The sequence below is a fragment of the Odocoileus virginianus genome, chromosome 13 (assembly GCF_023699985.2).
Source record: "Odocoileus virginianus isolate 20LAN1187 ecotype Illinois chromosome 13, Ovbor_1.2, whole genome shotgun sequence".
NCBI lineage: Eukaryota > Metazoa > Chordata > Mammalia > Artiodactyla > Cervidae > Odocoileus > Odocoileus virginianus.
In genome coordinates this window covers 67,244,952-67,317,040 of record NC_069686.1, presented here as the reverse complement: position 1 = coordinate 67,317,040, position 72,089 = coordinate 67,244,952, and positions in this window count along the sequence as shown.

Here is a 72,089-nt window from a genome sequence, read left to right as displayed (position 1 = left end):
TCTTTTTGGGTGTTAGTTCTAGTAAGTCTTCACAGAACTGTTCAACTTCTTTAGCATTACTGATTGGAGCTTAGACTTTGATTACTGTGATATTGAATGGTAGGATATCAAATTTATTGGCATAATAGTGTTCTTAACATTTCTTTGTTATCCTTGTATAGCTTGTAGAATGTGTACGATACTGCCAAATCTATTTTGCTTGTTCTTTACCCACTTGGGTATCAATTTTACTGTATTTAAAGAACCACCTTTTTTGTCTCATTTACTTTCTTTACCGGTTTTTCTTTTTCCTATTTTATTGGTTTCTTCCTTAAACGTTATTATTTCCTTTCCTTTGCTTGTTTTATTTAATTTATTCTTTTATTCCTACTTCTTCAAATCTGAAGACTAATTGATTCAAGACATTTTTTCTTTTCCAATATAAGCACAAAGATTTATTTGTGCTATACATTTCCATTTAAGCATGCTTTAGTTTTACTCTGAAAATTTTAATATGCAGTATTTTCATTTTCACTTAATATAAAATTTTATTATATAGTGTCCAATGTGATTTATTCTTCAGTCCTTTGGTTGTTTAGAAGTATGCTGTTTAATATAAAAAGATTTGAAACTTTTTGAAAATTATCTTGTTATTGATTTCCAGTCTAATTCCATTTTAATCCAAGAACATGCATTGTAAGATATCAATCCTTTTAAATTCAAGTTTGTTTTATAACTAAAAATATGTTCTATAGTAGTGAATGTTCCATGCATACTTGAAAGAATTTTATTAGGCTGCTAGATGAAGTTTTAGGTCATGTCAGTTAGGACATGTTGATGGGCAGTGTTGTTCAGGTAGTAAATTTCCTTAATAACGTTTAGTGTATTTGTTTTATCAATTACTTTGAAAGGATTATTGATGTCCCTAACTCTAATTGTGAATCTTTTTTTTTTTTTTTTTTTTTTTTTGCTGTTTTGTTTTGTTTAAGTTGGATCAGTTTCTCCTTCAAGTACTTTTGAAACTGTCTAAGGGGCAAGTAAATTTGCAGTCGATATATCTTCTTAAAGATTTTACCTCTTGAAACATCCCACCCTTGCCTTCTCCCAGAGTCCACAAGTCTGTTCTATACATCTGAGTCTCTTTTTCTGTTTTGCATATAGGGTTATCGTTACCATCTTTCTAAATTCCATATATATGTGTTAGTATACTGTAATGGTCTTTATCTTTCTGGCTTACTTCGTTCTGTATAATGGGCTCCAGGGTGGAGAGGGAGGTGGGAGGGGGACCGGGATGGGGAATACATGTAAATCCATGGCTAATTCATTTCAATGTATGACAAAAACCACTGCAATGATGTTAAGTAATTAGCCTCCAACTAATAAAAATAAATGGAAAAAAAAAAAGATTTTACCTCTTATCATTGTGTAACATGCCTGATTATCCTTTATACTGTATATCTCTTGTCTTGAAATTTACTTTGTTTAACAGCATTATAGTCTCTTCAGATCTTATTTTTGTATAACTTTCCATCTTTTTATTTTAATCTAATCAATATCTTAAACTTTAGATTTGATATGCTGGATTACATTCATTGATTTTGAAATGTTAAACCTGCTTTGCATATCTGGAATAACTGCCTCTTGATCATGGAATATGATTATTTTTATACACTGATAGATTTATTTGCTAATATTTTGCTGAGGATATTTATGTTTATATTTATAAGAGATAATGTTTTGTAGTTTCATTTTTGCACTACCTTTTTTTTTTTTTTTTTTAGAATTTTGTATCAAAGACAATAGGGCTTCCCTTGTAGCTCAGCTGGTAATGAATCCACCTGCCATGCAGGAGTCTGCCTACAATGCAGGAGACCTGGGTTTGATTACTTGGTCTGGAAGATCTCCTGGAGAAGGAAATGGCAACCCATTCCAGTATTCTTGCTTGATAATTCCTATGAACAGAAAGGAGCCTGGGGTGGGGGGGGCTACAATCCTTGGGGTAGCAAGAATCAGACATGATTTAGCAACTAAGCCACCACCATCAAGGACAATACTAGTATCATAAATAAAGTGAGACATGTCTGTCCCTTTGTGGTTTTGGAAGAGATTATGTAAAATTAATGCAAATTCCTCTTGCTGGTTCTACCCACCTGGTCTGGAGTCTTCTAGAAGGGAAGGGGGTCCAGGCATGCAGACAGACAAGCTGCTGTCATGACTGGGTCCCTGTCACTGGTGCTACCTGCCCACCTTTGTATCTCTAAGAGACAGGCCTCCCAAGCTGTATAGGAAGGAGCGAGACTTCCTATGACCGGTGACTACTGATGGGGCTCCCAGCTGATCTCCCTTGATGTGATGTAGGACTCTTCTGAGTTTGTCAGATGAACTTTCCTTGAATCCCTAAGAGGATTGATTGCACCTGGGCTGCCTTCTGTTGCTTGGCTGGAGGTCAGAAAACGGGGTCTCTTCTTGTTTTGGGTGAGGGGACCGAGACGACCTGCTCCTGCACTGCTCTTCTAGCTCTGGGGCCTCAAAGCGGCTTGCTTCATCTTCCAGGCCTTCCTATCTCCTCTGGACTGTTTCTTTTGCTATTTTCATGTTGCTGTCTCAATGTTCTTAGTTGGAAGAAGTGAAGGCAAATGCGTCTACATTATCTTGTTCTATCACACTTTCATACGCATTTTAACTTACTCATATGTCTTCCCTATGTTGCTGTGAGCTCCTTGAAGGAGGTGCCGGCGCTTCATTTATCTTTATGTCTGCAGTGTCTTGTGTTACACCTGGCATGTATGTAGTGTAGTAGGGATGTATGTAACATGTGTGGTATTAGCAGGAACTCAATAAATGTTGAATTAGGAATCAGTATCCAATTTTATGTTTAGATAGATGAGAAGAAAAACAGAATAATATTTTGCTTAATAGACCATACTAGTGGGTCCTGCTTTTGGACATATAAAAAGCTGCTTGGAATAAAGAAAAGGAGACAATTGATAACAAATCTTCCTATGACAGAATTGAAATAGTCTGTTATCAAAGCACTCTAAACTTCACCAAAACTGCCAATCATAATTTTTAAAAAAAATGACATTATTTGCCTGGCAATATACTCGTGTCTCCATTACTTAAGCCTTGGCAACTTGGACTTCATGAATGGCCCCATCTGTATTTATGCATCTATCATCTCTATACTTTTTAAGTAACTACTAGAAATGGGAAATTTTAAGTCTGGAGGTAGGAAAGAAATGCAATAGTTTCAAGTGAGAAGAAATGCATTGTTGTATATAGTGGAAATAAAGATCCACTAATTAACATAAGCAAAAAAGGAAATTGCTAGTTCTAGGATCTATTGGGTTCGATCCCTGGGTTAGAAAGATCCCCTGGAGAAGGGAAAGGCTACCCCCTCCAGTGTTCTTGCCTGGAGAGTCCCATGGACTGTATAGTCCATGAAGTTGCAAAGAGTCAGTCATGACTGAGCGACTTCGACTTTCATGCTTTCGCTTGATTTCCCTGGTGGCTCAGACAGTAAAGTGTCTGTTTACAATGAGGGAGACCCGGGTTCAAACCCGGTTCGGGAAGATCCCCTGGAGAAGGAAATGGCACCCCACTCCAGTACTCTTGCCTAGAAAATCCCATGGCTGGAGGAGCATGGGAGGCTACAGTCCATGGGGTTGCAAAGAGTCAGACATGACTGAGCGACTTCACTTTCAGTCTTTCAGCCTTTTCAGGATCTATTAAAGTCAAGGATGAATTGCCCAAAGAAGAACCTCAGGGTTTGAAATCATATTCTTAAAGTCTTCTGCAAACTTCTCAATGCTTTTCCTACTTCCGTTTGGTTCTGTGTGGCTGTGTTCTACAGAGAGGTATTTTCCATGCCAGATGAATATGGCCTCTGATAAAATCTAGATTTTCATCCTCTCATTTAAAGGTTTTTACACTGTTGGTGGGAATGTAAATTGGTGCAGCAACTATAGAGTATTGTTCTCTATAGTTCTTTATAGTTACTCTACCAATTTACATTCCCACCAACAGTGTAAGAGTTTTCTATACTTTATCCTTTATTTCATGTGAAATGCCAGGCTGGATGAATCACAAGCTGGAATTAAGACTGCCAGGAAATATATCACTCACCTCAGATACGCATATGATATCACTCTAATGGCAGACTGTGAAGAAAAACTAAAGAACCTCTTGATGAAGGTGAAAGGAAAGAGTGAAAAAGCTGACTTGAAACTCAACATTCAAAAAACTATGGTCATGGCATCCAGTGCCATTACTTCATGGCAAATGGAAGGGGAAAAAGTGGAGACAGTGACAGATTATATTTTCTTGGGCTGCAAAATCACTGTAGATGGTGACTGCACTGTAGATGGTGGCTGCATGGTAAAATACCCTTGCTCCTTAGAAAGAAAGCTATGAAAAACCTAGCCAGTGTACTAAAAAGGCAGAAACATGACTTTGCAGACAAAAATCCATAGAGTAAAAGCTATGGTTTTTTCCAATAGATTTGAGAATTGGAACATAAAGAAGGCTGAGTGCCTAAGAATTGATGCTTTCTTTCCAACTGTGGTGCTGGAGAAGACTCTTGAGAGTCCCTTGGGCAGCATGGAGATCAAACCAGTCAATCCTATAGGAAATCAACCCTGAATATTCACTGGAAGGACTGATGCTGAAGTTGAAGCTTCAATAATTTGGCCACCTGATGTGAAGAGCTGATTCATTGGGAAAGACCCTGATGCTGGGAAAGAATGAAGGCAATAGGATAAGAGAGCAGCAGAGGATGAGATGGTAAGATAGCATCACCAACTCAGTGGACATGAATGTGAGCAAAGTCCAGGAGATAGTGGAGGACAGCACTTGGGGTTCTACAGTTAATGCAGTTCCAAAGAGTCAGGCATGACTTAGCAACTGAACAACAGCATCCTCATTTTGTTCTCCAACGTTTCTTACCTCCAACTTTATGAACTTGAGTGGAAGACCTAAACACATTTTTCCAAGGAAGATATACAGATGGACAATAGACACATGAAAAGATGCTCAAGATTACTTATTATCTGAGAAATGCAAATCAAAATTGCAATAAGATATCACCTCACACGGTTCAGAATGGCTGTCATCAAGTAACCACAAACAATAAATTCTAGAGAAGGTGTAGAAAAAAGGGAATGCTCTTAACACTGTTGTAAGGAATGTAAATTGGCACAGCCACTGTGGAAAACAGTAAAGAGGTTGCTTAAAAACTCAAGATAGAGCTACTATATGACCTAGCAATCCCTGGGGCTTCCCAGGTGGTACAGTGGTAAAGAGTCTGCCTGCTAGTGCAGCAGATCCAGGAGATGCAAGTTCGATTCTTGAGTCAGAAAGATCCTCTGGAGCAGCAAATGGCAACCCACTCCAGTATTCTTGTTTGGAAAATTTTATGAACAACAGAGCTTGGACAGGCTACAGTCCTTGGGGGCTGCAAAGAGTTGGACATGACTGCACACATTCAAGACAAGGCAAATGGTCCATCAATCCCACTTCTGGACACATGCCCAGAGAAAACCATAAGTCAAAAAGACACATGCATGCCACTGTTCACCGTAGCACTATTTCCAGTACACAGGACTTGATAGCAAGATAAATGTCTATTAACAGAGAAATGAATGAAGAAGATGTGGTACATTTATAAACGGAAATATTACTCAGCCATATAAAACAACAGAATTGGGTCATATACAAATATGGAGATTGATCTAAAGAGTATCATACAGAGTGAAATCAGAAAGAGAAAAACAAATAATGTATACTAATGCATATGTGTGGAATCTAGAAAAATGGTATAGATGATTTTATTTGAAAATCAGAAAAAGAGACACAGACATAGAGAACAAATGTATGGACAACAAGGTGGGGGAAGGAGGGAGTGAGATGAACGGGGATATTAGATCGACATACATACATTATTGTTAATGGTACTATGTATAAAATAGATAACTAATGAGAAACTACTAGAAATAGGTCAGGGAAGCTTACTCAGTGTTCTGTGCTGACTTAAATGGGAAGGAAATCCAAAAAAAGAGGGGCTCTATGTATACATATAGCTGATTCACCCTGCTGTGTAGTAGATACTAACACAACATTGTAAAGCAACTGTACTCTAATAGAAATTAATTAAAAAATAACAATTCTAAAGCGTTGGTGTGTATGCTTTGTGAATAACTGTACAGAATTTGATAGTTTTCTAAAAATTCTTAAAATTATATTTAAATGTTATAATGTTGTTGTTCAGTCCCTCAGTCGTGTCCAACACTTTGAGACCCCATGGACTACAGCATGCCAGGTTCCCTGTCCTTTACCAACTCCCAGAGCTTGTTCAAACTCATGTCCATTGAGTCAGTCAAGCCATCCAACCATCATGTCCACTGTAATCCCCTTCTCTTCCTGTCTTTAATCTTTCCCAACATCAGAATCTTTTGCAATGAGTCAGCTCTGCCATCCAGTGGCCAAAGTATCAGAGCTTCAGCTTCAGCATCAGTCTGTCCAATGAATATTCAGGGTTGATTTCCTTTAAGATTGACTGGTTGATCTCCTTACAGTTCAAGGGACTCTCAAAAGTCTTCTCAAACATCACTATTCAAAAGCATCAGTTTTTCAGTGCTCAGCCTTCTTTATGGTCCAACTCTCACATCTGTACATGACTACTAGAAAAACCGTATCTTTGACTATACAGAAGTTTGTTGGCAAAGTAATGTCTCTGCTTTTTAATGCATTGTCTAGGTTTATTATTGCTTTATTCCAAGGGGTAGGCATCTTTTAATTTTATGACTGCAGTCATCATCTGCAGTGATTTTGGAACCCAAGAAAATAATCAGTCACTGTTTCCATTGTTTCCCCATCTATTTGCTGTGAAGTGGTGGGATCAAATGCCATGATCTTAGCTTTTGAATGTTGAGTTTTAAGCCAGCCTTTTCACTGTCCTCTTTCAACTTCATCAAGAGACTCTTTAATTCCTTTCACTTTCTGCTGAAAGGGTGGTTTCATCTGCATATCTGAGGTTATTGATATTTCTCCTGGCAATCTTGAGTCCAGTTTGTGCTTCATCCAGCCTGGCATTTTGCATGGTATACTCTGCCTATAAGTTAAAGAAGCAGGGTGACAGTATACAGCTTTGATGTAATTCTTTCCCAATTTTGAACCAGTCCATTGTTCCATATCCTAACTATTGCTCCTTGACCCACATACAGGTTTTGCAGGAGGGAGGTGAGGTGGTCTGGTATTCCCATCTCTTTTCCACAGTTTGTTGTGATCCACACAGTCAAAGGGGCTTTAGTGTAGTCAGTGAAGCAGAAGTAGATGCATATACAGAATTTTCTTGCTTTATCTATGATCCAACAAACATTGGAAATTTCATCTCTGGTTCCTCTGCGTTTTTTAAATCTGTAAATTCTCAGTTCATGAACTGTTGAAGCATAGGTTGTAGAATTTTGATCATTACTTTCTTAGCATGTGAAATGAGGGAAATTATGCAGTAGTTTGAACATTCTTTGGCATTGCCTGTCTTTTAGATTGGAACGAAAACTGATCTCTTCCAGTCCGGTGTCCATTGCTGAGTGTTCCAATTCTGCTGCCATATTGAGTACAGCACTTTAATAGCATCGTCTTTTAGGATTTGAAATAACTCAGCTGGAATTCCATCACCTTGTAGTAATGCTTCCTAGCACCCACTCGATTTTGCACTTCAAGTTGGTGTGAGTGATAACACCATCGTGGTTATCTGGGTCATTTAGACCTTTTTAATATAGTTCTTCTGTGTAGTCTTGCCACTTCATCTTAATATTTTCTGCTTCTGTTAGGTCCATAGAGTTTCTGTCCTTTATTGTTCCCATCTTTGAGTGAAATGTTCCCTTGGTATCTCTAATTTTCTTTAAGAGATCTCTAGTCTTTCCCATTCTATTGTCTTCCTCTGTTTCTTTGCGTTGTTCCCTTAGGCATGCTGGGTTCGAAAGATTCTCCTCCAGGGGATCTCCCAACCCAGGGATCAAACCCAGGTCTCCCGGATTGCAGGCAGATGGTTCACTATCTGAGCCCCCAGGGAATCCAGAGAATATTGGAGTGGGCAGCCCATCCCTTCTCCAGGGAATCTTCCTGACCCAGGAATCGAACTTTGGTCTCCTGCATTTCAGGCAGGTTCTTTACCAGCTGAGCTACCAGGGAAGCCAATTATAATATTATACATTTTATATTCTTTTTTTTTTTAACTTTCAGCTATGTGGTTTCAAGTTTCATTGACTTTTCTTTGTGTAGACTTAATCTCTTTCTTTTCATGATATTTCATCCTGGTCTATGTTCCACTTTATTCATTCCATGAACCTCTGATTCAGGAACATCAGTGAGCAATAAACCTGAAAATAAAATTAAAAATATTACTCCTAGACATATCATGGCAAAATTACAGAATACCAAATTAGCTGAAAATGTAAAGGCACCTATAGAGTAAAGATAGATCAGCCTCAAGAGAACATTAGTAAAAGTTGTTGGGTAGTTAGCATAGGGAAAAGGAGTCCAGAATGGCAGTGGCTAAAAAACCTGGAAGGGAAAAGCCTGCCTGCGAAAATAGAACAAAGGAAGGTCTGAGGACCGGAGTGAGAACCTCAGGTAAAACAAACAGCACTCCTGGCTGGCCCAATTTACATAGGACAGGCCCTGGGAGAGAAAAACATACAAAAAGAGGAGCCAGAGCTAGCTCGCTCTCCCTCTCTCCCCCGCATGCTGGGGCGCTCCACTCTTTGCATCCTTGGATCGACGTGCCCTCATGCCTTGAAGATGGATTTTCCTGTTATCTTCTAAATAAAATAGAGCTGTAACACGGAGCTGTAACACTGATTTGTCCAAGAGCTATAACACGGACCGTTCGAGACCTGAGAGCTATAACACGGTCTGTCTAAGACCCGAGAGCTGTGACACGCCGAGGGCTTTAGTGTCCGTCTCTCCAAATCCTTGTTGTGATGAGACAGAACCAAGGAGCATACACTCGCCCGACAAAGTGATCTTACTTATTAAAGGAAACTATTAAAACCGAAAAATATTGAAATATTGTCTCTAATGTGTTAAAATTCAATACATCTTTCCCAATCTATTTCATGCATAGTTTTCAAGAATGAAGAGGAATCACAATACTTTGGGGCAGAGGGACTTTCAACAGATTTTTACAAGAAAATTCTAAAGGACATTTTTTAAGCAGAAATAAAATAATTACATGTAAACACTTTGAAATGGAATTTAAAATGAATTGCAATCATTCATATTGGTTAATATGTTGTTAATATACATTAATATATAGTTTAATATGTAATCTAAATATTCATTGATATATAAAAATAGTAATACCTAGTTTGTGTGTATGTGTTAAGGGTGAGGCACTATAAAAGTTAAAAAAAATAAAAACTGGGAAACAATATAACTTCAAGTGAAAGGGATAATGAAAGTTAAAATATTTTATGACTATCTTAGGAAAACTATAAGGATTTGATTAAATCAACATTTTATTTATCATATATGTAGCCTTAAAAATTCAGGTTATATGCTTAAAGAATAATGAATAAGATGTAACATCCAAACAAGTAGAGAAGATAAAAATTAATGTGAATAAAGTTGAAGAATAATAATGAGAATAAGGTTGAAGAGAAAGAAGCTTGCAATGAAAACCAGGTGCATACAAAGCACTTAAGATGTTAGAGGGAAATACAAATACAAGAGCAAAAGTAAAAAAACAAACAAACAAAAAAAAACAGCTAAAAAAGTTTAGAACAAAGATTTCGAGTTAAAAAGCAAAACAAGCATTTTGTTGTTTCCAAGAGATGAAACAAAAACAGAAAAGGATAAAGATAAGAAAAACCTATCTTAGGAAATACCAGTCAGAAGAAAACTGACTGGTACAGGTAGATTTGAAAAAAAAAAATTAAATTAAAAAATATTTCAATAATTATCCATATTGCATTTATCAGGAAAATATACCATTCTAACATTTATATCCTAAGAAAAAGGATTGGGATAGAAAAAGAAATAACTGGTTGAACTACAAGAAATAATTTAAAAATTTACAAACTCAGCAGATTTTTAAGCACATCTATCAGTAAGTAGTTCTTGAAAGACACCCCAAAAAAGTAAAAGAAAAAAATGGACAAAAATAATTTTGAGATTTTTTTCAATTGAATAATAACCTTGATGAGATGTATATAAAAATTGCACACAGAAACAGGGAAATGCAATTTTGAATAAATATATGATAAACATTTTTTGTACATTTTTCATATGCTATATAGAATTTACTGACTTTCAATACATTTCAAAGATTGGTTTCACATAAGCTATATCCTCTTACTATAACATGATAAATTATAAACAAATGACTGGAAAAAGAATAAGCCATATGTTTGGAAATTTAAATGTCAACTTCTAAAAACCTTATGGATGAATGCAAAATTAAAAACTATTCTGAACAAAGTGAAAATGAAAATACTATAAGCAAAACTTGTGGCAAAACTGAGAAGCCCTGCTTAGAGGGAATTAACAATTTTCATTACAAAATGGAAAATGTTGAAAATTAAAAGCTAAGATAAACCAATTCTGACAACGTAAAAGAAGAGTGAAATTAACATGGGAAAAATGACAAGAAGAGAATTAACAAAGTCAACCATTGGCCTTTTGAAAAGACTAATAAGAGGTTTAAATCTGTGGCAAGCTTTAACAAGGAAGAAAAGGCTGAAGGTACAAGCTTCAAGTATCAGGAATGAAAAGAGGGAGAGCACTAGAGATCAATTGTTAAAAAGAGTGTCAGAGGGTATGGCAATAAACCTGAAAACTTAATGCAATAAACTCCTAGAAATGCAGTCTATCAGAAGTAACACTAATTAGTAAATACATTTTTAAAACTCTTTAAAATTTGAATTTACAAGTTAAACTTTCCTACAAAGGAATTCATTCTAGGAATTTATTTTATAATTTACTGATAAGTTCTATAAAAGATTTAGGAAAGAATTGTAACCAGGAAGTGCTAATTTTGAATTCATGCTGGATCTGCTTCTGTGACTTTAACCCTCACCTTGCCACTTTTATCATTGTAGGCATACATAATGGCCGGCCTCTGGGAGATAATCTAAAACAACCCCTCACCTGAAGGATTATAAGGAAGTAAAAATAACACATCCCCCTACCTGGGGTTTCCATTCTAGGAGATATTGCAAGGATTGAAGTCTTTTTAGTTTGTCTCCTCACCTCCCCCTCATCTCTGATTCATAAAAAAACTGCCATCCAGGCGCTGACAAGATGATTCTTTTGAGAAGCTAGCCTGCTGTCTTCTTGGTCAGTTGGCTCCCAGGATAAAGTCCCTTGCTTTTCTCAACCCCTCTTCTATCAGATTTATTGCCCTATTGTGCAGTGAACAGAGTGAGCTTGGATTTGGTATCAGAATGATGTCAATCTTATATAAATTCCTCTAAAGAATGAGAAAAGAGAAAACGTTTCTAATTCATATAGAGTGCGCACTATGTTGATCTCAAACCCATGAAGAATATTAAAGCCAATCCACTTAAAAGTACATATGCAAGGAAAAGTCACAAGAAATATTAACAGACAGCTGAACTGAGCTGGATGTATCCAGAGAATCTTAAATTACAATTAGAAAAATGACTGTTATGTGAATTAAAATGCCATATCAGTAAACAAAGGATGCTGCAGCCATCAAGTCATCACACAATAACTGCCCCATAGGTGAGCCCTGAGGGAACTCAGGATAAGAAAACAGAATAATGGCAAAGAGAACTGAGGTGCATACCAAAGGAATGATTTCAGTGAGCCCAGATTCTTGCACCTTCCCATACATAGAAAAGCTCTAAAGTCCTTAAGGTAGCTGGTTTTCTTTAATTATAACAGTACTCTTTTAAAGTTCTTACTACCTGGCCTTTCTTGCAAAACTCCTATATATCCCGGCTCCTCCCTTGTCTCTTTGGAGCAATCCCTTACAGCATCTAAGAGGCTGTGTCCCAGGCTTAAATCCTCAGCTTGTCTGCTGCATAACACACAACTCTCAACTTTCAGGTTGTGCGTTTTCTCCAGTTGACGATTATAACTTAATATAGTAACTTGTTAAAGGAGAAGATTATATGATCATTTCAACAAATACAGAAAAGATGTTCTATGAAACATAATTGTTATTCATGATTTTCAAAAAATAATCATCTAACAAACTAGGGATAGAAGAAAATAAATTTCTTTACATAGTTACTGATCAACAGTGTAAAAAGAAACAAAAACTTACAGCAAGTGATGTACTTAATGGTGAAACGTTGGAAATATTTCCCTAATCAATGGACAAGAAAAAGACACAGATGATTATTTATCACTGTTCTATCTTCTTTGCAATAGAGTTCAGACATACAGTAAATCAAAGAAAAACAATCGATGCTATTAAAAAAATACATATAAAGGAGCCGTGATGCTTACTTTCATGTGCCAGCCTGACTGGGTGATAGGGTGCCCAGAATTTTGGTCACACGTTGCTCTGGATGTGTGTGTTGGGGAACACAGAGGTGGCTAAGAATAGCGGATGTTAAGGACAGCAGATGAAGACCTGCTGAACGACGAGACACAAGCCTACCACCGTGGGTAGGCAGGGTGCTCCTCAGCATCCAGACCCTTCTCTGGGCAAGTGAAAACTCCAGGGACCATTGTGATTGAAAGCACAGAGTTAAATTTTTAGTACACCCGCACAAAGAAAGTCCCGGAGTTTACTACGAATGGATCCCAGAAGGGGTGGGGTACCTATTGCAGGGAATATTTGAACTCCTTTACCTGCGACTCTGGTCTCCTTCAGCTCAGTTCAGCCGCTCAGGCGTGTCCAACTCTTTACAACCCCATGAACCGCAGCACGCCAGACCTTCCTGTCCATCACCAACTGCTGGAGTTTACTCAAACTAATGTCCCTCGAGCCGGTGATGCCATCCAGCCATATCATCCTCTGTCGTCCCCTTCTCCTCCTGCCCCCAATCCATCCCAGCATCAGGGTCTTTTCGAATGAGTCAGCTCTTCACATCAGGTGGCCAAAGTATTGGAGTTTCAGCTTCAACATCAGTCCTTCCAATGAACACCCAGGACTGATCTCCTTTAGGATGGACTGGTTGGATTTCCTCATAGTCCAAGGGACTCTCAAGAGTCTTCTCCAACACCACAGTTCAGAAGCATCAATTCTTTGGCACTTAGCTTTCTTTATAGTCCAACTCTCACATCCATACATGACCACTGGAAAAACCATAGCCTTGACTAGACGGACCTTTGTTGGCAAAGTAATGTCTCTGCTTTTTAATATGCTATCTAGGTTGGTCATAACTTTCCTTCCAAGGAGCAAGCGTCTTTTAATTTCATGGCTGCAATCACCATCTGCAGTGATTTTGGAGCCCAGAAAAATAAAGTCAGCCACTGTTTCCACTGTTTCCCCATCTATTTCCCATGAAGTGATGGGACCAGATGCCATGATCTTAGTTTTATGAATGTTAAGCTTTAAGCCAACTTTTTCACTCTCCTATTTCACTTTCATCAAGAGGCTCTTTAGTTCTTCTCCACTTTCTGCCATGAGAGTGGTGTCATCTGCATATCTGAGGTTATTGATACTTCTCCCGAAAATCTTGATTCCAGCTTGTGCTTCCTCCAATCCAGCGTTTCTCATGATGTACTCTGCATTTAAGTTAAATAAGCATGGTGACAATATACAGCCTTGACATACTCCTTTGCCTGTTTGGAACCAGTCTGTTGTTCATGTCCAGTTCTAACTTGCTTCCTGACCTGCATACAGCTTTCTCAAGAGGCAGGTCAGGTGGTCTGGTATTCCCATCTGCTTCAGAATTTTCCACAGTTTATTGTCAGCCACACAGTCAAAGGTTTTGGCATAGTCAATAAAGTCAAAGTCTTATAGAACACCATGATATTCACACTGGATAATGGCTTTATGGATGTGACTAATGTAGGAAACTTTTTTTTTTTTAGCCGAAACTTATCCTCATTACATACTGGAGAATTGACAGTTTTCAGTCTTATTTCATTGAATACCACAAAGTTCAGGGGAAAACGTTGTACAGGGATGAATGATTGGTCAGTATAACACTGGGGAAATCCCTTATAAGGATGTTTTCTGCCTCTGTTGACCTCATACATGAAATAAACCACTTATGAAATAAACCACTTATTTCCAGATTAAAAACAAAACAAAACAAAAACAGTGAGCCGTGGGAGAGCAGTCCTCTGTCCCAGATGCCCGGGAACAGGGCTGCAACCATCTATTACTTATATCAGGTGGTGGGGGGCGGGGGGTGGGCACTGCCACCTTTGTTCAGGCTCAGTTCTAAGTGGTTATTTTAAAAGTGCCCCAGGAAAAGCAAGGTAGGAGCTTGTGCTGTTGCCAGCCAAAATCTTGGCCTTCTCAGCCCACTGAAGCAGAATGAAAATACAGAGCTTGGAGGGAATAGAAAACTGGTTTTTATTCTCAGCCAGTGGAAAGGGAAACACAGTAGACTCATGCCTCAGAAACTGTGCCCCTCACCACCCCATGAAAAGTCTAGGGGCTTATATAAGGCAAGGACTTGCAGTCAGGAGTTGGTGATGAAGAGCAGGGGTGATAGGACCTTGGTTTCTTCCTCTTGGATTGTTTCAAAGACAGTAATAAACTGGCATCTGTAACCCAGTAATTGAGTCTGGCAGTTCGGTGGCTCTGATATGTATCTGGGCTTCCCTGGTAGCTCAACTGGTAAACAATCTGCCTGCAGTACAGGCAGGGTCAGGAAGGTCTCCTGGAGAAGGGAATGGCAGCCCACTCCAGTATTCTTGGGCTTCCCAGATGGCTCAGAGGGTGTTTTAAGGGTAAACACCAGATAAGGGATGTATTTAGCATAGAGTTAAAGGAGAAAAGGTGAGCTGTAGCTCCTGCAGAATTAGAGGGCAGAAAAGCAAACTTAGTTACAGACATGCAGAGTTAGGAGCAGTTAAAGTAAAAAACAATTAAGAATATTCAGACCTGCTCACTTCTCTCTTTATTTATTTATTTTTTTTTGTTCTCAAGAAAGGGAAAGAGAAAAACTCAGTCCTCTTTTTTCCTTTTCACTGCAACACTGGGAATCCTAATTCCTGAAATCCTAAACTTGGGCCTTATTTTAATGTCCAGATTCTGAGTGTAAGCAGGATTGTTGTACAGTTCAATGCTTAGGGAGCAACTCAGAATGGCTATTTTCTCATTATAGTGTGTCCATGAGGGTGTTCTTGGATTATAGTAACATGAGTTTAAAATCCATGTGTATTGCAGCACTGTTTATAATAGCCAGGACATGGAAGCAACCTAGATGCCCATCAGCAGACAAGTGGATAAGGAAGCTGTGGTACATATACACTGTGGGATATTACTCAGCAATTAAAAAGAATTCATCTGAATCAGTTCTAATGAGATGGATGAAACTGGAGCCCATTATACAGAGCGAAGTAAGCCAGAAAGATAAAGACCAATACAGTATACTAACACATATATATGGAATTTAGAAAGATGGTAACGATAACCCTATGTGCAAAACAGAAAAAGAGACACAGATGTACAGAACAGACTTTTGGACTCTGTGGGAGAAGGCGAGGGTGGGATGTTCTGAGAGAACAGCATTGAAACATGTATATTATCTAGGATGAAACAGATCACCAGCCCAGGTTGGATGCATGAGACAAGTGCTCAGGGCTGGTGCACTGGGAAGACCCAGAGGGATGAGATGGGGAGGGAGGCGGGAGGGAGGATCGGGATGGGGAATACATGTAAATCCATGGCTGATTCATGTCAATGTATGACAAAAACCACTACAATATTGTAAAGTAATTAGCCTCCAACTAATAAAAATAAATGGAAAAAAAAAGAATAAAATCAATGTGTAGAAGTCACTTGCATTATACATATCAGTGCAAAACCAATTAGAAAGATGCAAGAAAAGAAAGAAGACACTGTTGTGGGTTGTGTCTTCCTTTAGAAGAAGTGGTGACATCCTAATCCCTGGTAACAGTGTATGTGACATTGTTTGGAGATTGGGTCCTTACCAATATAATTGAATAAGATGAGGTTATTAGGATATACTCTAATCCAGTGTGGCTGGTGTCTTTATAAGAAGCATAGAAGAAACACAGGACTGGCACAGCGAGAACCCCGCACGACGATGAACGCAGAGAGTGGAGGCATGGAGCTCTCAGTCAAGGACGGCAAATGGTTCTCAGCCACCGCAGAAGGAGGGGACACAACAAGGTTTCTGCCCAGAGTCTCGGAGGAAGTATGGCACTGCTGATGGCTTGAATTTGGACCCCTAGCCTCCAAAACTGTGAGTGAATAAATTTCTGTTTTTTTTTTTTTTTTTTTTTTAAGAATCACCCAATTTGTTGCACTTTGTTATGGCAGCCTTAAAAAATGAATACAGACACCATTTATAGTAATCATAAAAAAATTACTTGAGATAACCTAGCAAATGTTATGCTTAATATCCATGCAAAAAATATAATATGATATTGAAATACATTAAAGGAGGCATAAATAAATGGAAATTCACCCTATTGTTGCAGGAAAGGGGACCCCTTCCAGGCCCGAAACTGGGCTCTTGTCTAACACTCGGGAATGAACTGTCCGAGGAGACACATGCGCTGACAAAGCAGGAGATTTTACTGGGAAGGGCGCCCGGGTGGAGAGCAGGAGGGTGAGGGAACCCGGGAGAACTGCTCTGCCCCTGGCTCACAGTCTCGGGTTTATGGTGACGGGATTAGTTTCCGGGTGGTCTTTGGCCAATCGTTCTGACTCAGAGTCTTTCCCGGTGGTGCGCGCATCGCTCAGCCAAGATGGATGCTAGCGAGAGGGATTCTGGGAAGTGGACGGACACGCGGTGTCTCCTTTCGACCTTTCCCGAACTCTTCTGGTTGGTGGTGGGTTATTAGTTCCGTATTCCTTACCAGGATCTCCAGTCATAAAACAACTCATGCGAATGGTTACTAAAGGGCCTGGCCAGGGTGGGCGGTTTCAGTCAGTGTGCTTCCCCTGACACTATCGTAACAATTCCACTTCTAAATCGACTCAGATTGAGTGGAATTGCAATCGAATTTCCAAAGTACTTTTTCTTAAAACTTGATAAACTGATTCTAAAATGTGTTATAATGAGCAAAACAAGATATGGGAGCAAGTTTGTGACAACTTTTAAATGATAATTAAATAGACACTATGCCCACAAATATCTTTCAACAGTAGAAAAAAAACACACGGATTGTGGTTTTTCCAACAGTGGACTTCTGTGAAACACCAAACTTGAGTGAGTCAAGCTCACATGCACCATGTGAGTGAATCTCAAAAATAAGATTTTGAAACAAAGGAGAAACTCATAGAAGACAAATAGCATTAAGCTCGTTTATAAAACATTAGAAAACACGAAAACAAAGCAACATATTGTTTTAAAACATTTATTATAGTCGATTTACAATGTTGTGTTAGTTTCAGGTGTATAGCAAAATAATTCGGTTATACATATACATATATCCATTGTTTTCCAGATTCTTTTCCCATATAGGTTATTACAGAGTATTGAGTAAAGTAGCCTATGCTGTACAGTGGGTCCTTACTGACTGTCATTTTATATGCAGCACTGTGTTACTCATAGGCTTCTAATTTACCTCTCAATACATTCTTAATGTAACTATCAACAAGTGACATCATATCATGAAAATAAAGGAAATTATTATCACAAAAATGCCTTGGAGTTACATCTGAGAATGAGTGAAGAGAGAGGGTGGGTGCTTTGGGATACAGGAAATATTTTGTTTCTTAAGCTGGTGGAAGATAGATGTTTAGATACAGGAAATATTTTGTTTCTTAAGCTGGTGGAAGGTAAATGTTTAGATATATTCTCTAAAATTTATATGTGTGCTTTATATGATCTTATAGTATATATTTTACAACAGGATGGTGGCCACTTCCATGAGGAAGCGTATTCCATGCACATAAATTATTGGCATTCTTTCTGGTCCAGGTGGTAACAAACTTATTGAGAAAACATTTTGAACCTGATATTGCAGCTAATGCTCATTGCCTGTAGACGTCCACGTCAAGTTTTTACCTTTACAAGGCTGCTTCTTGATCAATATCTCCCTAGCCCTATTGGCTCTGACTGCCTATTCATCACTTACTTTAAAGTCAAGCCCCACTGTAATGATTGCCGATTACAGGAGGCCACCTCGCCCACACCTTCATTATCACCCAGTTTGCAGGGGGAGTGTTTGGTCCAGCAATGAGCTGAAAGAGAGCCAGGCAAATTTATGACATTGCATACTGTATCGACTTGGATGGGAACAAAAGCAGGGAAGGTCAATAGGATGGCATCCAAAGTCATTACTGGGCAGAGGAGAAGACTAAATCAAAATGAGCGATTATTATTATTATTTTTTTTTTTAGCCATTTTGTCCTATGTTCCTGCAGCCTCATAAATGATCCCATATCTTGGTGTCAGAACTTCATCATAAAATGGCAATGGGACTATGATATAAAATTCAGATCTGGGGACAAGAAAAAAGGGATAAATTCTTAAATGTTTTTGTCTCTATTCTCTGTGAGAATGATTCAGAGAGTTATCTTGCATGAAAGATGTTTTGTTTACAGTTCTAATCTGACTTTCCTTTTCTGAATGCCCTCATTCTTCTGCATTGCTCTCAGCGTGTTCACCACTGTGACCTAAAGTTTGTGCCCTCAAGCTGTAGGATAGTGACATGTTAAACTAACCAGAGAAGTGTTGACACCCCCAGATTTGCAGTATTTCTGCAGACTGACATTGGAATACTAGAAATCCTGCTGCCCCCGGAGGACACTCCTGAACTGCCGAGTCACGTGGTTCAAGCCTCTCGGCTTCCGGGTGAACGAGGTCATCGGAGGGACTTCTAGCATGTGTGATTGTGCCAGCTGGCCTCTGGGAGAGAGAGCGGGCCTGTGTGCTGCCGCCCGTATCCGTCATTCCATACTCTGGTACTGAGGTTTGTTATTGTTATTGTTTCGTCGCTAAGTCATGTCTGATTGTTTGCAACCTTCGTGGGCTGTCGCCTGCCAGACTCCTCTGTCCATGGGATTTCCCAGGCAAGAATACTGGAGTGAGTTGCCATTTCCTTCTCCAAGGGATCTTCCCAACCCAGAGACTGAACCTGCGTCTCTATCGTTGCAGGTGGAGTCTCTACCTCCAAGCCACGAAGGAAGCCCAGTACTGAGGTTATTGGCTACTAACGATCAGATTGAGAAATCCCCTTTTGAGAGGTATCCTGGCATCAGGGGCTACAGATTCTACCAGGGGGAAAATGCATATTTACTTTCTGGCTGTGGGATTTCCCCAGGACGTGTCTTCCTTCTTTGCCCCGGCAGCGTTGCTAGCATCAGCAGCCTCCGTCTCACATCAGATCCTTTGTAGCTGTCCTTTGCCCCTTTGCCTTTTCCTCCGCACTTAATGATGTGTGACTCTTGAAACTCTACTCTCTGATTATCGTTGCCATGACCCTGAAGCCCATGCACCATGATGCCATGGACCGCATCAGGACCTAGCCTGGAAGGAGACTGCATAGCACACCTTCCCTCTCCTTGTGTGTATGTGTGTGTTTATGTGTGTGTGTATGAGAGAGAGAGAGAGAGGGAGAGAGAGAGAGAAAGCTGGATCAGTGTTCCTCCCTGTATTTCTTTCCCAGCACTCATCATGTGGGATTAGTGAGATGTTTGCAGGACACTCCTGTGAGCAGGAAACCTGAGTCATAACTTGGTTGTTGTGATCCCAGCTTTCTCTGAGCACAGCCCTCTGCTACCTCTTTCTATTCAATTATACCTTAGGTTTTGTTTCCTGTTTTTCCTCCTCTGGGAAGCCTTCCTGCTCACCCCTACTTCCAACATAATCTTCCTTCAGAATCTGTAAAGCTGAGATTCTGTATTTTTTTCAGTTAATACTTCACATGAGCCAGATACCATGCAAAGCAGTCTGTACATACAAGGCACTATTCCTTACAACATCCCTTTAAGGAATTCCCTCCAATCCTCATTCTACAGACAAAGAAAGCAAGGTTTAAGAAATTAATTTGCCTAAGAACTCACAGATCTTCATGGTGAGTTGAATAGGAATACTGACATCAAACATCAGGAAGTGGGGTATCTCTCCTCTTTCTCCCCTCTCCACTGCGTTTATAAACACAACCATACCTCAGAATAATAATGTAGGATCAGAGAGCACAGGTCCCTGGGATTCAACAGAGCTATCAGATCTGAATCCCTGAGGGCAGAGTGATCAGAATGGAGATTTTCTCCCTTCCTGATCCTGCATTAAGAGCCACTACTGATTCTATTATACTTTCTCCTTCATTCTTATACTCACTGGATCATTTTCAATATGTTGTTTGCTATTCACAGTGGTAGGGTGATAACCCAAATTTATATCTATATACATCGTGTGTGTGTGTGCAGAGTACTTTAAGAAGAAGTTACAGAACCTCTCAGGGGCTAAATGAAGGCAATAAGGTTATATACAGCTGTGTACACACACACACACACACACACACACACACACACACACGGTTATATGGTCTTATTTAGCTCTTTGTGCTTCTGTAAACTCAAAGTCTCAATTTTATTATCTGCCATTTGGGACTAGAAATTAGCATTATATTTTATTTAAACCCTTCTACTTTGTACTCTACAGGAATCATTCAAGAGTTTTCTTAATACTTGGTTCTTCTCCGCAAGCCAAGAGCTTTATGTGTAACCTCAATCCTTTGCAATGCTGGAAGAAAATCCTGGCTTTTTCAGATTCATTAAAAGATTGTGAATACAAAATCATATGCATTCTGCATTATTGGTGAAATATATCTGATTTTGACACTATGATCTGACTTCAAAATAGCTTACTAGGTAAGAGGTAAAATGACACTGCTATAGAATGTGTTCTTAATCACTCAGTTGTGTCCAACTCTTTGTGGCTTCATGGACTGCAACTTACCATTCTCTGTCCACAGGATTCTCTAGGCAAGAATACTGGAGTGGGTTGTGATCTCCTTCTCTGATGATAGAATAGGCAATGCTAATACACATGCATGACATGTATTCATTAAATACATTTTAAAAATTCCAAGTCATATATGTCCAAGGTAACATAATACTTCAGAATAAAATATTCATATATGAAGATGGGCATACACATACATGCATACTCATGCAGAAAAATTACCTTCTAAGTATTTTATAGAAATAAATAAACAAAAACATTAAAAGAGGCTATGTTGGTGCAACAAAGCTCTCCAACTCCGTCTTTGTGGCTTTACTTCTCTGTCAAAAGAGAACTCTTTGGACAGAAAATCATAGACTGAACATTTATGAAAATGAAGTTAATAAACTAATGAAAGATAAAATGATTGTAAGAGTACACCAAATTTCTTTACATGCATTCAAACTTTCTGACCCATCTAAATAGCACACCAGTATCTCAAGAAAGTTTCTAAATGACATAAAGGTTGATGGGAGAAGTACCAATAACCTCAGATATGCAGATAACACCACCCTTATGGCAGAAAGCAGAGAAGAAATAAAGAGCCTCTTAATGAAAGTGAAAGAGGAGAGTGAAAAAGTTGGCTTAAAGCTCAACATTCAGAAAATTAAGATCATGGCATCCGGGCCTATAACTTCATGGCAAATAGATGGGAAAACAGTGGCTGACTCTATTTTTTTGGGCTCCAAAATCACTGCATATGATGACTGCAGCCATGAAATTAAAAGATGCTTGCTCATTGGAAGGAAAGTTATGACCAACCTAGATAGCATATTAAAAAGCAGAGACATTACTTTGCCATCAAAAGTCTGTCTAGTCAAGGCTATGGTTTTTCCAGTGGTCATGTATGGATGTGAGAGTTGGACCATAAAAAGTTGAGCACCAAAGAATTGATGCTTTTGAACTATGTTGTTGGAGAAGACTCTTGAGAGTCCCATGGACTGCAAGGAGATCCAACCAGTCCATCCTAAAGGAAATCAGTCCTGGGTATTCACTGGAAGGACTGATGTTGAAGCTGAAACTCCAATACTTTGGCCACCTGATGTGAAGAGCTGACTCATTTGAAAAGACCCTGATGCTGGGAGACATTGGGGGCAGGAGGAGAAGGGGACGACAGAGGATGAGATGGTTGGATGGCATCAACAACACAATGGACGTGAGTTTGGATGAACTGCGGGTATTGGTGGTGGACAGGGAGGCCTGGCATGCTGCGATTCATGGGGTCACAAAGAGTCGGACACAACTGAATGACTGAACTGAACTGAACTGAATCATTGATCTTTAGCATTCATGTAAGCACCAAAGAGTTTCTAAAAGACTGGATAGGGAAAATACTCTCAATATTTAAAAAGAGAGATAAGATTTGTTTCATAAATCACTCACTAGTAAGCTTTTCTGTGGTCTGCCAAAAACATTAAAATCCCATTAGACTAAAATTCCATAGTCTAAGATGTAAGTCTTTTATCACGTAATATTTATGTCTTCCTTCCCTTCCCCACCCCCTTCCCTTCCTCCTTTGTCTATGGGCTGTGGACTTCACACAATGTTTTTCTTGCACTGGTATTGTACCTTAGATGAGACAAAAAGCTAGAAAGGACTAGAGTGGGCAGAATGACTTTCTATCAGCTGGAACTCTGGTAAACATCTTTCCCCTCAGAGTATAGGCTTTTATTATATGGACCACTCTGGGAAAATTTCACAGTTGTTACCCTTTTCCATCCTTAGTGAGAGACATGAGTGAATGTTTCTGGATCAATGCTATCAGAACCTGGTAGGATTACTGTAGGTAAAAGCCACACAACTCTAACAGGCACCCTAGAACTGAGGCCTCCAAGAGTTTCTCACCTTAGTTCATATACCATCTCTGGCATTGTGTCAGTTACCATTCAAGAGTTCCTCCCAATTTATAGCTCCAACATCTTCTACTCCAGGTAGGAATATCTCAGCTGTGATTCTCTGGATTCACCTGTCTCTCCTGATTACAGGAAGGCAGGTGGTGTGCAAGTCTTCTTTTTTTTAAATGTAATTTGGATTTTTATTAGTTTGGAAGTAAGAAATACTTATAGACAAATTGACTGAAAAATCTTGAAAATAGATAACCAAACAATTCTTCAATGAGTCCAAAAATAGACATTGATTTTCAGTTTGTTCAGCTTTTTTCTGGCTGTAAGGATGTGAATGACTTATAAGAGTGACATCTATTCTCTGTATATCATAACTGAAACAAAAACTAGGGTACTTTTTTCAACTTTCTGATTCATATACTCTTTACTCAAATGTAAATATGTCTTTTAAGTAAAAACAGATCTGTAATTTGTATTTTCCTTCTTCTTCTCACTGAACAAGCTGCCAAAGTCTTCAGTTATCATCAATTCATGCATAATTCAGCCTCCAATGGTACAGAGATGGCAACCAATTTGAGAGATTCATTTAGCTTCTTACACATTCTCTGAGAAGAGTATTTATATAGTAGTACCATGAGGTGAGCCTCCTGCCTGTTTCAGTTAAACAGAAATCCTAACTTGTAAACTTGCTTATTTGCTATATAACCAACTCTTTAAGAAATAATTTTCATGCCTGCTGGTCTTTTAAGGAAAAAACACATGGAAATTTGTTGTTGTTGTTTTATTTTATTTTGCTTTGTTTTAAATTCTTAATAGAGATACTCCCTAGAGGCTATGACTTGAGTTGTTGTAAACCTTTCCATTATTTTAATACTTATTTATTTTTATTGAAGTATAGTTGATTTAAAGTGTTGTGCTAGTTTCTGGTATACAGCAAAGTGATTCAGATGTATATGTATACATCTGAGTATATATATATATATATATATATTATATATTCTTTTCCATTTTGGTTTGTTATAGAATATTTAATATAGCTCCCTGAATGAATATAGTGCCATACAATGGGACTTTTTCATTCTTAATTCCTCTTTTGATATTCAAATATATAGGCAAGCGTATGAAACACAAATATCCCACCAAATGAATTAACATAAAGCTAATCCCTTTTTAATTCTGACTATGATCCAGGTAAAGAAATGAAGTTAAATAATCACTCAAAAGTCCCCTTATCACATCAAATTCCTATTACCCAAGAAATGTCATTTGTGGAGGTTGTTCCTTTAACAATTTAATGATTGTCTCAAGATTCAATTCCTCCATGAACTCCCCACCAAAAAGTAAGCCCAGAGGAGGAAAAGCTTCCCAGAATGTAAATGACTGGATGTCAAAGACTCAAGCTGTCTTTCTCTGAGTGATGTCAACATCAGTTCTTATATGCAGGTCTTGCTCTTAATTTCTAAAGATCATGGCAATCTTTTTCTTAAGGATGAAGGACACAGGCTATCTCAGTATTCTGAATGATAACACGTTACCATCAACTCTTTTGTAGACTCCTCAGTAACAGAGAAGTGGTCTATTTCAGGTGAAATTCACAGTCTGCTCTCAAAAGAGCATCTCAAGCTGATCTACTGAGGTGCTGAAAGAAAATGATAAAATCTCTGTTCATATAAAACTTTATAACTTTCTATTTTTGTATATAACATACACTTTATATTGTGAACTAGCCCTGTGTATAAGATTTATGGACACTACAACATCAATATATGAAGGGCACATGCGCAGAATATTTATGTGATGAAAACTTTGGAGATCACTAAGGTCTATTATTTGGTGTTACCATTTTCTTCTGAGCCTCATACATTTTAAGATCCCTGTTATTAAAGAATACAGAGTTCCAGGTGACTGTGGGTTGAGAGGCCTTTAAGGCAGCAGTCCTGTGAGTGGGTGGGACTGTGTCTCTGCCAGGCAAGTTTCTTGGGCTTAGGTGTCTCAATATTGGTGCTGACAAGCAGGTGGGTGGATCCAGATCCCAGAGTTTAAAAGCTTGAAGGAGGAGTCTACATTGGCACTTACCAGCACCAGCGTCCACGTGGTAGATCCACCTTTCCCAATGGCTGCGGCTAGTGTCTATGTTCCTAGGGCGAGCCCCAGCTGCCTTCTGCTCCTCTAAGAGGTTCTTCCAGATCAGCAGATGTATCTAACCCAGGCTCCTTTGAAACTACCGCTCTGCCCTGGGTCCTGCAGATTTTGTGTGTACCCTTTGCGGGTGGAGTCTACATTCCATAGCTCTTTGGCTCCTCTGAGAGTAAACCTTGTTGGTCTTCAAAGCTACATGTTCTGGGGGCTCATTTTCCTTGTGGAGGATCTCTGGGCCAGGGAACCTGATGTTGGGCTTGGTTCAATCACTCTTAGGTAAGAAGTTCTGCAATTATGATTATCCTCCTATTGGTGAGTCACCCACGTGGTCTTGATTGTATAACATTTTGCTCTTCCTACCCATCTTATTGTGGTTCCTTCTTTTTATCTTTAGTTGTTGAAGGTATTTGATTCTAGTCTTCTGAATTTTCTCATAAAATAATATCTATATATATAGTTGTAATTTTGGGGTGCCTGTTGGAGAAGGTGAGCTTAAGGTCTTCATATTCTGCCAACTTGGCCACTCTCCTGGCTTTTATATATATTTTAAATTAATATATCAAATATACAGAAAAGTGCACAGCACATAAATGTTCCATTCAAGAATTAGCAAAAGGCAGCCCCTTTTTAATAATCATCAATTTAATAAATTAAATGATCACTTTAAATCTCTCAAATAGCCACCTCACATCCATTCCCTCTCAATTTCCATCCATTGCTCTAAAGTTATGATTCTTCAGTGTTTTATAGAGTCATATAGTATGCATTATTTTGTATTTGTGTTCTTTGCCTCAACCTTGTCTGTGATATTTATGTATGCTATTAAATTTATATATCAATTGTTATTTTTCATTGCTTTAGGATATTCTGTTGATAGAAGAATATACCACAATTTATTTACTTATTCTATTATGGACTGACACATGTATTATCTCAAGTTTGGGGGTTATGAATACTGCTGTTCTAAATTATCTTTTTAAATTTTTTTAATATTTCTTTTTTAAATATATCAAAGTCTGGAATGACTAAGTCATAGGGCATGTGAATGATCATCTATTATGAATAATGTCAAACTGATTTCCAAAGGGGATATACTAGTATAAACTTTTCCAATAAAGCAAATAAAGAAAATGTAGAAGGAACTTTTCTGGTAGTCCAGTGTCTAGGACTCCATGCTCCAGTTCAGGGGGTCTGGGTTTGATTCCTGGTGGGGTAACTGAATCCCTCATGCCATGACTAAAGATCCCACAACTAAAGTGCAGCCAAATGTATATATATGAAATATATATGAAATATATATATGTATTTGTGTACATACATATATGAAATCTAGAAAGTAATTATGAGAAGAAATAGCAGCGTGGAACTTAAATACAATATAAGTGGAGTTGTTTCAATATAATTTTCTTAGTAACTAACATAACAAGCAAAAAAAAATAATGATGATATAGACAAGTTTAATAGCCTTGATTCACTGCATGTGTATGAGACACTGCACCCAATTACTCAATATTATGTTCTTTTAAAACTACCATGATCATTTTAAAAAAGTGACCATATGCTGGTCAGTAACAAATGACTGAAATCATACAGAGTACGTTCTCTGACCAGAGTGAAGTCAGGCTTGAAATCTATATTAAAAAATGCACTTTAAAAAACCTCATGAGTCAGAGAAAATATCTCAATGGATCATATCTTACAAAACACCCAGGTGAGTGGATTCAACTGAAAAGAAACACAATAAGAATTGTTGACAGCAATCAAGACTTTCATAAAAAATACAACTTCAGATTTCAATTCATTCTTTTCCATGAAGACTTACCTGCTTCCCCTTCTCATAAAATGAGTACTTCCTCCTTTGTGGTCTCACTGTATCTCACAAAAAGTTTTAATTTACATGTGTGTGTTTTCTACTTTTCTGGGCTTCCTGAGGGCAGATATCTCCAATATTCAGAAAGCCACAACTAAGTAATAGAAATGCAATAAAATATTCATGAGGTAAATGAAAACTCTTTTAAGCCATATATTTTCAACCCAAGTAAGATGGTAGGCACTGAGAGAGGGCATCACGGGGCAGATAGACTGAAACCACAACCACAGACAACTAGCCAATCTGATCACACGGACCACAGCCTTGCCGGACTCAGTAAAACTAAGCCATGCCATGTGGGGCCACCCGAGAACTCACACTGAAAAAAGATGTCCTTTTCATTATAAGGAACTGGAATGCAAAAGTAGGAAGTCAAGAGACACCTGGAGTAACAGGCAAATTTGGCCTTGGAGTACAGAATGAAGCAGGGCAAAGGCTAATAGAATTCTGCTAAGAGAAAGTACTGGTGATAGCAAACACCCTCTTCCAACAACACTTTGCTACACATGGACACCACCAGATGGTCGACACTGAAATCAGATTGATTATATTCTTTGCAGCCAAAGATGGAGAAGTTCTATACAGTCAACAAAAGCAAGACTGGGAGCTGACTGTGGCTCAGATCAGGAACTCCTTATTGCCAAATTCAGACTGAAATTGAAGAAAGTAGGGAAAACCACTAGACCATTCAGGTATGACCTAAATCAAATCCCTTATGACTATAGAGTGGAAGTAAGAAATAGATTTAAAGGCCTAGATCTGATAGACAGAGTGCCTGATGAACTATGGACAGAGGTTTGTGACATTATACAAGAGACAGGAATCAAGACCACCGTGAAGAAAAAGAAATGCAAAAAAGCAAAATGGCTGCCTGAGGAGGCCTTACCAATAGCTGTGAAAAGAAGGGAAGTGAAAAGCAAATGATAAAAGGAAATATATATACATTTCAATTCAGAGTTCCAAAGAATAGCAAGGAGAGATAAGAAAGCCTTCCTCAGCGATCAATGCAAAGAAATAGAGGAAAACAATAGAATGGGAAAGACTAGAGATCTCTTCAAGAAAATTAGAGATACCAAGGGAATGTTTCATGCAAGTTCAGTTCAGTTCACTTGCTCAGGCATGTCCGACTCTTTGCGACCCCATGAACTGCAGCACGCCAAGCCTCTCTGTCCATCACCAACTCCCGGAATCTACCCAAACCCATGTCCATTGAGTCAGTGATGCCATCCAGCCATCTCATCCTCTGTCATCCCCTTCTCCTCCTGCCCTCAATCTTTCCCAACATCTGGGTCTTTTCCAATGAGTCAGCACTTCGCGTCAGGTCGCCAAAGTATTGGAGTTTCAGCTTCAATATCAGTCCTTCCAATGAATACCCAGGACTGATGTCCTTTAGGATGGACTGTTTGGATCTCCTTGTAGTGCAAGAGACTCTCAAGAGTCTGCTCCAACACCACAGTTCAATTCTTTGGTGCTCAGTTTTCTTTATAGTCGAATTCTCACATACATACATGACCACTGGAAAAACCATAGCCTTGACTAGACGGACCTTTGTTGACAAAGTAATGTCTCTGCTTTTTAATATTCTATCTAGGATGGTCATAACTTTCCTTCCAAGGAGTAAACATCTTTAAATGGGCTCAATAAAGTACATAAATGGTAGGGACCTAACAGAAGCAGAAGATATTAAGAAGAGGTGGCAAGAATACACAGAAGAACTGTACAAAAAATACCTTCACAAACCAGATAATCACGATGGTGTGATCACTCACCTAGAGCCAGACATCCTGGAATGTGAAGTAAAGTGGGCCTTAGGAAGCACCACTGTTAACAAAGCTAGTGGAAGTGATGGAATTCCAGCTGAGCTATTTCAAATCCTAAAAGATGATGCTGTGAAAGTGCTGCACTCAATATGCCAGCAAATTTGGAAAACTCAGCAGTGGCCACAGGACTGGAAAATGTCAGTTTTCATTCCAATCCCAAAGAAAGGCAATGGCAAAGAATACTCAAACTACCACAAAATTGCACTCATCTCACACACTAGTAAAGTAATGCTTAAAATTCTCCAAACCAGGCTATAGCAATGCGTGAACCATGCACTTCCAGATGTTCAAGCTGGATTTATAAAAGGCAGAGGAACCAGAGATCAAATTGCCAACATCCACTGGATCATCGAAAAAACAAGAGAGTTCCAGAAAAAAACATCTATTGCTCCTTTATTGACTGTGCCAAAGACTTTGACTGTGTTCAGTTCAGTTCAGTTCAGTCGCTCAGTCGTGTCCGACTCTTTGCAACCCCATTAATCGCAGCACGCCAGGCCTCCCTGTCCATCAGCAACTCCCAGAGTTTACTCAAACGCATGCCCATCGTGTCGGTGATGCCATCCAGCCATCTCATCCTCTGTCATCCCCTTTTCCTCCTGCTCCCAATCCCTCCCAGCATCAGGGTCTTTTCCAATGAGTCAACTCTGCATGACGTGGCCAAAGTATTCGAGTTTAAGCTTCAGCATCAAGCTTCAGCATTAAGCTTCCAATAAACACCCGGGACTGATCTCCTTTAGGATGGATTGGTTGGATCTCCTTGCAGTCCAAGGGACTCTCAAGAGTCTTCTCCAACACCACAGTTCAAAAGCATCAATTTTTCAGCACTCAGCTTTCCTCACAGTCCAACTCTCACATCCATGCATGGCTATCGGGAAAACCATAACCTTGACCAGGTGGGCTTTTGTTGGCAAAGTAATGTCTCTGCTTTTTAATATGCTATCTAGCTTTGTGGATCACAATAAACTGTGGGGAATTCTGAAGGAGATGGGAATACCAGACCACGTGTTCTGCCTCTTGAGAAACCTGTATGCAGGTCAGGAAGCAACAGTTACAACTTGATGTGGAACAACAGACTGTTTCCAAATAGGAAAAGGAGTATGTTAAGGCTCTATATTGTCACCCTGCTTATTTAACTTACATGCAGAGTACATCATGAGTAACGCTGGGCTGGAAGAAACACAAGATTGCATCAAGATTGCCAGGAGAAATATCAATAACCTCAGATATGCAGATGACACCACGCTTATGGCAGAAAGTGAAGAAGAACTAAGGAGCCTCTTGATGAAAGTGAAAGAGGAGAATAAAATGTTGGCTTAAAGCTCAGTATTCAGAAAACTAAGACCATGGCATCTAGTCCCATCACTTCATGGCAGATAGATGTGGAAACAGTGGAAACAATGGCTGACTTTATTTTTTTGGGCTCCAAAATCACTGCAGATGGTGATTGCAGCCATGAAATTAAATGGCACTTACTCCTTGGAAGGCATTATGACCAACCTAGACAGAATATTAAAAAGCAGAGACATTACTTTGTCAACAAAGGTCTGTCTAGTCAAGGCTATGGTTTTTCCAGTGGCCATGTATGGATGTGAGAATTCGACTATAAAGAAAGCTGAGCACTGAAGAATTGATGCTTTTGAACTGTGGTGTTGGAGAAGACTCTTGAGAGTCTCCTGGACTGCAAGGAGAGCCAAACAGTCCATCCTAAAAGGAGATCAGTCCTGGGTGTTCATTGGGAGGACTGATGTTGAAGCTGAAACTCCAATTCTTTGGCCACCTGATGTGAAGAGCTGACTCATTTGAGAAGACCCAGATGCTGGGAAAGATTGAGGGCAGGAGGAGAAGGGGATAACAGAGGATGAGATGGTTCAATGACATCACTGACTCAATGTACATGGGTTTGGTTGGACTCTGGGCGTTGGTGATGGACAGGGGGGCCTGGCATGCTATGGTTCATGGGGTTGCAAAGAGTTGGACATGACTGAGTAACTGAACTGTACTATCAACTTAGAATCAATGGTTTGACACTGCAGAGGGTGAGTGTACAGAAACCTATATACAGTTTATATATATACTTTTTAGAAGAAGAGACAGACAACAATATTGTAAAGTAATTATCCTCCAATTAAAATTTTTAAAAAATAGAAAAGAAAAAAACAGGAGAAAAATGGATGATTTGTTTTTTCAATAGAAACTGGCTAACTCTGCAAAAGATTCCAGTTGTTTGGTAGAAAATCTCAACCTTTTGGGGTGTGAAGCTTCTGTTAGTCTGTTTTTTTCTCATTTATCATATGTTATTCTTTCTGGGCATCATATAGCAAGAAATTACATCACAGTTATGATTGAATATATTTATTATTAAGTTTTCCATAATAAGACAAAAATAAAAGAAGAAAACTCAAAATCTTGCAACTACAGTGTAAAACAATCAAAAGAAGTTTCTGGGAGAAGGAAGTTTGTGGAGAGGTCTACAGTGGAGAGAGCTCTTCATTATATGAATTACATAACTCAAAGGTATTTGAAATAGACCTGCATGTTCTAAGAAGTTTATGTGATCAGGTAGTCTACAATGTGAGAAATTAGGAACAGACAGCCCAGAATTCTTTAGAGGTTGATTAATCATCTAATTCAGTCCTTTTTAAAAAAATTCAGTCTTTATATTTGTGTGATGGATTGCTTTTATCACACTCCAAAAGTAGAGGAGCTTCAGATAAGCAAGAAACAATGTTAAAAAGAGAAAATTAAAGGGCCAGTTAACTATATAATCAATGCCTCATATCGATTCATTAGTTAAGAGACATCTTGCATAGAGCATATGAGTCAAGGTGCATCATTCTGAGTCACAACATCTTCCTGAAGGTTATGACAACTTCCCACCCACCCTGCTCTGATGAAGCAGGCCATGTCTGCCTTTCACTATAACACCTGTTCTTGTCCTTGGTGCCTACAGCCAGTTGGTTGAAAAACCAACATCAAACTCATGAATCGCTGATTATACAAACTGATCAGTGATCTATGAAGAGCTTTTCATTGGAAGTTTATTGCATGAAAGGGCAATGGCAATCAACTGAATAGCTATTGCACTGAGAAATTTGAAGCAGAGATATTAGGCTTATTAATTAATTGGGGGAAATTAAAAGCTAAACAGATATATAGAAGTCAGCAAGTGTGGAAAATGATCGAAATAGAGTCAGTAGGTAGGAGCTGTGAATGTGTTTGAATCCCCTAAGATGGGGCATCATCAACCCATCCTTCCTTTAAATATACACCTCTACTACCCAGTAGGAAATGGAACCCATTCCCTTCTTTCTTCTTGTTTCTAGATTTGCCTCATGACTCTTTGATAACTAAAATGGGAGCAAGCCTGGAAGCCTCTGCTTTTCTCTTCGAGTAACCTGCCTAGTCTGAGTACTCAGAGATGCCACGATTTGAGGAAGCCCGCACTACACTGGTAGCAGAGAGCACACAGAAGTGTGAAAAAAGTGAATATGAGAGCAGGTAGCTCAGTTATATCCAGTTATTTTTGCCTGTAGCCCACAAGGCTCCTCTGTCCATGGGCTTCTCCAAGCAAGAACACTGGAGTGGCTAGTCTTTTTTTCTCCAGCGGATCTTCCAGACTCAGTGATCAAACCCAGGTCTGATGCATTGCAGGAAGATTCTTTACCATCTGGGGTGATACAAATATGTGAGTTAAAAGTTCTTAGATCTCACAACATAACCCAACTGAGGGCAGCCTCAGCAAGGCCATGTAGAACAGAAGAATCACACACATCAGGATCCAGTCAGCCCAAAGAATCATGAAAAATAATAAATGGTGGTTGTTTTATGTCACCAAGTTTGGGGGGTGGTTACAATACATTAAATAAATATGAGTTAGAAGGCATGACTAAGCAGAAATCAAAACTGGAGAAAATATATGTTCAGGAGAGATTGACTGTTCATTGGCGGAGGCAGAAACAGCACAGGATGAGACAAAGAACAAAACATGTTAAATGACAGCCCTCAAGGCTCGCAGTCTTTGCTGAATAAGAAGGTCAATAGTAGGTGCAAAGACCTCCAGTCTTCGTCTCTTGGTTATTTACTAGTAAAACATTCCAGTTTGAAATAATCATTCATTCTCTCCTCCTTCCTTACCCCTATTCTCCACCTAAATACAAATAGTGATGGTTTGATATCTCTGTTTTATGACTGGCAAATACAAAAGTAACATTCTCAACAGTGCTTTGAAAAATTAATTTAGAGTAAGGGATATTATTAAGTTAAGACTGCAGATGAAGTGGTTTAGATAGGCTAGTAGGGTCTGGACACTCATTTTTCTTCTCTGCTTTTTCTGAGTTTCATGAGAAGGTAGTTAGACTCTTTGTGGAGCGTCACCTTGGTGCTCACCCCAGGAGACTCCTACAGAACACTGTTAGGATTGCTTTTAGAATTCTTTCATTCTTTCCTGGCTATTAGCCAGGAGTTCAGTGTTTCACCGTGTGAGTTTCTCTATAACACAATAAGGTGCCTATGTGTTCTTATGACATAATGTCTGGCTTACCTCCAGATTTGAAAATATGAGTGGAAAAGGCAGAGAGGATCCAGGGTGGAAAGCAGTCTTTTATAACTTAATCTTGAAAGTACTTGTACAAAATATATGAGAAGGAGCCACAAAAGTGTATGGATATCAGGAAGAGGGAGTCATTGGGGGTGGTCTTGGACATTGGCTACAACAAATGGTCATTCAACCTAGAAACAAGCAAACATGCATTAGAATAATATTTAAACATGCCTTCTCTAGGTACAAATATTAAATGATTTCCAGGCATCATCTTAAGATAACTGCTAACTTTGAAGTAGATCATGATGCTTTTTTGACTTTTACATTTTGATTTCCATGTTGTGCTGAAACACTGTGCTTTCTGAATGTCAGCAATGACTGTTGACATGCTGAGGGCATGTGCTGTGTCAGCATTCCTGAAGACAGATAATCCAGGACAGCAGATCCTTGAACAACATGGATTGGACCTGCCTCGGTCCATTTATACAGAGGTTTTCTTCAATAGTAAATACCACTGTAGTATGAGATCTAGAAATTGGTTAAATCCAAGGACGCAGAATTACAGACATAGAAACTGAATACAGAGGACTGAGTTTAAGTTCTACACAGATTTTTGTTTTCTAGGATGGTTGAGTCCCCTAACCCTCCGTTGTTCAAAGGTTAAATGTATTTACTTTTACATCCAACACCTTTCATTCTTTTCACCTTAGCACTATTGAAAACATTCACTACAACATAAGAAAAGAGGTATTAGCAAACAATAAACAAATTGCAGTTCTGCACATACTGTAAATGACCAAACCTCTGCAGCAAGACTGCTTGGAGTATTCTCTGCACATCTTTCTCTGCAGCAGGATGCTCAGCCCTTTATTTTTCATCACATTCTGTGCATATCTAATAACCTCTCATCATTCCCACTGACACCACCTGGTGGCTTTTTGCATCTTGCTGATTTTGACAGTGGCCATGGCAACCTACCAAGTGGTCATCAGAGACAACAGAAAAGAATATTCCTCACCTACAACCCTGGAAAACCAAAAGGTTGGGACATGGCCAGCTGCTCTGGCCTAAGGGCACTTTATTTGAATGTGTGTTCTCTGAATGTGCTCCTTGTGTCTGGTGAGGATATGGAAAAGAAAGACGCATTGTGTCTGATCATCTTTCATATTAAACCACACATAAAGTCAGAACTATTTTCTGCATGCTCCTCATACATGATCAGAAGAGACCATGGAAGAAGCTTAAAGTACAAAGCAGAAATGTAACAAACCCCTCCTGATTTGAACAATAACATTTGGTAATGACTCCATTTCCATCAAGTTCATAATCAGGCAAGATTAATCTATAATGTTAGAGGTCAGAACATTGATTTCCTCTAGGGAGGCATCAAGCAAAATGTGCCAGGAGAGTTTAGATTGCTGGAAATGTTTTCTGTGTCTTGATTTGAACAGCGGTTACACAGGTGTATATATATGCAAAAGGTGTTATGCTGAACCTTAAAGGCTTTTCAACTTTACTGTAGGCAAGTTACACCCTAATCAAAAAATATAATACAATGAAAAAGTAATCCTGGACTAAATATGGAAAGTCAATTGAGAAGTGCTAAGCCAGATGGAACCGCAGGACAACAGACACAAATCCAGACTGTTTCAAATAAAGACTAAGCCAGGATTTATTCTCATTTTTCCTATAAGCCAAGAGTCAGAGAGCTATAAAAATTGCTTTTTATTAAAGATATTTTTCAATTCCTCAGAACTCTCTCCCAAAATAGAGATTTCTGTCATTTCATATGTAAAAAAAAATAATGTAATTATAACCAAACACATGGCAATAAAACTTTATGTATACAAAAACTTAGAAACCTTGGGACTGGCCAAAATGCAAAAATAAAGTAACAAATTTACAAAGCCAGAATTTTAGGAACAATGAGGGATGTACCAGTAGCACAACATAAGCATAGGAATCCACAGCCTAGATCCTTGATTTTTAAAACCGCATTTAATATTTAGTTATATATTTATATACTATATATATATATATATATGTAGTATATATATATAGTTGATTTTCAATGTTGTGTTAGTTTCATGTGTAGAGCAAAGTGATTCAGTTATACATATAAATACATCTCTTCTTTTTCAGATTTTTTTTTCCCCTACAGGTTATTACAAAATAGTAAGTAGAGTTCCCTGTGCTATGTATAGGTCCTTGTTCATTATCTATCTCTTGTATAGTAGTGTGCGTATGTTAATCTCAACAGTCCCAGTATATTTTCCATTATATATTTAATGCCTAAAATCAGATATATTTACGTGCCAAATTTGAAGTACCATTTACTAATTCCAAAGACTTGTATACTGTAACACCCCAGTTGCTGGAAACTAATTAAAGGAATTTAACGCTGCACTGTGGTCAGGCTCAGTCCTCTTGCCTCCCCAAGATGTGGCATGTGACAAAAGCAGGCAAGAGCAACTAGAAAACTTAAGAATGAGTGTTTCATTTCCATTTTGAAATAAAATAATTTATGAATAAAAGTATTATGCTGTCTGCACTGAACTTTGATAAAATCATGATCAGTTCATTTTGGAAGGAGCATATGAAAGTAATGACACCCATGAGATGGAAATATAATGTTACATGGAAACTAACACAATCATTTATTACCAAAGAGTACTGTAGATTGACCTGGCTCTACAACTTCTCAGAGTGTCTGCATTTTACCCTCTCTCATTGATCCTCAAAATAGCTCTGTGAGAGACAAGAGAGAACTCTCATCTGCACGTGCTGGAGGAAAACCTGAGGCAAAGAACAAAGACTGAGTCTGGAAGGACTGTAGCAAGGTTCACATCCAGGTGGCTACTACCTTGTCAACTACACTGCATGGCTGCCTTTGTTTTTGTTGCCTTTATGAATAACAAAATGAATGTCTTAAATGAAACAAAAATGATTAGATTTGACAGCGAAAGTGTGAATAAGCTCTTTTGCTAATTTATATTCTCATGTTTGTATAGCACACAGGTTAAGTTGAAAGGCATAAACTGCATTTTGGCTTTAAAAACAGAATCTGTATATTCTCTAGGATGGGCTTCCCAGTGGTTCAGCAGTAAAGAATCCACTTGCAGCTCAAGAGACGTGAGTTGGATCCCTGGGTCAGGAAGATTCCCTAGAGAAGAAAGTGGCAACTCACTCCAGTATTCTTGCCTGGGAAATCCCATGGACGGAGGAGCCTGGCGAGGTACAGTCCATGGGTCACAAAAGAGTTGGACAAGACTTAGAGACTAATCAACAACATGTTTCTATGACTAGAAGGTCATCATGATGCAAGTTTGATCTGCACGGTTTAACCTCATTCCTGATCCATTCTTTCACTGACCTAGCAAATTGAAAATTTACCCCCACTGTTCATAGTGAATATGGTCTATCTGCTAATTGCCCAAATTCCAGAAACAAAGAATTCTGGGCTTTGTACAATGTGCTTTGAAATCTATGGTAATCAAAGTTGCTTGATTTCACCCTAAACTATCACAAGTCAATGAACAAACAAGAAGCAGGGTACAGAGTTAATAGCCCTGGAAGCATGTATCCAATTAGGGGTGCAATGAAGAGGAAAAAGAGGAGGTTTAAGATAAAGGCTGAACTCCAAAGTCAGAAGGCTGAAGTTTGAATTCTCATTCTACCAGTGGAGACCCCATGGGTTTCTCAGCTTTTTCAGCCATCTGTAAAATACTAATATTAATAATTATTTATATTATTATTTTATTCCCAGAATGACTGGAAAGATTGTGTGCAAAATGCCTAGAATACTCTAGAATACCTAGAATACCCTAGGTATAAAATATAAGCATGTCAGGTAATAAAGAGCAGAAACTGTCATCCAAGGGCAAAGGGGAGAATCACCTCTTCCTGGCCTCTCTTGCTGCTCTGTAAAGACTGAACAACCTTTGTTTTCATAGTGCCATGTTTCCATACCCCTTTGATTGCCAGCACCATGTAATTACGAAATGTCTTTTAATGGAATATTTAGATCATTTTTTAAATTTTCACATTTTGCATCTAAATTCATTGATTATGCATAAAGAGGTCAGGAAATGCCTGTAGCTTTATTAAATTGATCAGCATCTAACAATTATCTACAGAAACAGATGTTACTTCAACTGGAAACAAATTATCTTATACATAGGGAAGAAAATTAAAGGATCGAACACTGTGGAGATCTTCAGAATGACCATATGCAGGCTAAGAGGAAAGAGAAATAGCACTACCTCAGGACTCCTGATTCGGGCTTAATTCTTCAATGATTTCCACATGGTTTTTGTCCTGGCTATTTTTCACATCTCATTTGACTCCAGTTTAGGAGTTTGTGCAAACACACACACACACACACACACACACACACACACACACACACACACACTTTGGCGCTGCTAAAATCCAGAAGGAGATATTGAATTGTTTCCCTCTTTCATGTCGCAGTGAATTGTGCTCTTGTTTGGCCTCTAAAAGGAAGGGGCATTGTCCATCTCCTTTCCGTCCTCTGAAAATATAATCTCTGCCAAAGAAAAACTACTGCCACAGAGAGTTCCCAGAGGTGTTTAGTTTTTCTGTTTTTATTTTTCCCTCTTTGCCTGACCTCAGGCTTTTACTTAGAGCACTTACTTCTAAGTCATTTCTTCTGTTGTTGACTATCTTAGCTACGTCATTAACTTTTGCCCTCCAAAAAGAGGATCGGGTCATGCCCTCTTTGGCCACTTTCCTCAGCATATCCTTGACTTTCTTTTGACCATGAGTAAAGTCTGTCCCTATTAGCAATACTTCAGTTTACCAGGGATAAACACCTCTTACATTATGACCTGGGTCCGGAGTTCTTTACCTTGATAATACTGAATTCCACATTCATCTTGGGGACCATCTTTTGTATCTGTGTTAGATTCATAAGGTGTAACTGGATTATTTTTTTTTAAATTTTTTAAAAATAAATCACAGGATGTAGTCTTAAAATCACAGGAGGTTAAAGCGAAAAATGACCTCAGAGATAATGTATTCTTAGTTTTTTTTTTTTTTTTTTATAACAGGTAGATGACTGAGGCCAAATTATATTAAAGATGTGTCTGATTTCATAGGGAAGCAAGGCATTTTTGGAATTAAAACCTGAAAATGCTGCGTCTGAGCAGATTGAGGTCTAGAAACTCACCTGTGGGTTTGGGAGGACAGTTCCAAGATGAGGTGCAGAGGAGCATGATGGAGCAGGACATGGAGCCAGGTGCAGCAGCATATAGTTCAAGGTCACTGATGACTGCAAGGGCTGACATCAGGGCAGCAGGAGGCAGTATCTGGAGTTCTGTTGAAGCTTAGAAGGAATAGAATGACTCTGTCTTTCTTCTCATTAATGTTTCTAATTGCTTCCACGTATTGGAGAGTAATTGAAACATTGTTCTAAACCTCTAATTTGTATTAACTTATCAGTCTAATTTGTATTGACTTCTTGTTGTATCCTTACAACAATCCTGTGGGCAAGTATCCCTGTCTTCATGAAACCTGTGTCAATGAAGCAAACCAAGGGCAGGAGGTGACGGCCAAAGCCTTCTGATGCGCTCGTGCCCAGGCAGGCTGGCTCTAGAGTTCCAGTCTTAACGAAACCATTGCATTACTTCTCTATATCCTATTGTCAGAACCGGTGTCTTGAACTTCATGAATGTTTAGGGTCAGTTGCCTCTGACATCACAGTGGGCCAGAATTTAGTTGCTGTGAACCTAGAAATTTTACTAATTACTCAAGGCTCATTTCAATTCGTTCCCGTACATTCTCTTTCCTTCTCCAAACCACTGTGCTGTACTTCTGGAAGGGGAACAAAGTCTGCTGCCAACTTGATTGCTGGCCTGTGAGTCAACTGCTAAGGCAAAGTAGACCTATGGATTACCTGAGTTGTTCATCATCCATCATCGTTCTAACTTGTTTATGTGTCTGAAAAGAAGCAAGTGTTAAATGAGATTTGTGTTATTATTCTTTTACTTATTTTGTCCTCTGGCTGACCCTGGTACCTGTGGCATAGCAGGATAGCACATACATTTCTTCCATGTGTGTTTGTTAAGATGTATTGGAACTATTTCCTATCCTCCATGTGTAGCCCATGGAAATTAGGGGAACCCAGACCTCTTTCAATGTGAAGGGTCAGCGGTGAAGTAAGAGAGAAGCCTTATCTTTCTAGAGGTTTTGTCCTTTGGGTTGTGGCTATCATTCTCTTTTTAGCCAGAGATCAATAACCGAGGGAAACCACAAAGATTCAAGACACATACGTTGGTCTGTTTTCAAGGGGAAAATACCATTTCTTAAATGTGAGTGATTGTGATTGGGGAAGGTCGTTCTTTTCCCGCCGGCCCCTGCCCATCTTAGAATGGGCATTTTGTTGATGATGCCTGGACTGCAGGAGTTTAAACTTATCAAGGCCAGGAACACTTATGTAAACATGAGTGATCATAGAGCAGAACTGTTCCTAAGCAGGACTGGGAAGGAAGTAATCTTCTACCATCTGTCATTAGACAGATAGAAGGCATTCAGTGATGGTCATATTGCCTGTGCCCACATTCCCAACATATTTCCAACCTTCACCACAGAGGATAAAAAATATTCACTATATTACTATGAATTAAGTATTATCATCCCCATTTTAAGATGAGCATAATGAGCTAAAAAACTCCATCACCTGACTCTGGAGAGACTACTTTTTCCCTCTTCCACTTCTGTTCCTGAATTGTCATCTCTAACCCCCCTGTATTGATGTTCTCCCCTTCTTTGCTTTATGACCCACTTATGATCATGTGCTCATCGTCTGAATGTACCCATACAACTCATCTCTTGTGTGTCGTGCCCCAATACTGTCTCAATCCCAACTGCATCTTCATATTGAAGTTGTATAGCAATTGAAATTTGAATGATTCTTTAAATGAGCTAATTTTAGTATCATATATATATATATATATGATATATATATATATCAGTGTAGGGCTTCTCTGCTGGCTCAGATGGTAAAGAATTTGCCTGCAATGTGGGAGACCTGGGTTCAACCCCTGGTCAGCAACATTCCTTGGAGAAGGGAATAACAACCCACTGTAGTATACTTGCCTGGGGAATTCTGTGGACAGGGGAGCCTGACAGGCTACAGTCCTTGGTGTTACAAAGTCAGACATGACTGAGCCACTAACATTTTCACTTTTTTCTTTTATAGTTGATTTATGACATTGTGTTAGTTTTTATATCAGGTGTATAGCAAATGAAACAGTTACAAATGTATCCACTGTATTTGTTAGATAGTTTTCCCATACGGGCCATTGAAGAGCGTTGAGCAGAATTCCTTGTGTTGTATAGTAGGTCCTTATCTGTTACTTATTTTATGTACAGTAGTGTCTATGTGACAATCCCTATGTCTCAATTTATTCCTCACTCCCTACTCCCTGGAAATTTATTTTCTAAATCAGTAACTGTATTTCTGTTTCATAGATAAGTTTGTTTGTAGTTTTTCTTTTTTTAAGATTCCACAAATAAGTGACAGTATACAATATTTGTCTTTCTCTGACTTACTTCACTCAGTATGACAACCTCTAGGTACACATGTTGCTGCAGATGGCATTATATTTTTTATGGAAGCAACCTAAATGTCTACCAACAGAGGAATGGATAAAGAAAATATGGTACATATAAACAATGGGATATTCAGTCCAGTTCTGTTGCTCAGTCGTGTCCGAATATTGTGACCCCATGAACCACAGCATGCCAGGCCTCGCTGTCCATCACCAACTCCTGGAGTTCACCCAAGCTCATCTCCATTGAGTCAGTGATGCCATTCAACCATCTCATCTTCTGTCGTCCACTTCTCCTCCTGCCCTCAATCTTTGCAAGCGTCAGGGTCTTTTCAAATGAGTCAACTCTTCACATGATGTGGCCAAAGTATTGGAGGTTCAGCTTCAACATCAGTCCTTCCAATGAACACCCAGGACTGATTTCCTTTAGGATAGACTGGTTGGATCTCCTTGTAGTTCAAGGGACTCTCAAGAGTCTTCTCCAACACCATAGTTCAAAAGCATCAATTCTTTGGCGCTCAGCTTTCTTCATAGTCCAACTCTCACATCCATACATGATCACTGGAAAAACCATAGCCTTGACTAGAAGGACCTTTGTTGACAAAGTAATGTCTCTCCTTTTTAATATGTTGTCTATGTTGGTCATAACTTTCCTTCCAAGAAGTAAGCGTCTTTTAATTTCATGGCTGTAATCACCATCTGCAGTGATTTTGGAGCCAAAAAAAAAAAAAAAATAAAGTCAGCCACTGTTTCCACTGTTTCCCCACCTATTTGCCATGAAGTGATGGGATCAGATGTCATGATCTTAGTTTTCTGAATATTGAGCTTTAAGCCAACTTTTTCACCCTCCTCTTTCACTTTCATCAAGAGGCTCTTTAGTTCTTCACTTTCTGCCATGAGAGTGGTGTTATCTGCATATCTGAGGTTACTGATACTTCTCCTGGTAATCTTGACTCCAGCTTCTGCTTCTTCCAGTCCAGTGTTTCTCATGAGGTACTCTGCGTATAAGTTAAATAATCAGGGTGACAGTATACAGCCTTGATGTACTCCTTTTCCTGTTTGTAACCAGTCTGCTGTTCCATGTCCAGTTCTAACTGTTGCTTCCTGACCTGCATACAGGTTTCTCAAGTGACAGGTCAGGTGGTCTGGTATTCCCATCTCCTTCAGAATTTTCCACAGTTTATTGTGATCCACACAGTCAGAGGCTTTGGCAGAGTCAATAAAGCAGAAATAGATTTTTTTTTTTTTCTGGAACTCTCTTGTTTATTCGATGATCCAGTGGATGGTGGCAATTTGATCTCTGGTTCCTCTGCCTTTCTAAAACCAGCTTGAACACCTGGAAGTTCATAATTCAGGTATTGCTAAAGCCTGGCTTGGAGAATTTTATCCATTACTTTACTAGTGTGCGAGATGAGTGCAGTTGTGAGGTAGTTTGAGCATCCTTTGGCATTGCCTTTCTTAGGGATTGGGATGAAAACTGACTTTTCCGGTCTTGTGGCCACTACTGAGTTTTCCAAATTTGCTCATGTATGGAGTGCAGCACTTTCACAGCATCATCATTTAGGATTTGAAATAGCTCAGTTGGAATTCCATCACCTCCACTAACTTTGTTCATAGTGATGCTTCCTAAGGCCCACTTGACTTCACATTCCAGAATGTCTGGCTCTAGGTGAGTTATCACACCATCGTGATTATCTGGGTCACGGTTTTTTGTTTTTTTGTTTTTTTTGTACAGTTTTTCTGTGTATTCCTGCCACCTCTTCTTAATATCTTCTGCTTCTGCTAGGTCCATACCATTTCTGTCCTTTCTTGAGCCCATCTTTACATGAAATGTTCCCTTGGTATCTCTAATTTCCTTAAGAGATCTCTAGTCTTTCCTATTCTCAACCATATTCTGGCATTTTGAGAGAGAGTAACATGCCTCATAGAGCAAAGAAATATGAGATACTGTTGGAGGTGACTTAAGTTATTCCATGCTTATGTTGTTGGTGATAATGTTGGTATATGTGTTGGAGTGAGTGTTTGGGGAATGGAGAACAAAAAGGCCAGGGAGGTTTGAAGTGATATTAGCATAAAGGATCTTATCAGAGGAGCAACAGTGGATAATAGAGAAAGAGAGATGATCAGAGAACCAAGATGGTTGGGTTTTCTATCCTTGGAGGGAGAGATAAAGATTGAAGGATAAGATTAGTATGCATCAAGCTCGGGACTTCCCCAGTGCTGTCTCTTCAGTCGTTTCAGACTCGTTGAGACCCCTTGCTAGCCTATGTAGCCTATGGCAGAAAACAAAGAGGAACTAAAGAGACTCTTGAGGAAAGTGAAAAAAGGAGAGTGAAAAAGCGTCTTAAAACTCAACACTCAAAAGGCAACGCTCATGGCATCCAGTTCCATCACTTCATAGATGGGGAAACAGTGGAAACAGTGGCTGACTTTATTTTTCTGGGTTCCAAAATCACTGCAGATGGTGACTGCAGCCATGAAATTAAAAGACACTTGCTCCTTGCAGTGGGGGTGTGTGTGGGGGGAGTTATGACAAACCTAGACAGCATATTAAAATTCTCCCCTGGAGGAAGAAACGGTAACGCAATCCAGTATTCTTGCCTGGAGAATCCCATGGACAGAGGAGCCTGGCGGGCTGCAGCCCATGGGGTCACAAATACTCGGACATGACTGAAGCCGCTATGCAGGCATGCATCAAGCTCTACTGCAGGTTTTATTCTCTGGCACGACAGGCAGGGTGCAATTCAGGGACTAACATCAGTGGTGGAGAGGGTGAGCAGCTAAGATTGGGCACAAGGAAATCCTGGAAGGATAGTCAGAGCTTTATTGCTTTGGATTAAAATTGATTGGCCGCTAGTCATTAAACACGGGCTGCCCTGGGACAGATGTGTCCTTCTCCAGGTGATTCTTTGCAGCTGAGGCAAACCCCACAGGGGCAGGGAACTGCCCGCTGACCACACTCTCAGGAGCTGGGGCCACAAGGCTTTCCCTGAAGGCTCTGGTCTGCACAGTTCTGTGCCGCTCAGGATACCTCGAGTAGGGAACATCAAGGTTTCTTATTTCTTCCTTACAAAGACTCATGGAACTTTAGAAATGAAGAGATTGTGATTCAGAGAGTCCATCTCATGGTCACAGAGGCTGGCCCTGATGCATCTGTGTCCCCTGCTAAGTGATGCATCTGCGTCCCCTGCTAAGTGTTGGAGGCCTGTAAGGCTTTTCTGAAAATTGAGATCTAATTGGGAGAAAAAGGTTAGAAAATATAAAACCGTTCTAAAGAGTCTTTAGTCTTGATATCTGGAGTGTCAAACATTCTCTTCCCAAGAAGCAGTGAACTCAGCATGGGTTGGGAAGATTGTATTTGGATTTTTATAAATGAAATGATTCCAGAAGTGGTAATGGCATATTATGGGATAAAAATCATTTAGTCACTCCTTTGATGTTAGTATCAAAGTTTGGTAATTCCTATCAGGGTCAGAAATTTAGAAACCTCAGAGAATCATGCTCAAAGTAACTTTAAATTCATTGCTAAATTCATTAAAAATTTTATATTAAAAAATAGCAAGGATAAATTCAAAGTGCTCTCTGTTTATATTTTACTCTGAATGGTTAGAACTGCAGTGAAATGTAGTCCACAATGACATTTGCTTCTTAGCATGCAATTTTCATATAGCTGTTTTCCCTCACATTTATTTACATGCATTTTTTTAATGGTGTATATGTTAAACCACAGAAGAAAGGGTCAAATGGATCATAGATCCACATGTAAGAAAAACAGGACCCCTCCAGAGAGCAGAATGATTTGTTCCAGTGAGATGGACTGGGACAGAGAGAGAGAAAAGGCATTATGGTGTATTAGCTAATGCTGTTCAATAATTTACCAATCAATTAAAATGCCACTGTTGTTCTCCTTTGCCACTTGGTTTCTGTGATATTTAAAGGTCACATGGGCACTACTGTGTGGGACAGCTATTAGTAAATACGTGAAAACAGCATTTCCAATCTCTATGCTAGGGTGTCAAGGTAATTTGTGTCCTAGCTTAAGTTACATTTATCAGCACACAAGGGCAGATGTTGGACAAATTGGATATTACATGATCTTTTGGATTGTTCTAACTGGGGCTAGAAGATTTCTGCCTGGAAGGAATCTTTAGGATTCCTTGCTTAGATTTATTCCCGCAATTATGTTGACTAGATTCTAACCAAAGATGAGTGACATGTTTCAGATCATAAATGATTTAGCTGTAATTGAATTTGTTAATTACTAAATAATAATTGGCTTTTATTGAATATTGAATATTTGTCAAGAACTGTGTAAGGCATTTCCATTTATGTTATTTATCATAATAAATATAGCCCATAAAATATATCACTATTTTATAGACAAGAAAACTGAGACAGATGCTAATTAATGTGTTTGAAATCCTATGATTAAATGATAAATCCCTTTCCCACTCTCCTTAGAACTTCACGACTTCCTTATTTACTTACTTGGAATTGATCTGTTATTGCATATATATACTGAATTATGCTAACTGGTTATATTATAAATGGTTCATAGGGGTGAGCTGGACCCTTAATGTATCTATTTAAAAAATAATCCAATTCATAGCTGACCACGCAACATATGTTAAGGAAATGTTCATTTCAATTTCTATTTTGAAAGGCTGGTCAGTGAAGGAAACTGTGTCATGTTCACACTTTGATATTCTTCTCTCCCACTGCCACACTCTTGATAGAAACACTATTACTGAAGTGATGACTCAATTTGAAATTCTGGGGCTACATGTGCATGAAATATCCATCTCAACTCTGGTTGGCAATAGAGTTTGATTATCCATCAAATAGGTAGGTAGCATATTGTATCATCAGTTGTTGCCAGGAATCATCTTGACTAAGGAGTTCATTTGCTGGGATTGTCCATCTTTACAGAAACATAACCTGGAATTTCACTGTTAGTGCAGTAAGGTTTCACAGGAATGGGTTTTGTGAGCCAAGCTCAGTGGGCTTGGGCATAATTATTGGGGAAAAATGGGATGCATATCCCTTCAATGTTCCTTCTTTTTTCAAGTCCTTATTCATTTTGCACCTCACTTGACCCCACAACATTTTCTCCACTGCTGAAACTTTAAGGAAGGCAGTTATGATAATGGCGAGCATTTATAGAATTACGTAAATGAGCTGGAGGCTCAGCTCTGCTTTTTCAGGACTTGGCAGGTTGATGCAAGACACCTACAGAAGCTGAGTGATTTCCTCTTGTGTATAGTATTAACTTTCCAGATCTGTTTTAGAGGATTAAATGAGATACATGAAAAGGTTCTTGTTGCTTTTTTCCTTATATGCACAGGGTTTCAGTGATCTTAAACCAATCAAGTTATCTGAAGATAACATGCTCTTCTTACTTGTCCTCAGCCCTCCAGTGAATGCCTTCTCTCTCCTTCATCTGCTAAAGAACAGGTACCAGCAAATTAGAAATGACTTACAGCTCTAAGAGAATAAAGACAGTTGATTCAAACCTCTGAGGAATATTTTTAAAACTCGATTCTGTCTCTTCCACACATTAATGAAATATCAAAAGCTTCTAATGGATATTTTCTTCAAAAATAACGAGATATTTATCATCTCATATTTCATTAACAGTTGGTTTTCTTATCACAATATTTTCATTGACATTTAAAAATGTACTCATCACAGAATATTTTAAAAAGTATTTGAAATAATCTATGTGGAGTGTCTCTGTCACTTAAAAGTGAAGACAGAAACTTTAAAAATAATTTAAATTTCTAAGAGAAAAAACAATTGGGTTTAAAAGGAATTATAATAATCTTGCAGTGTGATAAAGTAGAGATTTATGCTGAATTTTCGATTAATGTAAAAGTGTAATCTCAGGAATATGCTCGAGAACAACCTTTATGTTCAGTGTTTGTGTTTTACAGATTCCAAATATGACTCAGGGAGTAATGTGAGAGAACAAAATAAAAAGCGGGCCACGTGGATCATTGTCAAAGTTTATAATCTAGAAAAATCTGAAGAGAGAGGATATAGATATTTCATTGATCAGTGTCTATTTTTAAGCCGAGTGATGACTGTGGTAATTCCGAATGTGGAACAGATTTGAGGTGATACTCCTGAAGGCTACGCCTACCGCTGCATCAGTCTCAGTTCACTGTGTCAGATCAGGACATTGCAAGGCCCAATGCCTGCATCTTCTTTCTTGATGCAGAGAATGTCTCTTTCTCCTTCATTTCCCCCCATTAACAGCTTTATTACAATGTAATTCACATGCTATGAAATTCCCCCTGTAAAGTGCACAATTCAATGTTTTCAGTGTATTTATAGAATTGTGCAACCATCACCTTTATCTAAGAATGTCCTCATCACACAAAAAAATACTCTTCACACATCAGAAATCAATTCCAATTTGCCCCTTCCAACCCATCCCTCCAAAACCACTAACCTTTATGCATTTACCAAAGCTGGCCATTTAATATAAATGGGATAATACAATACCTATTGTTTTGTATGTGACTTCTTTCTTTTCGCAAAATGTTTTCAAAGTTCATCTATGTTGTCACATGTGTCATTTTTAATTTCTTTTTAAAGACAAATGATTATATTGTATGAATAGGACACATTTTACTTGTTCACTCATTAGCTGGTGGATATTTGGGTCGTTTCCACTTTGGACGATTGTGTCTAATGCTACTGTGACTGTTTGTGCATAATGCTTTGTGTAGATACACACTTCCAGTTCTCACAGGTGCACATCTAGCAGTGAAGGCGCTGGGGCATTTGATAACTCTACTGGGCTTCCCTGGCGGCTCAGTTGGTAAAGAGTCTGCCTGCAATGCAGGAGACCCAGTTAGACCCCTGGGTAGGAGAAGGAAATGGCAACCCCACCCCGACATCCTTGCCTGGGAAATCCCATGGACAGAAGAGCCTGGTGGGCGACAGTCCATGGGATCCTAAGAGTTGGACACGACTCAGTGACTAACCTACCTACCCCGGTAACTGTGTTTCACATCTGCAGAAATTGCCGAACTTTTCCAAAGTGGCTGCACAATTTTGCAATTCCAACAAGAATGTATAAGGATCCAATTTTTCCACATCTTCAATGTGACATGGCATTGTTCGTCTTGTATTTGGTGAGTGTGAGGAAATACCACATTGTGACTTAAGATCTGCATTTTCCTAATGACTGATGATATTAACCATTTTCTTGGGATCATTGATCATTTGTATATCTTCTTTGGAAAAGTATCTCAAGTCTTTTGCCCATATAATAATTCAAATATTTGTGAAATCTCTTTAGTCTAGATGCTATCCCTTACTAGCTGTATAATTTGCAAGTGTTTTCTCCCTTTCTGTAGATTGACTTTTTGATTTGATTTCTTAGATGGAATATTACAAAGCTTTTTAAGTTTTAATAAAATCCAATTTATCTGCATTTTCCTTGGTAAGCATGATATGAGTGTTGATTAAAACCTCTAAGGAATATTTTAAAAACTCTATTCTGCTTTTTCCACACATTAATGAAATATTAAAATGTTAAAAAGCTATGGGCTTAAGAGCACATAGTTTGCCCATAGCTTAATCCAATGTCATATTTTTTAAATGTTTTTAGTTTTGCACTTACTTTTATGTCTATGAAGCATGTTGATTCATTCTTGCATATGAAATAATGTAGAAGTATAGTTTTATTTGTTACACAAAGATATCCAGCTGTCTCAATACCATTTCTAAAAAAGACATTTGCCTTGATAAACTTACTGAAATCATTTGTCACAAACTTGAGATTATTTTTTGTTAGCCTCTCAATTATATTTTATTAGCCTATATATTTAGTCCTATGCCAGACCACACTGCTTTTGTTACTGTAGCTTTGTAAGTTTTTAGATTGAGAAGTATGGGTCATCCAGATTTTGTCCTTCTTTTTTAAGATTGTTGTTTTAGTGTTCAGTCCCTAAAATGTGTCCAGCTTGTGATGCCATGAACTGAAGCACACTAGGCTTCCCTGTGCTTCAGTATCTTCCAGAGTTCGCTCAAATTGACACCCACTGAGTCAGTGATGCTCTAAACATCTCATCCTCTTTTGCCCCCTTCTCCTTTCACCTTCAATCTTTCCCAGCATCAAGGTCTTTTTCAAAGAGTCAGCTCTTCATATCAGGCAGCCAAATTTTGGAGCTGCAGCTTCAGCGTCAGTCCTTCCAATGAATATTCAAGGTTGATCTTGAATATCCTTTAGGATTGACTGGCTTGATCTATTTGCTGTCCAAGGGACCCTCAAGAGTCTTCTCAAGCACCATAATTCAAATGCATTAATTCTTCAGTGCTCAGCTTTCATTATGGTCCAACTCTCATATCCAACCATGACTACTGGAAAGACCATAGCTTTTACAAAATAGTTCTTACTATATTGTGTCTATTACATTTCCACATGAATGTGTTATATATGTGTATATGTGTTATGATCTCTGCAAGATCATCAAACAAGACTTCGATAAGGAATATGTTGAATCTGTTTTGGCGAACTTATATCAGAATGTTAATTCTTCTCATCCAGAAGACATGGATATCTATACATTAACTTGCATTCTCTTAAATTTATTTCAACAATACCTTATTGTTTTCATTTTGCAAGTCTTATACTTCTCTTGTTCAATGCATCCCTTAGTATTTTTTCCTTTTGGATAGCTTATAAATCTAATTTTCTCTTTAATTTTTCTTTTTTGGATCATTCTTTGTTTGGGCAGAGAAACACAATTGATTTTTTGTGATTTTATCTTATATTCTACAACCTTGCCCCACTTGTATATTAGTTCTAATAGTTTGTTTTGAGGACTAATGTACATTTTCTGCATACAAAGTTATGTCTGTATAGGCATATCTATAGGTAAGGATAGTTTTAATATTCCTTTTCAAGTTGCATTCCTTTTGTTATTTTTTATTTAATCTAATTATTCTGCCAAGAATTTTCAGTGTAATGCTGAATAGAAGTGGTAAGAGTTGACAGCCTGCCTGGTTTTTCCTGGTGTTTGTTTTAGCCTATGGGCAAGTATTTCTTATTTGTTTTCATGTCTCATAATTTTGTTGAAAAATGGACATTTAAATAATACAGCTTGGCAAGTCTAGAGATTATATTTTCTTCTTTCATCCAGAATTTGGTGTTGCTGCTGCTGTTTTTTGTTCAGTGACTTTGAATTAATCCTGTAAGGTTTGTATTATGTTTCATATGTAGCCACACTAGTCTTTATTCATTTAACTTAGGATCAGTAAATTGCTGCACAGAGATTTCATTAAATACCTCCTAGTCTTTGCTGAGGGCCTTTTTGCATATATTAAGGCCCATCTTCAGCGCTCTGTGTGTGCGCCAAGTCACTTCAATCGTGTCCAGCTCTTTATGACCCTATGGACTGTAGCCCGCTAGGCTCCTCTGTCCGTTGGATTCTCTAGGCAAGAATACTGGAGTGGATTGCCCTGCCCTCCTCTAGGGGAGTCTTCTCAACCCAGAGATTGAAACCGCGTCTCTTATGTATCCTGCATTGGCAAGCGGATTCTTTGCCACTGCGTCACCTGGGAAGACTCTCCAACACTCTAGTGGTTAAAACTCTTCCTTGATTTCAGATTCTTGTTCACAGAGAACCACACCACCACTCGGCGGTGAGAGCTGGGGCTCCTCCCAAGCATGACACAGCCCTGGGCAGGCATCCAGTCCTATGAAAGTGCCTGACCTTCTAGATTTTCAGGACTTTTTCAGAGCTTTTCAAAGTCCACCATGGGAATCTCATTCCACAGCTTTCTTTTTATGTTTTTTGTCATCCTTTTATTTGCCTAACTTTTATCATCACCCATGCAATTATTTTATTTATTAATTTTTGTATTTATTTGGCTGTGCCAACTCTTAGTTGTGGCACATTGTATCTTCAATCTTCCTCGCGACATGTGGGATATTTAGTTGTGGCATGAACATTCTTAGCTGTGACGTGTGAAATTTAGTCCCCTGACCAGGGATTGAACCCAGGGCCCCTGAATTGGGAGTGCAGAATGTTAGTCTCTGGACCACCAGGGAAGTCCCCATTTAGGCAATTCTAATGTTAAACAACTTCAGCATGCATTTTTCACAAAATGTCATCTGGGAAATTGCTGCTCTCACTGAGCAAGTTCTGAGTCAAGTCAGATGAAAACCAACTTTGTGAATGGGCAGTACCCAGAGAGGTTAAATAAGTTTTCTGGGAGTTAAACCCTTTGGAACTCTGAATCTCCACTGCCTATTCCAGTTGCTCCTAGGCTGCTAGTTTTCAGAACTACTGTGATTGGGAGTCTGTTGGTTTTCCAAGTGGTCATGGAGGTGGAAATAGAAAGGGATCATCATCATAAAGCTTACTGTTCTGAGATTCAGTCACTTTTCTTGAATAAACATTCCTCAGTACTCTTGCCTAGAGAGTCCTGTGGACTGAGGAGCCGGGTGGGCTGCTGTCCATGGGGTCGCACAGAGTTGGACACGACTGAAGCGACTTAGCATGCATGCATGCATTGGAGAAGGAAATGGCAATCCAGTCCAGTACTCTTGCCTGGAGAATCCCGGGGATGGAGGAGCCTGGTGTGCTGCCGTCTATGGGGTCACACAGAGTCAGACATAACTGAAGTGACTTAGCAGCAGCAGCATATTGTTTAAAACCTTTCTTTAATTTCCAAAGTTCTAAAAGAATCCTAACTTTTGACATTTTTTGCCACTCTTTGCTCTTATGAGTGATCAGAATGTTGGAGGTCCTTATTCCACAATTTTGGAATTGTTTGTCTCCCAATGTGATTTTTAATATAATATTGTCTATGTTATTCTTTTACTTTATGTTAGGTCAAATATTTTTATGTAAAATGCTGGATGTGAGAGAAGTAACATTCATGGCCCTAATACTGGGAGGTCAAATCATCAGAGGACTTTGAATATTGTCTCGAAAAGCCACATATCTTAATGAAATTGTTCCATTTTGAACAGAACCTTTCATATGCAGTCATAAAAATTCTGTCTATCTCTTTTTGATAATAACGCAAGGTATTGACCATAGCATAGGATTTGCAACGTTGATGCACATTTAATGTGGAGAATATTTGGGGGAGTATTGTAATGATATTCAAAAAATCTAAGTGATTTTCTATTTACTTATGATTTGATTTTTGTATCCAGTTACCTTTCAGGTATCAAGGTTGTTAAGAGGTCAGGAAAAGCTGCTGAGATCTGAAAGACAAAGTGTTGCCCTCAGAGCTTCATGGGGCCACTAAAGGCTGTGTCATGACTGGGGCCAGAGAGCCTGATGGTCACCGGAGCGGCGTGACAGGGCGACCACATGGTCCTGAAGCCAGCGCTTGCACGTCCCTGGGCCTCAGCTTCCCCATTCGCTTAGAGACTGTGTGGCCAAGTCTCCACGTTTTTTAAAATTATATTTCTTCTTCTTCTTTTTTTTTTTTTTAATTTAACTATTGCTAGCATAATACTGTGTTAGTTTCAGGTCTACAATAAAGTGGCTCAGCTTTATGTGTGTGTGTGTGTGTATATTTCAGATTATTTTCCATTATATAAGATACTGAATATAATTTCCTGTGCTATATAGTAAACCCATGTGGTTTATCTATTTTATATATAGTATTTTCTATCTGTCAGCACTGTACTCCTAATTTATCCCTCCCTCATTACCTCTTTGCTTTGGCAACCATAAGTTTTTTCTCTATGACTGAATGTGTTTCTATTTCATATGTAGATTCACTTGTATTTTTTTTTTTAGATTCTATATGTAAGTGATATCATATGATATTTGTCTTTCTCTGTCTAAATTCTCTAAATATAATGTTCTTTCCTTCCATTCATGTTGCTACAAGCGACATTATTTCATCATTTTTTGTGGCTGAGTAATCTGTTATATCTGCACCAGGTCTTCTTTAAGTTCATTGTCTATTGATGGGTATTTGGGTTGTTTCCATTTCTTGGTGATTGTAAATAGCACTGCTATTAACATTGGTCTGCATGTATCTTTCTGAATTAGAGTTTTGTGTTTTCTGGATATATGCCCAGAAAAAGTCTAGTAGGATTGCTGGATCATATGGTGATTCTATTTTCATTTTTCAGAGAACCTCCACACTGTTTGTTCTCTATAGTGGCTGCACCAATTTATATTCCCACCAGCAGTATAGGAGGGCTCCCTTTTCTCCACACCCTCTCCAGCATGTATTATCTGTAGACTTTTTGATGATGGGCATTCTGACTGATATAAGGTGATATATATTACTATTTCTGTCATGATATTCTTGTTCTATTACACAGGTATATATCAATACAATGACAATTAGGACTTCTGATAACCATAGGACAACTGTTAAAAAAATTATTCAATAACACTTGTTAAAGATGGTAAAGCAGCTTTATTCATGATCATTGTGTTAGTTATAGAGACCAGTGCAATAAAATATTACACTAGGGAAGAGAGGTAGGGCAAGTGGGAGTTTGTAGCCAAGAAGCAGAGTTGGGGTCATTGGATGGAAAATTATTGAGAGAAAACATGAGAGTGATAATGGAGGTTTTGGCTAAAATGACCCAACTGGCTTTTAACTTGTGGACAAGTTAAGATGATCAGGCATCATCTTGGAGGAGGAAGAACCTTAGTAGAAACTGAAGGGAGTGGGTCTGGTTACACTGATTTATCAGGGTTCTTGCTAAAAATGAATTTTACAAGGGAATGCACATGTGGACAGGGGAGAAGTTGAGGAGCCTGGCTAAAGTTTGGACAAGCAAGGAATCTTTGTCACAACCTCTACTGTATGCTGTACTGGTGCATGGGGCACCCATAAAATAATTTTATTTTCTACACAGTTAGCCTTCTGTCTCTCACCATTCCATTAAAACTATTCTCAGCAATATATTCCTGATCAGGAGATTACATTGCATTGTTTCACTAAATCATTATTCTCCTTGAGCCCCTGGTCTTGATGTCTCTTAAACATCATTTAATAGCTTTGGCATTGCTCACTTGGGAGGTTTTTGAGCCTTTTCCCTGTCTTTATCTCTGTTACTGGTCAGTTATCTAGTCTCTTGCCCAATCTTAATGCTCATATTTTCATTTTCTGCTCGAGTTCTGAAGTCACTGTGATGTTAAGTATCAGTTATATTATGTTTGTCTCTATGCAATTGTCACACTCCAGTTGACTATTTTGCAGTAATTCAGCCTCAACACGTTTTGGACAGAACTGTCCTTCCTCTTGCTTCCATCCATCCTCATCTACATCTCTTCTTCTCTCAACATCTCACAACTTACCCAGCCAGTGCCAGCCAGTCACCAGCCAGAAACCCATGGGGTGCCTCAGACTCTTCCCTCTGTCATCCATATCAACCCAATCATCCAATCTTAATCACCAGTTTTACTCACAAATGTTCCTAAAATCCATGTTATTTTATCAACTATTTTGCTAACAGTGTTATTTATCTGAAACATAAATCTGATCATGCTATGTATGTCCTCACTCCCTGATAAAAATCAATAACAAGAGATAAAATTCTATGTGTCCAAGGCCCTCCTAATCATTCTGTTTCCACCCCCGCTTCATGATCTGATGAATAACTGAGTGTGGCCGAGACAAACACTGTTTATGAAGAGATTTTTAATGCTGTGGACTATACAGTGATGGACAGTAAAGGAGGGTTTGCTGAAACAAATATCACATATGAGTTTACATTTGTGGCGTGAGTAGAAGTTATTAATGAAAGTATAGCAAATGGCATGAAAAGTGGGGTGGCATTCTGAATAAAGAGCAACATATGCAAAGATCCTATGCAGGAGGGAGTTTGACTTTTCCAAAGAACTGTGGGAAGCCTGGTGGGACTAGAATAAAATACAAAAATCAAAGGCATTGGAGAAAGCTGCTTAAAAACTCAGAAGCTTGTTATCGCTGCTGCACATTCCAACTCATGAGAAAGAAATCACCACCCTGTGCCGGTCACAGGGGAGTGGAAGGATGTGCGCTCATCTTCTCCGGTGAGGACTCAAAAATTACAGCTCACTGCTGAACAACCATTGACAGGGGAATGTCGGATCCCATCGAGGGAAGGTACCCCACATCCAAGGGCAAAGGAGAAGCCCCAGCAAGATGGTAGGAGAGGTAAAATCATGTTTAGAATCAAACCTCACACCCGCCAGAGACTCTCTCTCAAAGAGACCGTGTGCACACCAGAACCCAGACACCCCACAGGGACTGAGCCAGAACTGCGTTTGGGTGTGCCCATGGAGGTCCGGGTCAGCAGGGGGCTGCTGCGGGGCAGGGGCTCGGGGTGCGGCAGACCTGGGTGTGGCACAAGCCCTCTTGGAGGCAGTTGCCGTTAACCCACCACAGAGCCGCCAGAACTCACACAGGCCTGGGGAGCAGACTCTGCGAGGGCACAAGCAGAACCTCGTGAGCACCAGGACCCGGGGAAAGGAGCATGGCCACAGAAGGGACTGAGCCAGACTTGCCGTGAGTGCCCGGGGGTCTCTGGTGGGGGTGTGGGGCGGCGGCGGCCTGCTGCAGACGGGGGACACTGGGCGCAACAGCACATGCTGGGGCCTTTTGAAGTAGGTCGCCGTTATCATCATCACCTCCACCACAGTGTGGCCTCAGGTCAAACAGTAGGGAGGGAACAAGGCCCCATCCACCAACAGAAAACTGGATTAAAGATTTACTGAGAATAACCCCAATCAGAACAAGACCCAATTTCTCCCTCAGTCAGTCTCTCCCATCAGGAGGTTTCCATAAGCCTCTTATGCTTCTCCATCAGAGGGCAGACAGAACGAAAAGCCCAATCACAGAAAACTAACCAATCTAATCACGTGGACCACAGCCTTGTCTAACTCAATGAAACTATGAGCCATGTCATGTAAGGCCACCCAAGATGAACGGGTCATGATGGAGAGTTCTGACAAAACGTGGTGTATTGGAGAAGGGAATGGCAAACCACATCAGTGTTCTTGCCTTGAGAACCCCATGAGCAGTATGAAAAGGCAAGATGATAGGAAAATGAGAGATGAACTACCCAGGTCAGTAGGTGCCCAATATGCTACTGGAGATCAGTAGAGAAATAACTCCAGAAAGAATGAAGAGATGGGGCCAAAGTATAAACAAAGTATAAACTGGATGTGGCTAGGTGGATGGAAGTAAAGTCCAATGCTATAAAGAGCAGCATTGCACAGGAGTGTGAAATGTTAGGTCCATGAATCAAGGCAAATTGGAAATGGTCAAACAGGACATGTCAAGAGTGAACATCAATATTTTAGGAATCACTGAACTAAAATGGACTGGAATGGGTGAATTTAACTCAGAAGACCATTATATCTGTGACTGTGGGCAGGAATCCCTTAGAAAAAATGGAGTAGCCATCATAGTCAACAGAAGAGTCCAAAATGCAGTACTTGGATGCAATCTCAAAAACCACAGAATGATCTCTGTTTGTTTCGAAGGCAAACCATTCAATATCAAGGTGATCCAAGTCTATACTCAAACCACTAATACTGGAGAAGCTGAAGCTGAATGGTTCTATGAAGACCTACAAGACCTTCTAGAACTAACACCCTCAAAAGATGTCCTTTGCATTTTAGGGGCCAGGAATGCAGAAGTAGGAAGTCAAGAGATACCTGAAATAACAGGCAAAGTTGGCCTTGGAGTACAGAATGGAGCAGGTCAAAGGCTGACAGAGTTTTGCCAAGAAAACACACTGGTCATAGCAAACACCCTCTTTCAGCAACACAAGAGAAAACTCTCCACATGGGCATCACCAAATGGTCAATATCAAAATCAGATTGATTATATTATTTGCAGCCAAAGATGGAGAAGCTCTATATGGTCAGCAAAAATAAGACCAGGAGCTGACTGTGGCTCAGATCATGAATGCTTTATTGGCAAGTTCAGACTCAAATTAAAGAAAGTATGAAAAACCACTAGACCATTCAGGTATGACCTAAATCAAATCCCTCATGATTATACAGTGGAAGTGACAAATAGTTTCAAGGAATTAGATCTGATAGACAGCATCTGGAGAGCTATGGATGGAGGTTTGTGACATTGTTCAGCAGGCAGTGATTAAGACCATCCCCAAGAAAAATAAATGTAAAAAATCAAAACAGTTGTCTGAGGAGGCCTTAAAAATAGCTGAGAAAAGAAGAGAAGCTAAAGGTAAACAATAAAAGGAAAGATTAACCCATTTGAATTCAGAGTTCCAAAGAATAGCAAGGAGAAATAAGAAAGTCTTCTTCAGTGATCAATGCAAAGAAATAGAGGGAAACACTAGAATGAGAAAGACTAGAGATCTCTTTAAGAAAACTAGAGATACCAAGGGAACATTTCATGCAGAGATGGGCACAATAAAGGACAGAAATGGTATGGACCTAACAGAAGCAGAAGATATTAAGAAGAGGTAATAATACACAGAACTGTGCAAGAAAGATCTTCATGACCCAGATAACCATGATGGTGTGGTCACTCACCTAGATCCAGACATCCTGGAATGTGAAGTCAAGTGGGTCTTAGGAAGGATCACAATGAACAAAGCTAGTAGAGGTGATGGAATTCCAGTTGAGCTATTTCAAATCCTAAAAGGTGATGCAGTGAAAATCCTTCACTGAATATACCAGCAAATTTGGAAAACCCAGTAGTGGCCACAGGACTGGAAGATGTCAGTTTTCATTCCAATCCTGAAAAAAGGCAATGCAAAAGAAAACTCAAACTACCGCACAACTGCACTCATCTCACACGCTAGTAAAGTAATGCTCAAAATTCTCCAAGCCAGGTTTCAACAGTTTGTGAACCATGAACTTCCAGATGTTGAAGCTGGATTTAGAAAAGGCAGAGGAACCAGAGATCAAATTGCCAACATCTGCTGGATCATCAAAAAAGTGATAGAATACCAGAAAAACATCTAATTCTGCTATATTGACTATCTCAAAGCATTTGTCTGTGTGGATCACAACAAACTGTGCAAAATTCATAAATAGATGGGGATACCATATCACCTGACCTGCCTCCTGAGTAATTTGTATGCAGGCCAAGAAGCAACAGTGAGGACTGGACATAGAACAACCGACTGGTTCCAAATTGGGAAAGGAGTATCTCAAGAGTGTATATTTTCACTCTGCTTATTTAACTTATATGCAGAGTACATCATGAGAAATGCTGGGCTGGAGGAAGCACAAGCTGGAATCAAGATTGCCAGGAGAAATATCAGTAAGCTCAGATATGCAGATGACACCATACTTATGGCAGAAAGTAAAGAAGAACTAAAGAGCCTCTTGATGAAAGTGAAAGAAGAGAGTGAAAAAGTTGGCTTAAAACTCAACATCCCCAAAACTAAGATCATGGCATCTGGTCCCATCACTTCATGGCAAACAGATGGGGAAACAATGGAAATAGGGACAGACTTTTTTTATTTTTTGGGCTCCAAAATCACTGCAGATGGTGACTGCAGCCATGAAATTAAAAGACACCTGCTCCTTGCAAGAAAAGCTATGATCAACCTAGATAGCATTTTAAAAAGCATAGATATTACTATGCCAACAAAGGTCCATCTAGTCAAAGCTATGGTTTTTCCAGTATTTGTGTATGGATGTGAGAGTTGGACTATAAATAAAGCTGAGCGCTGAAGAATTGATGCTTTTCAACTGTGGTGTTGGCGAAGACTATTGAGAGTCCTTTGGACTGCAAGAAGCTCAAACCAGTCAATCCTAAATGAAATCAATCCTGAATATCCATTGGAAGTATTGATGCTGAAGCTAAAACTCCAACACTTTGGCCAGCTGATGCGAAGAACTGACTCATTGGAAAAGACCTTGATGCTGGTAAAGATTGAGGGCAGAAGAAGGGGACACCAGAGGATGAGATGGTTGATTGGCATCACTGACTTGATGAACATGAGTTTGAGTAAGCTTTGGGAGTTGGTGATGGATAGGGAGGCCCAGCGTGCTGCAGTACATGGGGTCACAAAGAGTCGGACACAAGTGAGTGACTTTACTAACTGAACTGAACACAAACATTAGAATTCAATCTAGTTCTTCTGATTCAAACTGAAATAGTGCAACAATATTTCAATTGTTATACATATATGGTGGTCTTGGTTTAGTTACTAAGCTATTTCCAACTCCTGCAACCCCAATGATTATAGCCTGCCAGGCTCCTCTGTCCATAGGATTCTCCAGGCAAGAATACTGAAGTGGTTTGCATTTCCTTCTCCAGGTATACATATACATATATGTAATGTATTTCCATACTCTGACATTTATGTGGATAATATGTTAAAGACAATCCTTATAAGAGCATAACTATATCAACTACACATGAGAGATGAGAAGAATAATTGCAGTTTAATGCTCAAGAAAACACTGGGTTTTGGCAAACACACATATACAAATAAAAATAATTAATATAATGTACCGTATTAGCCAATTGATTCAGACCTTCACACCAAAGTTATACTAGATGACTCTAGAAAAACAATTGTGCTTGTATTTAGGTTGATCTTCAAAGTGGAGAGAATATCAATTCACATGCTATAGTATGGTCTTCAAGCCTGAACAGAGTGGGGCAACCCAATCTACATTTGTTTTCATAAAAATGTCAACAGAAAATAAGCATTGGTGATAAAACTCTGTTCATATCCTATTATAGGTGGAAAACAGCCAGTTTCACATATTGTACAAAGACTTTCAATCACCTTTTATGGTCATGGAGCTGCCGTGTTTGGCAATTAAAAAATAAAAACATGTAGATTCTGATACCAATATGTAAGTAGTGGTGTCAAGATTATCTGTGATGTTGTATTTCATTCAGTGCTGAGCTAAGAAAGGTGGCTGTGGTTTAAAGGTCATGGAAAGCTTTATCTCCATAAGCGGCACTTTAAAGACATTACTGGAAATGCATTCTATTTAAATAGCTATTTGGATAATTAGATATGTCCAATCAGTGGGGGAAAATCACAGAAAACAATCATGAGATGAGAAAATGCTCACATTTAAAATGTACTGGTGTCAGAAAGAAAGAAAATGATTTTATTTTCAAAGCAACTGAGTTTGGAGAAAAGTGCTGAAAAATCAATTTATTTTCAAAGGAATGGGCTAGACTGATTATGCATTTGTTAGTTCCATCAGTACGGTTTGGATACAATATAGATACATTGATTTTCATGCATATGTGATATGTCTTTTCCTTACACAGAAAATATGGTGTTTACAAAAAAGATGAGATTTTTGGTAGATAAAATAATAAATTCAACTTCTGTCTTCATCTTCTTAAGCTATTTTCTTCTGAGCTTAATAAATTATTTGTGATTTATTAAGGGGAATATTTGCCCAGGAAAATTAATTTCAGCAGAGGGGCAAACCTCAAACCCCCTCATTTTACAGCTTCATCTTTAGAGGTTGTTCTGGAAATGGAAAAGTCAAAATTACTACACCGACAGGCTCTTCCTTTAGGGATGGACAGACCAGGAGAAGGTGAGCATTACACTCTGATCTTGGGTGGGTTGCCTCAGCCTGAAGTGGCTTGAAACAGGGTTTTGGGTCCCAGTCAGAGGCTGAGGTAAGGTAGCTGCAATGAGAGCTCTGAATTTTAGCCACTAGACCAGTGGTCAGTGACAAGGCCCTGGCCATTTGGCTTTGCAGAAAAGAATTCCAAGAAAAAAATGGAAAGTAGTGAAAAAAGCAGTCTTTATTAAGAGGAAAGAGTGCAGTATGTGCGGATAGACATGGGTTGACTCAGAGAGAGAGTTCTGCCCTCACGGTAGTTTGACTTATTTTTATGGGGTATTTCTTCAGGGTCTCCTCTGGCCAATCACTTAGATTTGCCTGGTTCTGAGTCTGTATTTGGTATGCCTCAGGGTCCTCGCATATGTGTGCACTCGTCTCCCAGTCAAAGTGGATCCCAGTGAAGAGGCCTGCGGCTCTTCCTTTAGTGATGAACATCACTAGCTTGGCATCACTTCCCTTTTGATCTCCAAGGAGGTTTCTAGTCAAGAAAGTCTCCTTGCCTCTGAGAATGAGAAATATGTGGTCTCCTATCTCTTATCTGGGCAGCACCCAGCCTCCTCTCTCAACAGTCCTGCTATTGATATTTTGGAGTTTCTGTCCACAGAGAACAAACTAATTACTTGCCCTGGGTATGGGGACCACCTACCTCCTGCCTCATTTCTACATGGCAGGAGAAGATGTTCTCAGTCCTTCCTTATTCTGTCTGAGAAGGTCCAACAAGACAACAGTGTCCTCCTTCTACTCATCCCAAATCTTCAAATTCCTGAGGGTGATACCCACCCCCAAGCACACTTGAATTGTTTGTAAGATTCTGAGGAACCTAAAGTTGCCCCAAGGTATGCCTGTGAAGCAGAGTTGCCTGGGAATTAGTTTTAAATAAGATCTCATGACAACATTCAATATCTAACAAATCAGAACCTCATAGAAGCAGGGAAGAAGAAAGCAGCAAATGGGGTTTCAGAAATTGCTTTTTGAAAACATCCCATTGATTATAACAGAATCTGCCTCTGAATTTCAGGGTTTTGGTAGGTCGATTAGATTTTAGAAGGTCAATAAATAAACTTTCCTTTGCCAAGTCTTCTTTTATAAGCACTATAGTGTCTCAGTCCAGTTTAATATCTACTTAAAAGACCCCTAAAAAATGGGATCCATTAGGCTCATTTGATTCAAGGCAGTCTTTGTTTTTGTTGTTATATGTTGATTTATCCTCTCCTCAAACACTACTATATATGCAAGTAAAGTGGAAGATGATGAAACCTTCTTAGAGATTCTTATATATTAACAAATGCTCTTTGGTTACCACATAGATAATGTGAAAGATCCTTTGTCTCCAGTTACACAAGAAAGGCCCCCACTTTCCTGTGTCCTCTGGTGGAGAATGTAGGGGCTTGGGAATTTGCAAATTCACAGCTGGTCACAATCTTTAACAGCTGTCAAACTGACTGTTGATAACTCTGCCTACTTGAGATGGAAATGTTCTACGTGGTGTAATGCATATCAGTGAGAAAATAAATATGAGCTACTCCCTCCATGTACAGGAATTAATGAGATTGAGTTTTGAAGCTTCTGCTAGTTCCTACCTGCTGCTCATGTGTTATCCTAGAGAAAATAGCACAGAGTAAAATCTGAAATATGAAAAATAGACCTGCTTGTGAGAAAGAGACAGAAAACATGTTTTTCTCAGGAATCACCTTATTTGCAGTATCACCCCATTTGTAGTTGTTATGATTTTCTATATAGAAAATCCTAAAGAATCTACAAAAAGCCCCTAGAACTAGTAGGTAAATTCATCAAGTCACGGGATACAATACACATGGAAATTAAAAAATTTTACTCCTAAATGAGATTAACACTGAACATGGGGAAACTGAAATTAAAAATATACTGTAGCATTTCAATTGCTCCAGTGAAGAACTGCTTGGGTATACACTTAACAAAACATAAGCATAATCAATATACTGAAAACAAAATTATTTTAAAAAATCAAGGAAGACTTAACTTAATGGAGAAACATGCATGTTTATGGGTTGGGAGACAACATAGTAAAGATGCCAAATCTTTCTAAATTAATATGTATGCATGTTTCAATTCCTATCAAAATTCAAGGACGGATTTAGCAGACACAGAGAAGCTTATCCTAAAATGTATCTGGAAACACAAGAACACTAGACAGCTGTAAAAAGCTTGTAGAACAATAACCAAGTGGGAGGAAGCACCCCTGTCTGGTAGTAGGCTCACCCTACGGTCACAGCGATCGACAGTGCGCATGGATGAGGAGAGAGGCTTGGACCGATGGAAGAGAGCAAAGAAGCAGATGCAGCCCACGCAGACATCACTGGCTGGTTATTGAAAAAGGTGCCACAGCAACGCAGCGGTCACTGAGACAGCCTCAAGTGTAACCTCAACTTAAACATAAATCTTAAACTAAATGTCACACTTTATTAAAAAACTAAACATATGGACTTAAAATGAAATAGGATGCAACTTTTACACAAAACATACGGGAAAATATTCAGTATCTAGGCCAAGGCAAAGAGTTCTTAGACTTGACACCAACAACACAATAATACAAAAAAAGAAAATGAATAAACTAGTAAACATGAAGCTAAAAACTTTAGCTCTGTGAGAAACTCTGATATGAGGATGGAAGGACAAGCTACAGACTAGAGGGATGTTTTTACCAGTCACACAACTAACTAAGGGCTGATACAAATTTTAGAATATAAGTTTCAAACTAAACAGTAAAAATACACTTAGAAAATGGATGAAGACATAAACAGACATTTCACCAAAGAGATAATAAATAATGCAAATAAGTAGATAAAAAGTTTTCAGCCATTTTAGTCATTAGAAAAAAAATGAATAATAAAGCCAAAATGAGATGCTATTATGCCCTTATCAGAATGCATAGAGTAAGAATAGTGACAGCACCAAATGCCTGAGAGGATGCAGAGAAACCAGAGTACTCATATACTATAGACGGAAGTGACAATGGCACAGCCTTGGGAAAAGTTGGTAGTTTCTTATACAACTAAGCACCCAACTGCCATGTGGCCAACAATTGCGCTCTATGTGATTTACCCAGGAAAATTTCAGCTATTGCCATACATACACAGTTCAGTTCAGTTCAGTCGCTCAGTCATATCCAACTCTGCGACCCCATGAATGATAGCACGCCAGGGCTTCCTGTCCATCACCAACTCCTGGAGTTTACCCAAACCCATGTCCATTGAGTCAGTGATGCCATCCAGCCATCTCATCCTCTATCATCCCCTTCTCCTCCTGCCCTCAATCTTTCCTAGCATCAGGGTATTTTCAAATGAGTCAGCTCTCTGGATCAGGTGGCCAAAGTATTGGAGTTTCAGCTTTGGCATCAGTCCCTCCAGTGAACACCCAGGACTGATCTCCTTTACGATGGACTTGTTGGATCTCCTTGTAGTCCAAGGGACTCTCAAGAGTCTTCTACAACACCACAGTTCAAAAGCATCAATTTTTTGGTGCTCAGCTTTCTTCATAGTCCAAATCTCACATCCATACATGACCACTGGAAAAGCCATAGCCTTGACTATAGAGACCTTTGTTGACAAAGCAATGTCTCTGCTTTTTAATATGCTATCTAGGTTGGTCATAATTTTCCTTCCGAGGAGTAAGCATCTTTTAATTTCATGGCTGCAGTCACCATCTGCAGTGATTTTGGAGCCCCCCCCCCAAAAAAAAATAGTCAGCCACTATTTCCGCTGCTTCTCCATCTGTTTGCCATGAAGTGATGGGACCAGATGCCATGATCTTAGTTTTCTGAATGTTGAGATTTAAGCCAACTTTTTCACTCTCCTCTTTCACTTTCAGCAAGAGGCTCTTTAGTTCTTCACTTTCTGCCGTAAGGGTGGTGTCATCTGCATATCTGAGGTTATTGATATTTCTCCTGCCAATCTTGATTCCAGCTTGTGCTTCTTCCAGCCCAGCGTTTCTCATGATGTACTCTGCATATAAGTTAAATAAGCAGGGTGACAATATACGGCCTTGATGTACTCCTTTTCCTATTTGGAACCAGTCTGTTGTTCCATGTCCAGTTCTAACTGTTGCTTCCTGACCTGCATATAGGTTTCTCAAGAGGCAGGTCAGTTGGTCTGGTATTCCCATCTCCTTCAGAATTTTCCACAGTTTATTGTGATCCACACAGTCAAAGACTCTGGCATAGTCAATAAAGCAGAAATAGATGTTTTTCTGAAACTCTCTTGCTTTTTCAATGATCCAGTGGATGTTGGCAATTTGATTTCTGGTTCCTCTGCCTTTTCGAAAACGAGTTTGAACATCTGTAAGTTCATGGTTCATATATTGCTGAGGCCTGGCTTGGAGAATTTTGAGCATTGCTTTACTTAATAGTAGCTTCACTTACAATAATCTAAACTGGAGACAGCCCAGCTGACCTTTACTTTATCATCATTATTATCATTTGGCCACTTTGTGTGCCATGTGGGGTCTTAGCCCCCTGACCAGGGATCACATCTGCGCCGCTGCAGTGGGAACACTGAGTCCTAACCACTGGACTGGCAGGGAGTTCCCACCAGCTGTCCTTTAACAAGAAAATGGTTAAACAAATTCTAGTCCATCCATGCCACGGAATACCACTCAGCAATGAGTTAGAATGAACTATGATGCATGTAGTAACCTGGATGAATCTCTGGGGAATTATGATGAGTGAGAAAACCCAATCCTGAAACCTTCCACACTGTGTAGTTCCATTTATATAAAATGTTTGGATGATGAAATTGTAGAAACGGAGAAAAGATTAGTGGTTCTCAGAGGTCAAGGACACCATAAAAAGCTCAGGACGTAAGTAGGGGTGTCTAAAGAAGAATGGTATGGGACTTCCCTGGTGACTCAGCGGGTAGGAATCTGCCTTCCAATGTAGGGAACATGAATTCAGTCCTGGTTCTGGCCTGCAAGCTGCAACCAGTAGCAAGCATACCAAAACTACTGAAGCCCATGTGCCTAGGGCCTGTGTCGGCAATGAGAAAAACCACCCCAGTGAGAAGCCCCAGCACTGCAGTGAAGAGAGGCTTCCACTCTCTGCAACTAGGGAAAGCCTGTGCAAAGCAATAGAGATCCAGCACAGCCAAAAATTAAAATAAATAAGTGAAAAAGTTTGAAAAAATATTGAGAATAGTACAGAGACCTTGTGGTAACCTAATTATTCTTCACCTTGACTGTCACAATGCAGGGAATGTGGTTTTGGTATTGGAATATGATTTTGCAAGATATTACTATTGGAGGAAATCTGGATAAGAAACAAATGCGATGTCTCTGTATCAATTCTCACACCTGTTTATCTATACTATCTAAAAATAAAATGTTAATTAAAAACAGAAAAGGAATAGAGTTCACTTCACATGGCCCTGTTGTCATTTCACATGGCTGTGAGCAGGCTTTCCTAAATTGCTCAGTTCACTTTTACAAGGCTATTTCCACACATTGTCACTAAATATCACAAGTCTGCAAGGCACATATAATCATTTGCTCTGTATAAATGAAGGGTCCATGCCTCAGCAGCACTGAGTCACTTACCCAAAGTCACAGTTTGATAATGAGCACTGGTGTGTCTGACTCTGAGACATATCATCTGATCCTCCCAGCTCAGCCTGACCTCAGAGCCAGCACAGATGTGGAATCGGTGCCCTTACGCCAGATCACTCATCTCCTCAAAGGCATCAGCCATGCAGCTCATTAAGAAGATGCTTGTGTGACTTTCAAGGTAGATGAACTCATAAAGCATCCGGCCTGTCAGGCTGGAGCCTGCCTTGTTTGGAAAGCATAAGATAAATTTCAGCAGGCCACGGTTTGTTTGAGGATGCTAGGAATAATCTAATCTGCTCTTTCAAATATAATTTGGATTTAAGAGTTGTTTTACTGTTCTGTTTCTAGACTGCCTGAGGATCCAGCTGAGTGTATTACACATCGCATTGCATTAAGGTCAATTAGCAGCATTGCAAGGGACTTTTTCTCCTTCATAATGACATAGAGCTGCAACTTTGCGATTAAAATCCTATATGTTAGTAAGGGATCTTAGACAAGCTCCAATTTTTACAGCTGCAGCAAGGGGCCCAGTGGGTCTTGACATGTTATAATTCCCTGAAATTTCCAATCAGTCTTTACTGAACAGAGGTGACTGTGTGCTGAGTAGCACACGTTTAGATTTGGGGCTTTGGATTTAAATGTGTTGAAAGCAGCAGAGTTCATGTGGAAGAAATGGCCTTGCCCACAGTGCTGCTTGTCCTGCACATGAACTATAATGCCACCTGGGGGAGCGGAGGGAGCTATGGCAGGCTGCGCTACAGAAGAGGTTGTCATCAAAAAGGGTGAGCGTAGAGTCGGATGCTGGGCAGACCCAGGTATGGACATTGACTCTGTCACCTATGAGTGGTATAGATTTGGGCAACTCATTTCACATGTTTGAGCTTCTCTTTCTCAGCCATATGGGGAGCATGAGAATAGGTTTCTTTTAATATTCTCCTGCAGACGAAATGAGATGATATATGTAAAATAACTTGTACATGGAAGGGGCTTAATAACCCACAGACATAAGACTTTACACTTTCAGCATTAAAAGGGACAGTGATTAACCAAGACATGAAGCAACCTTCATTGATGGATGAATGGATAAAGAAAATGTGGTGTGTATCTGTGCATGCTGTCATGACCAGCTCTTTGTGACCCCATGAACTGTAGTCCAGCATGCTCCTCTGTCTGTGGGATTTTCCAGGCAAGAATACTGAGTGGGTTGCCATTTTCTTTTCTAGGTAATCTTCCCTCATCTCCTATGGGAGACTCAGGAACAAACCTGCATCTCCACTTGCATCAGCACGTGGATTCTTTACCACTGTGCCATCTGAGAAACCCCACAAAGAAGATGGAATATATATATACAATGGAATATTACTCAGTCATAAAAAGCAATTAAATAATGCCTTTTGCAGCAACATGGATGAGCTTAGAGATCATCATACTAAGTGAAGTCAGACAGAGAAAGACAAATATCATATAGTACCACTTACATGTGGGATTAAAAAAAAAGACACAAGTATACTTACTACTTATAAAACAGTAATAGACTCTCAGATAGAGAAGACAAACTTATGGTTACCAAAGTGGAAAGCTAGGGGATACAGAGGATAAATTAGAAGTTTGGGATTAACATATCCACGCTACTATACATGGAATAGAGAAACAACAGGACCTACCATATAACACAAGGAACTGTATTCAGTATTGTGTAGTAATCTGCAATGGAAAAGACTCTAAAAAGAATATGCATGTGTATGTCACTTTGCTTTACTCCTAAAAAGAGCACATTTTCAATAAACCATATCTCAATAAAAGTATTTTTATTTTTTTTATTTTTTTTATTTTTTTGCCTCTTTTTATTTTATTTTTTTTTCTTCCATTTATTTTTATTTGTTGGAGGCTAATTACTTTACAACATTGCAGTGGTTTTTGTCATACATTGAAATGAATTAGCCATGGATTTACATGTATTCCCCATCCCGGTCCCCCCTCCCACCTCCCTCTCCACCCCATCCCTCTGGGTCTTCCCAGTGCACCAGGCCTGAGCACTTGTCTCATGCATCCAACCTGGGCTGGTGATCTGTTTCACCCTAGATATACATGTTTCGATGCTGTTCTCTTGAAACATCCCGCCCTCGCCTTCTCCCACAGAGTCTACAAGTCTGTTCTATAAAACTCCTAGAGGAGAACATAGGCAAAACACTCTCCGACATAAATCACAGCAGGATCCTCTATGACCCACATCCCAGAATTTTAGAAACAAAAGCAAAAATAAACAAATGGGACCTAATGAAACTTAAAAGCTTTTGCACAACAAAGGATACTATAAGTAAGGTGAAAAGACAGCCCTCAGATTGGGAGAAAATAATAGCAAATGAAGCAACAGACAAAGGATTAATCTCAAATATATACAAGCAACTCCTCCAGCTCAACTCCAGAAAAATAAATGACCCAATCAAAAAATGGGCCAAAGAACTAAACAGACATTTCTCCAAGGAAGACATACGGATGGCAAAAAAACACATGAAAAGATGCTCAACATCACTCATTATCAGAGAAATGCAAATCAAAACCACAATGAGGTACCATTATACACCAGTCAGGATGGCTGCTATCCCAAAGTCTACAAGCAATAAATGCTGGAGAGGGTGTGGAGAAAAGGGAACCCTCTTACACTGTTGGTGGGAATGCAAATTAGTACAGCCACTATGGAAAACAGTGTGGAGATTCCTTAAAAAGCTGGAAATAGATCTGCCATATGACCCAGCAATACCACTTCTAGGCATACACACTGAGGAAACCAGATCCGAAAGAGACACGTGCACCCCAATGTTCATCGCAGCACTGTTTATAATAGCCAGGTCATGGAAGCAACCTAGATGCCCATCAGCAGACGAATGGATGAGGAAGCTGTGGTACATATACACCATGGAATATTACTCAGCCATCAAAAAGAATTCATTTGAATCAGTTCTAATGAGATGGGTGAAACTGGAACCCATTATACAGAGCGAAGTAAGCCAGAAAGATAAAGACCATTACAGTATACTAACACATATATATGGAATTTAGAAAGATGGTAACGATAACCTTATATGCAAAAAAAGAAAAAAGAGACTCAGATGTATAGAATAAAAGTATTTTTAAAAGGAAGAGTGATGGTCACCTTGCCTCACTCAGTCGACTCTGCTCAGGAGGAAAGTGGGCGTTGATTTTTGTTGTCAGATGGCTATTTTTTATTATGCTATTGAAACTATTATCAAACAATCCATTTGTAAAATATAGGTTGAATAAAGGTTAGCATACAGTCAACAACAGTCTCTGATTTCAAGATCTGAGTGTTAATCAAATTGCATATAACATGTAGATCAGAACAGTCCCATGAAAGATGCACAGGGATCCAGACCCCCTAACAGGAGCTGGTAGGTACGGGGGCTACAGAAAGTTACTCAGATACCCTGAGCCTCAGCTCCATTACCTACGGAGTGGGAAGAATAAGTCCTACATTCCAGTGTTGTCATGGGAATTTGCAGAGATGAAATATTCAACACACCCATATTAGAAGCCAGTCAGAGAGGCGCCGCCTGCAGCCTGTGGCCTGAGAGTGCTGAGAGGAGAGCCCATGGCACCTCCCGGCTGCATGTGAGGCGTCTGCAGGGAAGGCTTCATGTGCCTGGACTTGGTCTCACTTAAGATCAGCCCTCTCCCCGCCTCCGGGTACACCCCTCCCATGCTTCTGACGGATGGGGTTGGCTTGGGCTCCAGTCTTGGTTGGTCTGCGCTCGTTTCTTTGCTAATTTAATCTCACAGTTCCCAGCTAAGATTATCAGCAGACTGCGGCATGTGTCCCGGGAGCAGCTTGTTTTGCAGTATGGTTATTTTGTTGCCGGTTCATACTTGAGTGAGCTGAGTTTTAAATTATCAGGAATTCTGAGAGCCATGAAAAAAAATTATATCTTGAAATTTGCATAATAGGAATATTTACACCACAGAAACCTTCTGATGCTACAACATCAGAGTTCCCCCTCTCTGAGAGTGCGTTGTTTACCTTTGCCAGCTCACCACTGGTTTAGGCTCCGACTTCCTCAGTTTAGCCACGGTTTAGAGCTTCCACCTGCTCGGGTGCACCTTCCTGCCTTGTCTGACGGGCTTGCGGCGGTCCAGCCACGGCCCTAAAGTCCCGATCCTGGCTCCTGAGGCTGACCAGGGCCCGGGCCATTGCCACAGAGAGCGGTTGAGTAATGTTCGGGGAGGGGCACATCCTACGGGACCAGGCTGGGGCTAGCTGGGCGCTGCTGGTGACAGGCTCCATTTCCGCAGCCTCTCTGGAGTTGGCCTTAAACAGAGGGAGTGGTCAATAGGACGTGAGAATGAGGTTGCAGACATGGGGAAGAGTCCAGTCCCGCGGGGCAACCTGGTACCGTGTAGAAAGCAAACGGATTGTGTCCGGAAGGTAAAGAAGTACCAGTTAACAACGCTCAGCCTAGACTATTCGGGTCTAGATGTATGTTTTAGAAAGATCAAGTGTAAACAGCTATTATATATAGCATGGAAAAGCACCAAAGCAAACCTCCTAAAATAACAACAAGGTCCTGCCGTATAGCACAAGGAGTGATAATCAATATCCTATAATGAATCATAATGGGAATGAATATGAAAAAGAATATATATATGTATGTGAAAGTATGTATGAAATCACTTTGCTGTACACCATAAACAAATGCAATATTGCAAATAAGCTATACTTCAATAAAATAAATTTAAAAAATAAATAATAAACCTTGCTTTGATGACAGCGCAGAGATCAGGCTGTATCCAGGAAAGGTAGAGGGTAGAGACTTAGGCTAGCAGTTTATGAGACAGAAAGGAAGGTCCTGGAATTACAACTCAGAGTTGTAAGGATGAGGAAGACTTGGTTTTGAGAAGGGACTTTGTTTTTGTTTTTGGGAGACTACTAAAATCAGTCTTGGGGTTTGGGTCACTTTTTCCAAGTCCTAAATACCTTGTTGCAAAATGGCTGATTGTCTATAAATAAGTGATTTTACTTTGATTTTGCCTAATTTTCGAGTGTTTTACCTTCTGCTTAATTATAGCAGACCTGGTGCACTATGTTTCCTTCCAGGCAGTTCATACAAAAGTGAAAATCACATGAAATAGCAGAGGTGAAAAACTGTGAACACTAAGACTTTGTATTTACATGGTACATCTTTACTAGAAGCTAAAGCACAGTTAATTATCTTCTTAATATTCATCACAACCCTTTGAGACAGGGACAAAGAAGCTATCATTATCCTCATTTCACAGGTGAAAAAACTAAGGCTGAGGCAGGCAAAATGATTTCTACTTTCTTGATGCTTCTGAAATGGACGCAAATAAAAATTCTAACACCAGGGAAACCCAAGGGAAGGAGAAAAGTAATTGACTAAGCCTTAGAGTAATCACTTAAGAAAACCACATACTAAAATAAATGATAAAGATAAACAGTGTCATGCATCCTAATTAATCCCATAGCTCGTTTAGAAAAGCCATGTGAGCTGCAGAAATAGGTTCTCCAGCAAACCTCTTGCCATATGCATAGCAAAAAAGCCGTTGTTGGCACCAGTCACAAGGCGAGGGTTATGTTCAGACCTTTAGATGCTCAGCAGGAAAGAAAGCCCTTGAACTAAACTGGTCATTCATCATTTTTTGTTTTTATGAACAATCATATATGTACGTATACATACATATATGTGCATTCACATGTATATACACACACATAACTTCATGTAACTATATTAACATAATCATACATAGAGATGGGGATTTGCATAGGTTTGTCTTCCTCATACTTTATGCTTACCTCCTTGCTGTCTCTACCAAAAGCCCATCTTTACCAGAAAATGAAATTCATAGCCTACATATAATCAAATGTATAGTCCTTTCATGTTTTCCATGTACTTGTATAAGCTTCTATAGCTGTATATGTGATTTTTTGCTGCTCAATATCGCTGCTTCTACAAGTGACATCTCATGTATACTTTTGTTCTTAATCTTATAAAAATCCTTCCAAGTCAATTGGTGTTATTCCAAGATGGTTCCTTAAAACTCCTTTTTATAGATGGACAGTATTTTATTTAAACATTCTCTACTTTATAGGTAGTCCTTTTGTGAACTGT